Source organism: Phycodurus eques, chromosome 1 (genome assembly GCF_024500275.1).
Source record: "Phycodurus eques isolate BA_2022a chromosome 1, UOR_Pequ_1.1, whole genome shotgun sequence".
In the NCBI taxonomy this organism is placed as follows: Eukaryota; Metazoa; Chordata; class Actinopteri; order Syngnathiformes; family Syngnathidae; genus Phycodurus; species Phycodurus eques.
In genome coordinates, this window is record NC_084525.1 from 27,378,414 (window position 1) to 27,442,020 (window position 63,607).

Below are 63,607 nucleotides of genomic sequence, written 5' to 3' on the forward strand. Positions count from 1 at the left end.
TGTTAGCTGAAGAAATATGATTTTGGAATGTAGGAGGAAGCTGGACTCGGAGTACAGGAGAAAGCCCCAGAAAAACAAACTCCAACTAGAATGGCCAAAGCCCGGATTCAAATCCCAAGCCAGAATTGTAAAGCAGACCTGCTAACCACTAGCGCACCGCAAAGCCAGAAATTCAATGGAAATAACCTGCGATTGGCTGCCGACCAGTTTAGGGTGTATCCCGCCTCCCGCCCAAGGATAGCAGGGATAGGCTCCAGCCGCCCGCGACCCTAGTGAGGATAAGCGGTAAAGAAAAATGGATGGATATATAACTTTTCAAAAATTTTATTCTTGTAAAATTTTGCTTTTCCCCATTTTTTTCTGATAATGTCATCACTTTATTCTCGTAGCATTATGACTTTATTGTCGTAAAATGAGAAATGTTGTCGTCCGAGCGCTGGATCCAATTCATATGATGTAGAATGCCAGTATCACCTCATAGAATACCATCAATGCCAAAGGAGCATTATCCATGTCCATGGTTGATCACAAAAACAAATTCCATCACTTTTTCAACATTCTCATGTTTTTTGCAGATTTGTCCAGTATGTGTGCGTGTTTAAAGTATTTGTTGTGCTGCAGGGTCATATCCACAGCAGAGTGTGTACCCTCAGCAGAGCAACGCACCCGTTTACCCCTCTGCTATGCAGATATCTCCTCAGGCGCCTCCTTACACGGACACGCCTCCCGCATACTCTGAGGTAACCATAGCGATGATTGTGATGAACCCATTTGTGAACGTGTTAACTTCTTCCTATGTGTCTCCACAGATCTACCAGCCCAGATATGTGCTTCCCCCTCAGGTGACCGGCCAGGTGCCTCAGATGTCCTCCCCTTATGTCGGCACTCAGGTCTACATGCCCATGCAGCCGCAGATGCCCGTCGGGGCGATGGCCCAGAATGTCCCCTTGGCGTACTATCCCATGGGGGCTGTGTACCCCCACGGTTCCACGGTGATGGTGGAGGGTGGCTTCGACGCGGGCGCTCGCTTTACAGCCGGCAGCAGCGTTTCCATCCCAGTGAGTGCTCGCTGTCAGTGTGTTGCCATAACATCAAAGAAAAGCAGACTACAGTGGACACTCCGAGCCCCGACGTGAATAGAAAAAAAAATTGTGAATAATAATATGCCCCCTCAGGATGTTTTTAATTGCTTATATTAATTGTTTAAACCCTAAATCAATCCCAAACGATAATGTCAAATCACTAATATCATTTCAAACTCATTTTACAACATTGCCCATATAAATAAATGGCTGCAGTCTTGTATGAATTACCCTTAATGTCATACTGGGGTAAAAGTACAAGTATCTTAACAGAAAATAACTGAAAAGTAGAAGTCACCTTGTAGAATATATTACTTGAGTAAAAATCTGACCATCGTGTTACACAGATCACATTTTTTCGCAGCCGAGGTCGAGTGACTTTATTTTAAAAATGAGCTGACACCGAGTCCCGATCTGATAACTCAGCCATGCAATAAAAAGAAAAAAACTGAGTGCATCCACATTGTCTGAAATAAATATATAGGTGCCATTAGTTTGTTGTAAATCTCTCAAAACAAAACTTTAAGTTGTTTTTTTCAACTCTAGATCTGGCAGTACACAATATTGAACAACTCAAAACGTTTATTGGCCCATAGTTTTATTCACAGAAACTCAAATTTGAGTAACAGGAGCAAAAGTAACAGGAATTAGTTTTTAGCTTGATATTCGCAAATACATGAAATCTACCCACATGGCATTCAAGGCTTGAAGTATTTCTTTCCTGTGAGAATCAGTTTTGCCAATCCTTCATTCGAGGAGCGAATTTGTAATTTTGAGAAGTCATTTTTTGCATGTTAATCGCACAGGCACCTGAAGCAAGTTTTTTTTAAAATAGAAATATGACAATAAAACAGGGGAGTTGAATGTAGGGATGCCGCAATCAAATATTTTTGTATTCGATTAGCATACTGAAAATTCTATCGACTCCATAGTTTTGGATAAACTATATTTTAGCATGGTTAAAGAGCAATTATGAATACAAAAGAGAGACCCTTTACTTAATAACGTATGACCAATTGGTTTCTTTTTTTGTATAATCAACAGTTTTATTTTCTAAATTCACATTGTTCATGAAAGATAAGGCATTAAAAAAGGTATTAACATCCTTTGTGCAACTTGACTTAAGCAGCTAGCATCTTAGCATACGACATAATACAGAAAATTAATGGCTCAGCGTTTATGGGTTTAGACCAGCCGACTAGGAATGAGACAAATAGTCTTTATAGTGCTAGAAGTTTTGGAAGTGTTCAGTTTGTTCAAACTAAAATGAGGAAACCACCTAAAACCATTGTACACGATCCATTTTACCCTCATTCATTTCTGAACACCTTTGTCATGCTTTTCACTTACATGACTCAAAGTGTAACCACTTACAGATAAGATGGTAGTATACTGGCCATTATGTCACAGTGAATACACGGAGGAAACTTACAAGCACCTTTTTTGAAGTAATGTTATGTTTGCTTATACTATACTTGAAGTTTTCACCTTCGTAATAAAGAAGCCATTGTTTTTGGCACGTAAATATGATGGCTTCCGAGGAGAGCATCAGGTGGTTCCCGCGCCACAGCAACTGAGCTTTGCTTCGCTTCACTTCCGCCTTTTCAGTGACAATGTAATCGCGTTGCGTTATTAGGATTTTTAGGAGTTTTCCTGACAGGACACACCCTGCTCCAATATTACTGGCTCCAGGACACGCGCCACTGCACTATGATTGGCTGTTGCATCCCACAGGGTGGAGTTTTCTCTACATTTTTTGGCCATTTCCGGTAGCCGTTTTTACTTTCCTTTCCGGAACAAGGAACAGAGCCAACAACAATGGCGACCACGGAACAGTGTCTGCTAGAACAAATGGACCTAGATGACCAGATGTTTAATTATGCTGCAAAATCGATCAACAAGGCGGTATGTGGAACCAAGGGGAACCCTGAGTATGTCATCACAGCATGTGACTAAAACGGGCCGATCATGAGAGATGATCTCCGCGGCATTCTACACGCAGTAACTATTTTTGCGCGGCCCAATGCCTCGGTCACGTGATGCAATGCGGGCGCTGCAGTATAAAGAGGCCTTTACTGTCATGGTGAAGCACAATTGGATAGCTGGCCACTCATCAGGAATTTGCTCTGAAAGGGGACGTGGGTGAAAATTAATAGAGAGGGGGGGTGGGGGGGGAATTTTGAAGTTATGCTCGTCATCCGCTCACATTCAAGTGGACCTGCTGCAATTATGCAAGCTTTGCTATTCCATACATTGTTACATCATAAGTTATGAATAAAGTTAAGTATTGCTGTAAAACACAAAATACAGTGGGTACTGAAAGTATTCAGACCCCCTAAAATTTTCCCTGTGTTATATTGCAGCCATTTGCTAAAATAATTTAAATATTTTTTTTCCTCATTAATGTACACACAGCATCCCCATATTGACAGAAAAAAAAATGATGACATTTTTGCAGATTTATTAAAAAAGAAAAACTCATATCACACAACCGTAAGTATTGAGACCCTTTGCTGTGACACTCATATTTAACTCTGATGATGTCCATTTCTTTTGATCATCCTTGAAATGGTTCTACACCTTCATTGGAGTCCAGCTGTGTTTGATTATAGTGATTGGACTTGATTAGGAAAGCCACACACCTGTCTATATAAGACCTTATAGCTCACAGTGCATGTCAGAGCAAATGAGAATCATGAGGTCAAAGGAACAGCCTGAAGAGCTCAGAGACAGAATTGTGGCAAGGCCCAGATCTGGACAAGGTTACAAAAAAATTCTGCTGCACTTAAGGTTCCTAAGAGCACAGTGGCCTCCTAAATGGAAGATGTTTGAGACGACCAGAACCCTTACTAGAACTGGCCGTCCGGCCAAACTGGGCAATGGGGGAGAAGAGCCTTGGTGAGAGAGGTAAAGAAGAAATCAAAGATCACTTTGGCTAAGCTCCAGAGATGCAGTCGGGAGAAAGTTCTAGAAAGTCAACCATCACTGCAGCCCTCCACCAGTCGGGGCTTTATGGCAGAGTGGCCCGACGGAAGCCGCTCCTCAGTGCAAGACATGAAAGCCCGCATGGAGTTTGCTTAAAAAAAAAAAAAAAAAAAACACCTGAGGGACTCCAAGATGGTGAGAAATAAGATTCTCTGGTCTGATGAGCCCAAGATAGAACTTTTTGGCCTTAATTCTAAGCGGTATGTGTGTAGAAAACCAGGCACTGCTCATCCCCTGTCCAATACAGTCCCAAAAGTGAAGCATGGTGGCGGCAGCATCATGCTGTTTTTAAGCTGCAGGGACATGACGACTGGTTGCAATCGAAGGAAAGATCGTGGCCAAGTACAGCAATCTCCTGGACGAAAACCTTCTCCAGAGTCCTCAGGACCTCAGAATGGGCAGAAGGTTCGCCTTCCAACAAGACAATGACCCTAAGCACACAGCTAAAATAATGGAGTGGCTTCAGAACAACTCCTTTACTGTTCTTGAATGGCCCAGCCAGAGGCCTGACTTAAACCCAATTGAGCATCTCTGGCGAGACCTGAAAATGGCTGTCCACCAACGTTCACCATCCAACCTGACAAAACTGGAGAGGATCTGCAAGGAGGAATGGCAGAGGATCCCCAAATCCAGGTGTGAAAAACTTGTTGTATCATTCCCAAAAACACTCATGTCTGGATTAGCGCAAAAGGGTGCTTCTACTAAATCCTGAGCAAAGGATCTGAATACTTATGGCTGTGTGATATTTCAGTTTTTCTTTTTTTTTAATAAATCTGCAAAAAATTCAACAATTATTTTTTTTCTGTCAATATGGGGTGCTGTGTTGGGGGAAAAATGAATTTAAATGATTTTCGAAAATGGCTGCAATATAAAAATTTTAGCAAATGGCTGCAATATAACAAAGAGTGAAACATTTAAGGGGGTCTGAATACTTTCCGTACCCACTGTACTTTATAAAGTGTATTTGGATGGCTTGGCAGTGACTGAAACTCGCTCACTTAAACCCAGAAATGCTGTGTTCAGCTGAGTTGAGTGGTGTGAGTACTAACCACAAAGTGGGCAGGTACTTGAATATTAATTGGCAAAACTACGTCACAATGTCAGCGATTTCAAATCCACCTACTTTGCAAGCCTTCAAGCCGATTATTGCCTTTTGCATTCAGTCGACAAACCACGTAGATGTCAAACTTAAACCATGCCACAGACTCAAAAACAGTAGGGGAAAAAAGGATTCTGATGGAAGAGGTTGGAGACCAAGGCGCCACCCACTAAACACTGCTGCAGAGTGCAGTTGCACAGATATGGTGTGTGGCTCTATTACTGTAAATCTTATAATACTGGTACACAAAGGGGGAAAAAAGACTGAAACGTTGACTTGTGTAATATCAAACTAACCTATTGCTGTTCTATTTGGCAAGATCTTTGTACCTCGATTTTTAACAATGTATTTATTAATTATTTATTTGGGTAGCTTTGTGACCTTTAAAATGTCAGAAAATACACACATATGATCTTTTTCAGCCTTTATCTGTAGCTGAGAATCATGTGATCGGATCAGGAAATCTCTCTTGCATTTTCCATTAAATTAGCCTCAATTTCCAGTTAATTCCCAAAGGAAAATTTCCAATTTGGAATATTTTCAAAATTCCCGACCTCGACTTCCCATGGAAACCACCCCTTTGTAACCCTAGTCATAGCTCCCCGTTTTTAATGGGTAAAAGGAGCTGTTTATTTGTATTAAAAACTCCTTCACTGCCAGGCCTCTTGCGACTAATCTGGAGGAGGACACTGTTCAAGGAAATGCAGTACTTGTCAAGAATGTTCCTTCGGAGACTTGGGAGTGATTGAATTGATGGTCTATTTTATCTCCCCTTAGCCCCCGCCACCCGGGCACCCCCCGAATGCGGCTCAACTGGCGGCCATGCAGGGTGCCAATGTGGTCATGACGCAGCGCAAGAACAACTTCTTCTTGGGCGGCTCCAGCGGAGGTTACACCATCTGGTAACGGCAACTGCTCCTTCACGCCTACGCCCAATCCAGCTCCCACCCCCTCCCCAACATCACGTACCCCCTCCCCCCTCCTCCTTAGGCTGCTTGGCCACAATACTGATATCACCTAATGGAATGTAATGTTTTTGAGCCCTTGTGAAAGGTACAGTACTCCACTTGTAACCTAGCGATCAAATGACGAACGCAAGTATTTAACGTTGTAGAATCCATCCCGTCATCCTTCATTGCGTCAAGCTTTGGTTTTAGTTTAGGTCATTCCAGGTTCACGAGAATGGTGGCCTGTGCTTTGACACTAGTGGATCAGTAGGTTAGTGAGGTAGCTAAACTCCATATATTTCGCAAGGGTTAGGCTTTCTACGGTAACTTTTAAAATCAATTTAAGAGATTAAAATATGGAAAAGCATCACCTACCAACCAATCAAATCATTTAAAAAGAGCGTCACAACTCCAACTAGGTTAACGATTTAAAAAAATAAAAATAAAGGTTGGGGGGCTCTGATAAAGTCTACACTAGAGGCTGACACAGGAGTGGTGGAGTCCCGCACCCACGCACTCCCAGAGGTTGATTCCCACTCCCTCCCAATCCCAAGGGAGTGTTTAAAAAAAAAATAATAATAATCCTGATCACTCTCAATCCCGAGTGTAAAAAAAAAAAAAAATTTTTTAAAATAATAATCATAAAAAAAATATAATATCGGTATAAAATTTGCAGTACGTGTCTGCCTTAGTCACCGTAGTACACACTGTAAATTGAATTACCGAAATGATCAAGAAACAAAACATAAGTTTAGTAACAAAAGCTGTTTTAGTCCCTCAGTTTAGCAATGTTTAGCTCGATGCTGAGGGGAAATGTTCAAATACTGATTTGATTAAAAATAAAATAAAATTAAATTAAACTGCATCATGGTTTCCACTCACGTCAACTCCTGTCATGGGTTCCATTCCCGGTGACTTTGTTTTCATAGTTCCCGCTCCCAATGACCTTCGCTCCCGCTCCTGCCGAATGCCGTGATTAATGGTGAAATTCCCTCCCATACCGCGGGAATCCCTTTGGACCCGGTGGGAATCCCGAAAACTGTCAACCTCTAGTCTACACCAGAGGTTCTCAACTGGTCTCCCACATTGTGCCATGGTCATTTTAACAGACGTCAAACCAAATTATTGTTCAGAAACATTTCAGAGCACATTACAAGGACCTGAAGAGTAAAGTCAAATTGATGATTAACATTACACCAACTACATAAGGCCACGAAATTAGACATTGCCACAATGGAACACAAACTGAGGAGGATCCTGACAACTGCAAGTATAGAAGTGTATAAAATATTAAAAGTATACAAATATAATAAAGGCCCACACTTAACTACATATCACACACTGAAGGTTATGTCTCTTCATATCCTCAATGTAAAAAAAGTCCACTTTTGACTCAGTCATATTTATCAGGAGCACAAACCTGAAGGCGCTAAGCCGGTGCGTGTTTCCAGTGCTTGTGCTTCACAATTAAAATCCATATCGGGTGTGCATTAAAGCCTTCTTTTAAATTATTTTTGACCCACCCAGTTTTGAATATCTGGTCTTCAGACCAAATTATCACACTTCAGTCAGGATCTTAAGAAAAGACAGTAGGCAATATTTAGAGCCACATTCATGTAGTTTATGATAGCCGAGCTCCTTAATGGTGAACGTGAAACGCAATTACAAAGTTGAACGCAAAAAAATCCCCACTTGTCTTTTTTTTTTTTTTTTTTTTTTTCCAAAACCTTTTAGTGTAGTTAAAGTAATAGATGTCGTAGTTCCATGTAAATACCAGTATGACTATCACAAGAAATTCTCAAGAAGAAAAAAATACTTTGAGCTAGATTAAACTTGTCTTATACACAGTGTCGAAAAAAAAAAATAGCAAGTAGCATTTAAAGAACTTAAGTAAACATTCTAGAATGCACTTGCACCAAAAGTGGTTTACTGTACCTTGTTGGGCAACTTGTAGATTTAACATAGTCAAGTGCCAAAGAGCACTGGGGATCGTCCCCATTTAATGAAACAAAACGCGAAAAGGAAAATGGAAAGATATTTAGTTAATCCAAATAATAAATTGACTTGGACAGGCTGGTTGGTGTAACATTTGTAGCTTTTTCATTTTCTTTCTGTTTTCATGTCGGATACCCAGAGTTTATACACTAAATGTCTGAAATGTGCATACGATTTCTGTTATTTGATTTGCTTTTAGTTTACTTGATGAAAAGCCCCCTTTTGTGCTGGTTTCTATTTGGCATGTTTGAAAAAGTTCCTTGGTTTTCTTTAGTGAGGGCTTATGAATTGTTTGTTTAAAAAAAACAGTCAGTTGTACCAAAGAAAACAATAATATTTTGCATTATCCGCTAATCAGTCATGGGAATCTTCAAACAAAATTGTGAGTTCTATCACCTTTAAGTTGCACATTACTAATTAAATAAATGCACTATTAAAAAAAAAAACTATTAACAAATTCAAGACAAGGGGTTGGTGGTTCTTTTTATCATCATGGTTTTGTGTGAGTGTGTGTGAGTGTTAGGAAAACTGTGAAATATTGTGCCAACAGGCTTTACTGCTATTTGCGTTAGTGATGGGCTTATTTAACGACATCCGATTAGAAAACAACTACTGGCGTTTGTGTATGTTTGATGACTATTTCGTGTCTAACTTAACGTAATAATGTCAAGTTAATGTATGAGCTGTGTAAGGGTGCGGGGACAACTCCCTAGACATACGAGGTTAAATTAGGGGCAAATAGTGGGGAATTTGTCACAAAATCTCAGAAGTCGGCCAGGATTGGCCCAGTGGAGGTACGTGACTGGGCTAAGCCAATCAAAATGCTGTTTCCATGTTTGCTAGAAACCCCTTTAACTTGTTCACTCATTCATTTCTGGAGGAAACTTGACCACCTCTCCACTCATCATTATCATGCTAGATGTTAGGATGAGTCTAAAAAGAATAAAGCCCAAGAATTTCCATGACATCCAGGAGTAGATAATTGCTGGTGCACTCATGTTTATTTGTTAACAGAATTGAACCAAAATGCACTTATATGAGACTTAATTTCTAATTCAGTCTGTATGCTGTGAGTTGTGCACTTGTCTGAACAGAAAGTTGATGTTTGGTGTTGTTGTTAACTGGGTGTCCGACAACGGTGTTCAGGTTTTGGCTGCTGTAGCCACAGGGGGGAAAAAAGCTCTCACGGATACCAGTGTTGATGACCCAGTTGACGAGGAAACAGAAACCAGCGGTGGCAGGGGTCATTCAGTCAAAAGGGGGCCTGCAGCTTCCAAAACTTGAACAGACCTGTTTAGCTTTTGTTTTTTTTTCACGTATGATGGTGGTGCCAGCAATATGAAGTACATCCTGTACAAGTGCAGCAGTAATGCAAACCACAACCAGACAGACTTCCTCTCTGTTGAAGGATCATGGACATTCCTGGTTCAGGGATTCTCTTTCCGACGTTTTGTAAAAAAAAAAAAAAAAAAAAAACCGCAACGCTAAAGCGACGGACTTATTATGCACATGTTCTGTCTTTTGAGATGACTAAAGGAGACGAGTGTCAATGACTTAGGTGCACTTAACTTTTTTATACTAAACTTAAGATTTAAAAATGTAAGTTTAGAATAAAGGTTATTTTGGACATTTGAGAAGTTGTTTAAATTTATTCACATGTAATGTATTCAAATGGGGCACACTGCTAAATAAAGGACATTGTTTTTTGTAACGTGATGCAAGCATTAATGTCTTTTTTTTCATTTGATTTCCATTTTTCAAATGGAATGAATGTAGCCAACTTATTTTTACAGTTTAAACAAGAACTGCATGGCAGTAGACCTGTGCAGCTCACTGGATTATAATATAGGACATTTTCAATTCTATTAGTAATGGTTAATAGATTTCTAAGAAAATGTTTTTCCAATTTAGCAATTGTCTTTATGCTGCCCTGGTTTTATGTATTATGTCTCCCATGCTTTTATGTATTTTCAAAAACTTACTGATTTAAAATTTTAGGCTGTAATAGTAAAGACAGCCAAGCGATAAATCCACAAATTTCATGGCAGTCTAAGGCAAATGTAATCTGAACAACAAAATTATGGAAAAAAAAAAAAAAAACAGTGGTAACAACTTAAATTTTGCCACAGCTTTGTTAATAGAACCCATTGAGAAAGTGAGTGGTGGTGGTGGTCCACTGAAATACACTTCTTGCATAAGAGTACAGACAAACAGCTTCATAGGAACCATGTGAGTTGCAAAAACATAGTCCTGCTTGACATTATTGGCACCCCTTCATAGTTTGCATACCCTGTATATCTTCAGAAATTAATCAAACTTATATCATCAGGTCCAAAGTAATTTCACAAACTTATTTCACAGAAACAGAGAACAATATCGGCGCCCCTCAATATTTGATTGCACACCCTTTGGCAGCCATGTGAGCCTTCAGACATTTCTTGTATCCACCTATAAGCTTTTTGCACTTCTCAGGTGCTATTTTCTCCCACTCACACATACATTTGCAGGGTTCTTTTGACCAAAGATTTTCAATTGGATTGAGATCAGGACTCATTGCTGGCCATTTTAAAAGTTACCGTAATTTTTCCTTTTCAACCATTCGTGTGTGCTTTGGGTCTTTTTTTGCTGGAGGAGCCATGATCTTTGCCTCAAACCAAGTTTTCTTACACTGGGTAAGACTGCGTTCTAAAATCTCTTGATAATTTTCTGATTTCATGATACTTGTTATACAGTCAAGGCCTCCAGTACCAGATGTAACAAAGCATGCTCGACTGTTTGCAGGGTGCTGTTTTTCGTTAAAGGCTTAATTGTGCCGTCTGTAAACAAACCTTTTGTTTGCACTGTCCAAAAAGTTCTATTTTTGTTTCATCAATCCATAAAATGTTATCATTTGCTCTTTTGTATCAAAGAAAAGTTCTCTATTTTTCTTTAAATATTCCACATTTAGTAAATTAAATACATGAGTGCCAGTCATGGTGAGCAGGACTGTACTGCCCTTCAAACTCTGCAGATACAAGTGCATAAATGATCCTATTCATTAAATTCATTACATGCTTGTCTTTATACATTCGCAATGACAAAGACACAAATACTCAAGTCCATCTATATTGCTGTCTGCTATTGTGTGAATGCAAAATGGCTGCCACATCCTGGCACTTCAGATCACATCCCTTTGGTGTATTGCAACATGAGGCTCCCTCCAGTGGCATTAAAATTAAAGGCCGCTTAAGTTACATAGGATCTTTTTTTTCCTTAGAAACAATTACCTTTTGAATGATGACTGCCAGTAATTTAAATGCAGCACTTGTATCACTAAAATTGATTTTCAAAATGAAATTCAGTGCTTTTGTCGTTATTGATCAAATTGTGAAAATGACCCATATCCATCCATCAATCCATTTTCTATGCCGCTTATCCTGTTCAGGGTTTCAGGGAGCTGGAGTCTTTCACCGTCTGACTGTGGTCTAAAGGCAGACTACAACCTGGATTGGTCAAAAGAGCACATAGTGAGAGACAAATATTTACACAGTCACTGAGTGGGAAGTGAACCGTACACCACTGTGTTTTATACATGCATCATAAAAGTTGTTCCAGCAACATCAGGTTCCAAAAAGTTCAGCTCAAACTCGAAGCACATAGTTGTAGAGAATCACAGTGCACTCCAACCATGCATCCCCTTAAGAATTTGGATCAGATACCGAACCTCAATTAGAGCCCATGTTTGTTTCAAATAGCATGAAAGATTTGTTTGCTCTCAGTAAAATAAAAAACTATTTACCGTATTTTTCGGACTAAAGTCGCAGTTTTTTTCATAGTTTGGCCGGGGGTGCGATTTATACTCCGGAGCGACCTATATGTGAAATTATGAACATATTATTATGTAATTTCACGTTATTTTCACACTTCACACGTAGAAGAGGAAGAGGCGCATCGTCTACCGAAGTTGTTTAGAAGTGACACCGAGGATGAAGATTTCATTGGATTTAGTGATTTGGAGTGACACTGATGGTTTGGTAAACTTGTTAGCATGTTCTTTATCCTATAGTTATCTGAGTAACTGTTAATATGTTACGTTAACGTACCAGGCACGTTCTCAGTTCGTTGTTTTTGCGTCGTGTTACGTTAGCATATCGTACACCTATTCAGCCTGTTGTTCTCTTTTCTATTGTTATTTTAAATTGCCTTTCAAGATGAAATGTCTGTTCTTGGTGTTGGGATTTTATCAACTAAATTTCCCCCAAAAAATGTGACTTATACTCCAGTGCGACATATATATTTTTCCTTTTTTGTTAAGCATTTTTTGGCTGGTGCGACTTATACATATTTTTCCTTCTTTATTATGCATTTTTTGGCTGGTGCGACTTATACTCCGGAGCAATTTATAGTCCGGAAAATAAAGTACATTTGTGAAACCAAAAACAGAGGACTTTCCTGACTTTCCCACATGAATTAGCACTGGAAAAAAAGGTTTTCCAGTTGTTTGTCAACAAAATGAACAATACAATTTTCCCAAAAATATTTTTATTGCGTTCCATATTTATGTCAAACATGGTGGTTAAGTTAAAGAATGTCAGGAATCATAAAAAATTCTCCTCCCCCAAATGTAACAGCTAAAACAGGTGGGGGCACTACACAGATGCGTTTGATAAATATTGTAGCACAGGAATTAATTTGACACTTAAAAGAGGTTTTAAAATTTTTCTACCTGTTTTGTGCATGTCTGCCACATGCAACACATCCCAAAATACAACACTCAAAAGGGAATAATCTTTGGTTTCACGCACCCACGTCGATTTTCTTCAGAGGTTTAGGTATTTGTCTGGGGTGCGGCCGTCCATTTCCCCCGACCCCACGGTCTTCCTTTGAGTAGCATTCAAGTGAAATCTCAAATGAAGTATTCCTTCTTTTCGCCGGCAGCCTGGTTACCGCGATCCTCGTCTGGATCATCGCCAGGGGCCAGCTCCCCCGTGGTCCTGTAGTCCCCCTTGTTGTGGCACATGTAATGATACAGCAGGATGCCCAGCAGGACCACTGTCACCACAATGAGTGTCACTACCACTGAGGGGCACACACAGAGATGCAGACACAGGTTCAATCGCTGCCAGTGACAATGGGTCACGGCTGTGAGAAAATATTTACCTGCAATAACTGTGGTGTCTGGTTTTAAGTGGGTTGCAGTTGTTCCTGCTGAAATCAAAATGAAGCAAGACTGAGCTCTTCCATTTACTTGCATTGTGGACATGCAGCACAACTAATGGCCATGATTACCCACACAGAGCGGCAACTGCAGAGTACCAGGCGTCTTTTAAGTAGGCTTTACACGATCAGGATTTTTGGGGCTGATCACCGATCATCAAGTTTAAAAAAACGCTAACCGATTCGATCACTAGATGTAGCAACGTGGCTATTTACATGACTTGTTTATTTATTGTATATACTTGTGCACTGCATACTTAGTATCTTAAAGTATCCTCTAGCATTTTATTATTATTATTAATCCGTTTATTTGAAAGGGGGAAATGCAATTTCATAAAACACATGAAGTACACATGGTTAAAAAAGCCAGAATTAGCCAGAAGGCTAGTTTTCATCGGTCGTCCCCTGGCCATGATGTAAAAAAAGCAGTAAAATACATCTAGAAGACAATATAATACAGGATACATAATCAAACTATACTATTAAGAGAGAATAAAACCACACATTTTTTGATCATAACAAAAAAACAACATACTTGTCTTTTAGTGTTGGGAGCTATAGGTGTTAACAAGCCACATTTTAGACAAAAGTTAAAACATCAATGACCTGTAGGAGCACTCAAGGATTGGCCACTGACATAAGATTAGGTCAAATCAACATTACAACATGACAGAAATAATGGGTGCTAACTTACTGTAATTTAATTACTTTAACAAATACTGTTAATGACATGCTTACTCTAACGTTCTCACTGTCCCGGCTATATGAACGGGTGTTGTTCAGAGTTTGGCCTCCCCCCCACGCTGCGTTACTTGAACGCGGCATGCTCCTCCTCGTGTACATTCTTCAGGTGCCCGATCAAATTTGTTGTGTTGAAGCATTTAGATGACGTTCCCCACGACGTACTTCAGTTGTGCACAGACTCCAAACAACTTACGTGTTGTTTGTCTGAGACACCGCAAAATAGTCCCGCAGAGACGACATGTTTTTTCACCGACAAGATTGAAAACAACTTTATTGGCTGTCAGATAGTTACAATACTACGCCACAAGACAAGACTAAAAATAAACTAGCTTTTGGATTCATACATGACGGCGACGCGGCGTAAATGTCTTTTGCGGAGCCGATCGATGACGTCATTGATCGGATCGGTGAATTATGACATGAAAGCATAGAATGCTAATCATCGGCCGATACTGATCAAACCGATCAGATCGGTGTAAAGTGCACTTTTAAGTGTACCATTGTTAGGGGACCAAAACAATGGTCAGTTAAAGTTCATCAAAAAAAAAAAAAAAAAAAATACAAATCAGCCATTATGGCGCCCCGCTCCATCGGTAAGTTACATACGCTTACAAGAGAAGGAGAATAGCATGATTGTTTTTACCATTGCCTTTAACTCATAAGTCCCACAATTTAAAATATAAAGTACATCATTTTCTTCATTTCATTATTGTATTGCTACTGCCAAACAAATCCAAGACTGTACATGTGCAGTTCGGAGCCACCTCCAAACCTCTCGGCTCGCGCACACAAAAACACCCGTGACGCCATATTGTTATTTACTCAGCTAACGCAGCTGGCTAACATTAGCTAAAACACAACCTGTGACTTGCTATTATTTATTCATTTAACGTAGCTAGCTAAGATTAGCTAATGTCTACATTTACAGATACACATTATGCAACATACCAGTGACTAGTCCATATTATTTGAAAACTATAATCTAACCACGTGAGCGGAGAGATGGATGGAGGGGACTCCACATTTCCCGCGCACTTGCCGCAACAAATCACGCAAGTGGACTTGCTGTTGCGACACCTAATAGGACAAACCAAAAGTAGCAACAACTTGACCCCCTCTTTCTCTCATTTTCCCTTTTTTTCCTTCCCCGTGTTCTGGAGAGTTTTGGTCGTTTTGACGTGTGTATAAAGCTCTCTGGGGTCACATCAATAAATCCCAACACCCCAATACTGAGCAAGTAGTATACCAATCAGCGAGAGGAAGGTGTATTTTCAATTATCAGTTTCAGCAATATTAATTTGGCATTGCTTTTAATTTGAAACTACAGTATGTTAGCTTTTCCATGTTAAGAGTTGTCAAGTTATTTCAAATATGTACATCTTCCCCACTTGAAAGAAATTGATACATCAACGGAAGATTTCCTCTGGATTTTACTCAATGACCAAGCCACATTTTCCTTTATCCTCATTTTGGCGTTCAATAGTTTGACAGTTCATCAAGAAGTTTCATTCCTTACATTTGTCTCGAGCAATGAGGACCATGTTCTCCCCTTGATGCGCAAGTCTGTATTTTACGTGCCTGTCTTACGCGCTGTCAAAGTGCTTCAATTCTCCTGTACATGACTTCTGACACACCCCCATGTGTACGAGACAAATATGTATGCAACTGCCCATGAGGTGTGACTCATTGAAGTCTGGGGGAGGCAATAACTGGCCAGTGGAGTTTCCCCGAGGCAGGTAATTGCCATAGAAATCCATTCGGAAAATATGTTGGCAGTTTAAATGTGAAATTAACCTCCATAGTGGATCCGGAAGTTTGGCGTCGGTAGTGAGGCGTGAGCGCTGCTCGTCAAACAGGCTACTTTGAAGGAGCGTGTGTCTTTGTATTTTCTATTAAATAAATACTGTACACTAGATGTAATTTAATCAGAATACTGTACTTATGAGTGAATGCATGTTTGGACGGCAAGGTAAATATAACGATATAAACGATAAGAGGATTTAATACAATATACTTTTTATATAGTATCTAAAATATATGTTGTTATATTGCACAGTCTAGGCCACAAATATGCTGGTCTGGCCCACTTAAGCTCAAATTGGGGAGAGTGTGGTACATACATTTATAAAAAAAATAATAATAATAAATAAATAAAAGTTTGACACCCATGCTTTAAGTGATCTTTTTATGGATTTTTACAGTATCCTTTACTGTAATGACCTCACAGGTGGGAAAGGAAAGCCAGTCACTAATGCACTTTCAGCCACTTACAGTCCTGCTCACCATTATTGGCACCCCTTCATTTTTTGCATAACCTGTATATCTTCAGTAATAAATGGAAAAGTACCAAACTTATATCATCAGGTCCAATGCAATTTAACAAAGAAAATTGTTATTTTCAATTTAGATATTGTAATTTCAAAAAAATAAAATAAAAAAATGCATGTGCAGCAATATTGGAACCCCTCCTTAATATTTGGTTGCACACGTTTCTGGTATCCATCTGAGCTTTTTGCACTTCTCAGGTGGTATTTCCCCCCCACTCTTCCTTTGCAATTTGTTTAAACTCGAACACTTGCAGGGTTCTTTTCCCCAATGGCAGATTTTAGCTACCCCCAAAGATTTGTAATTGGATTTTGATTTTACTTTCTTTTTAACCATCCCTGTGTACTTTTGGATGCGTTGGCTGTATGCCTGTGTGAGACCATTTGTAGCAGTAAACAAAGTAGTCTTACTTCTTTCCGTTGTGTTGGTGTAAGGGGATAGTGTCACCATGTTGGAAGCTGAAAGACAAAATGAATATTCAATAAAAACAATGCTGCAAGATGAAGGTTGTGACACAGCAGATCTCATCATTAACTGTTGGGAATTTAAGAGGTCTTAAATAAACCCAAAATGCATGTTTTGGGAATTTGTGGGAGGGAGCCAGATTCCCCGGAAAAAAAAAAAAAAAAAAAAAAAAAAAAAACACGCGAGCATGGCGAGAAAATTAAATCCACACAGGAAGGTCTGAACTGAGATTCAAACCCAGAACTTTGACTTTGATGTGCTAACCACTTGAAGAGGAAGAACAACACTACACCACTAGTACTTTGTTGCACCACCTCTGGCTTTTATAACAGCTTGCAGTTTCTGAGGCATGGACTTAATCAGTGACAAACAGTATTCATCTTCACTCTGGCTCCAACTTCCTGATTGCTGTTACCAGCTAGGGTTTATAGGTTGGAGCCTTGTCATTGACCATTTTCTTTCATTTCCACCACAGACTTTCGACTGGATTGCTTGTGTGGTGTTTTATCTTTTTGAATAAGTTTTATAATTCCCTCCTTTTTTTTTTTTTTTCAACTGACATCTCTCGTGTTGGCGGCACGGTGGCCGACTGGCCCTGCGATTGGCTGGCAACCAGTTCAGGGTGAACTCCGCCTCCTGCCCAATGTTAGCTGGGATAGGCTCCAGCACGCCCGCGGCCCTGGTGAGGAGAAGCGGCTCAGAAAATGGATGGATGGATCTCTCGTGTTGGAGCCATGATTAATATCAATCCACTTGAAGCAACAGCTCTCCAAGGTGTGAGCACTCTTATTCAATTGCTGACTAATAATCAGATTCAATCTGATGTGGGTGTTTGTTTTAGGACTGAAAATTACAAGTTGATTCTATATATGTTTTCCCTCAGAATTGTGCAATTTCATAAATTTTTCCTTTGCTAAAACAAATTGCGACTGACTACAACAATTGTCTCTCTTGCTTTTTTGTGTGTTTCTTAAAGACAGAAAAGTGGTATTTTCAATAAATGTTATTTTGTGGAACATCCGTGATTTGCCTTTTTTCTACAAAATTAATCATTTAAATGATCATCCTCCAGGAGCGGTCCTTCCATAACGTTTACCAGGGTTTACATATTCTCTAGAACAGGGGTGGCCAACTAGTCAGAGACTAAGAGCCACTTTTTTTTCTGTGTTACTGCAAAGAGCCACATCATACACATGGGTACACATGAACATCATCTTTTAATCATGTATGCACGCATACACAGACCTCTAGTCAGCCAGATCTAACGAAAATAACCACACCAACATGATAATATCAGTAATTTTCAACAGTTTACATTGTGTGCACTGTCTCACACACACAAACTCTCAGTTCAAGCAAGTCCACAAACAATAATAGAATAATTTTCAATAACATCTTTCTCTTACTATGCTGCTTAGTGAGACTTCTGGCATTCCTTATCTTGAACAATCCTCTTCAAATCTGGCTTGTATTCTGTTGTTGCCACTCTAAGCAATTCTTTCAAATGAGTGTCAGTCAGAACAGATCGATGCTTTGATTTCACACGTTTCAGGGTAGAGAACACAGACTCGCAGACGTACGTTGACCCAAACATGGACAGTATCTTAAGCGCAGCTCGTTTGATGTTGGGGTATTTTTCAATTGGCACACTTTTCCAGAACTCAACGGCCCCTTCCCTTAAAACAGCTTTCAGTTGTTCCTCCTCACAAAGGTCGATCATCTCCAACTCAGCCGCAGCCTCATCTGTGACGAGCGGGGCTTTCAAACAGTCTGTCTCCGCATTAAATGGGTCGACGAGGAACGTAACCTGTGGTCTTTTCAGTTGTAGATCACAGAACCGGGTCACAAAGCATTTTTTTAGTTGAACGATTCCGGGAGAACCGGAACGTTAGTCCCGGTTCCAATCTGTTCTAGATTCTCGATGCCTAACCATAGTCCTGAATGTTGTTTGTGCCTATGCACCAAACAGCAGCTCAGAGTAGCTACTCTTTATAGAGTGCTTGGAGGGGTGCTGGAGAGCGCTCCGGCTGGGGACACCCTCGTTCTGCTGGGGGACTTCAAGCTCAAGCTTCCCCCTGGCAACGAAGGTGAGACCTGGAAGGGCGTGATTGGAAAGAACAGACCAATCGACCAGAACCCGTTCTGTTATTGGGCTTCTGTGCTCGTCACAGATTGTCCATGACAAACACCTTGTTCAGACATATGGGTGTTCATGTGAGCACTTGGCACCAGGAAACCCTAGGCCGCAGTTTGATGACCAACATTGTGTTCGTGTCATCGGTCTTGTGGCAGCATGTCTTGGACACTCGGGTGAAGAGAGGGGCGGAGCTGTCAACCGATCATCACCTGGTGGTGTGTTTGCTCCGATGGCGGGGGAAGATGCCGGTCCGACGTGGCAGACCCAAACGTATGGTGAGGGTCGGCTGGGAACATCTGGCAGAGTCCCCTCTCATCTCTGACAGAACTTCGCCCACGTCCCGGGGGAGGCGGGGGACATTGATTCCGAGTGGACCATGCCCTGCGCCTCCATTGTTGAGGCTGCGACCGGAGCTGCGGCTGTAAGGTGGTTGGTGCCTGTCGTGTCGGCAATCCCTGAACTTGTTGGTGAACACCAGCAGTAAGGGAGGCCATCACGCTATGGAAGTCCAATCAGGCCTTTTTGGCCTGTGGGACTTGGCCTGTTGACGTAAATATAGTTACGTCAACGTAAATATATTTTTTGGAGCAATTAAGTACACAAGTATATACAGTAAATGAACAGGTCATTTAAATAGACACATTGCTCCATCTTGTGATCGATCGGTGATGTTTTTTTTTTTTTTAAACTCGCTTATTGGTGATCGGCCCCAAAAATCCTGATCGTGTGAAGCCTACAAACTAGTGCTCATTTTATCCGTGTAACACTCCAATGATATTGTCTATTATATAGGTATTTTGAAAGTTTTTTTTTTTAAACTCATAATAATATTTTTACTGGCAGTAATGGGTTTCCATAACCTGGACACTTAGCTGTCCCGTTTAATTCACTCTGTTCCGACAGAAGAGAAACCGCGCATAAGACTCAAATTACCAGCAAAGACAACAAACTCCAAGACCATACAAGAGAAAACGTCAACAACGCCATTTCCGTTTATTAGCGACGCCATTCGCCACGCTAGACTGTCTTTGGTTGTATTGGTTTAATGTTTTCAAAGACACTTCCATCATTCTTGAATTCATATGGACTTATCCTCAACAGACACTAACGTGACATTAAATGCAGCCAATTCTGGTCAAAAAGTCAAGTAAGTACAATATTTAGCATTCACCACAGCTGTCTCAACGAGCTTACCTGGGCGCGTGTCACAAACGAGCAAGCAAGTTAGGGTTTTGGCGGCCGGAGCGAGAAAACTTATTAACGTGGACAAAAGTGACACTCTCTCCAGTCACAAGTAGACAATATCACGTCAAGCGTCAAGAACAGCAGCGCTAAAAACGGCGTATTGCAATTGTTCTTTTCAAACAGTTTTTCAAAGCACTCGCGACTTCCACAACGAGCGCAGCTTCTACGTCGTCAGGCGTCGGGCACAACCCTTTCCTACGTGCGAAGATCGTCCATATTGAAGTGCACCACTACCGACTTCAAATATGGAGTCGACATATGGAATCAGATTAGTGCCAAAAAGATTCACACGAAATTTAAACATTTTTGTGTGAATCGTTTTGGCACTAATCTGATTCCATATCGACACGATTGACTTTTCCGTCGTGAGCTCCCACACACACAGGAGACGAGTAGGCCATTCACTTACAAAGATCCTGTGTACAAATGATCACCACTCCCGAGTTTTGATGCGAAGCCTATTTTGGAGTCATTTCTCAGATCAGACGATTAGGTGCTGAGAACACGGCCAGGCAAAGTAAATGTCACTGTTTTGTACATTTTATCATTCCCACATTTATGAAAGAGCAACCTAACACTAATTCCGGAGAAACGAAAACATGTTTAGACAGCAGCACCTCTACATACATACACATGACCAGTATATGCATTTTTATTCGGGAGTAAACCAGCCCCCTATAGTGAGTGCTAAAAATAAAATAAAAATTACCCTCAACTCCTTGACAGAAATAGATTTTTGTGGGTACTGTAATACTATATAAAATCCCCATTTTCCTCCTCCTCCTCTGTATTATAATGTTAACGTGAATCATGTCAGCTAGCTTTTCAGGAGCACCTTGGCTTTAATATTAACACATGCGCATGGCACAACAGCTAGCTTCTCGCATTCCTATTCTAACAGAGGACAGTGATGCTGACTGCCTGAAACGTTTCCTCGCTGCAGAAGTGATGTCAGCCCCAAGTGTAAAATTTTGATTATTTTTTTTTAATTCTATTTTAAAATCCAGGTTAAAAACGATTCCCCCCCCCCCCCTAATGCTTTTAAAAAACGAATTATAATCATTTTAAAGCATTTCAAATCATTTAGTAATGTTTTTTACTTGCACTGTTCATTCTTTTAGTAATTTTAGTAAGATGTCTTTTATTTATGTAATTCGCTTTAAAAAATTGTCCTTTCTTTTTAAATGTGGTACTTTTAATTATAGCGCGTCACATTGAGTTGCCTTTTGTAAAAAATGTGCTATAAATAAAGCTGCCTTGCCTTGCCTAGCTATATAAAAAAAAAATAAAAAAAAAACTAACCCCGACATGACAACATAAATAGTGAGCTACAATTAAATACAGCAAAAATGAGGAATCGTAATGATAAAACTGTGTTGGCATTGAGTGGTAGAAGTTAAGAAATGTTCCACATATCCTGGTTTAAGCCAGGTACTTTGTACTTAACACCACAACTGTATATCACTGGAAGTCAGTGTATTGCCAAACAAATTTAAAAGATGAGTCTTAAGCCTCCGCTTCAAAACATAGAAAATAATAAAATAATGATTTGATCATTAATAATCTTTAATTATACAAATAGTGAGCAATCTATGGCACAACTCCCGTTTAGCGGCGGCGGCAGCAGCATAACCAGAATTTGTGTGTAATTTGGAACACAATGTGGTGTATCACTAATTTAAGCAATCACAGTCGTAAAGTCATAATTACAGTAAATATTTGTATGAAAAACACTTCTAGGCCACAAAATAGACAAAAATGAAAAGCAACGATGACTGAGCGAGCCTTTTTTTGCCATGTGACAACATATTTTTACACTGCGAATGTTAAATGTCTGTACTGTTGTAAACCAAGAACACCCTGTATTGAATATTTACCATCAGGTCCATTTTTCTTAAATTTTGCTTTGTTTTACTCTGCTGTCTGCTGCCAGGTCGGGATTGCAATTTTAAACAATTCAACGATTGAAATCCCTTGCATATATGACGATTGGCAGATGTGAATTTCACAGGAATTAATAAATTAGCAATCTACTTGGAATTGTGGATTAACATCTGCATTCAAGAGTGAAAAACAAGTACTGTAGTACTAAAATATGACATATGATTGTGTCCATGCTGTGTGTCTATAAGTGGACAAAAATAAAAAAAGATGTCGAGTATGTGGGAGGGTGTACAACAATGATAGATGCAATCTTGTTCCTCCTTCCCCTGCAGCTGTTGGCTTCCGTCCTGTTCACTCTCAGCTGCTCACATCAACACACGACAAGAAGGAAAAGTTAAGCACGGACACAGTTGGCGCAAACAAGCTGGACTGTTTCCTGTAAAGAGCACTAACCTTGAGGCTCAGAGAGTGGACTTGTTAGACCTCTGTGCTCTTGGAGTCTGCGGAAGCCGCCTAGAAGGAAAAAAACAATGTTTTTTGAGCGAAAAAGAAATATTGATAAACTGGCACTCTTAAACAGCTGGGGGGTAAGGCATCCGTTATAGTACTGAAAATCTGATCCCCAATACTACTTCATTTTCTCCTTTAGAGAGAACGCCGCCAACAGAGAAATAGACACACTATTCTACACTATACACTCACATTCCCAACTGTGGAAAATTTTGAGTCGTCAATGAACCTAACCATGCATGCTTTTGAAATGTGGGAGCAAGCCGGAGCACCTGAAAAGCCAGATAACATTTAACTTCACGCAGGAAGGCCGGAGCAAACATTCGAACCCTGAATGTCAAAACTGTGAGGCAGATGTGTTAACCACTACTCTACTCCACTATGCTTCGCCAACATCCATTCATGCATCCATTTTCCGTACCGCTTATCCTCACTAGGGTCGCGGGCGTGCTGGCGCCTATCTGAGCTAACTCTGAGCGAGAGGCAGGCTACACCCCAAACTGGTTGCCGGCCAATTGCAGGGCACATATAGACAAACAATCATTCACCATAAATCTTTTTGGAATGTGGGAGGAAACCGGAGTATCTGGAGAAAACCCGGACAGGCACATATAGAGCATGCAAACTCCACACAGGCGAGGCCAGGATTTGAACTTGGTCCTCAGAACTGTGAGGCAGATGTGCTAACCAGTCATCCTCATGCCTCTCTGTAGAAAAACGTCTGGAACTCAGGAATGTGAGGACGAGTATAATTAATATTTCACATGTTTACTGAGGCACCATTGAGCCAATATTACGTCCCAAATACTAGAAGAAGTTGGTTTGGTAAAATACGGCACCTTTAATAATGGAACTAGCACTCTATAATATTGTACTTCATAAAAACATATAGGAATAACAGAAATAAATAGAATGTAAAGAATTCTACAGCTTGTGCGTCATGATAATTTATTGCTGCTTCCTCTCGTGTATGTGACTTGGCCACCGGGAGGTAGTATAATACAGATGCAAAGGAAGAAGACTCAACTGCTGTAAGTGACTCAGTAACTGCTATAAAGTTAGTTGTTTTTTGGAATGGGATTCATTTACAGCCCTGGAGTTTTATGGCTCAGACCAGCTCGCATTAGTTCACAATGAAGATTTATAATGTTACCCTTATTAGTGTATCAATCTAAAATGGCTTAGGCTACCATTCCCTCCAACATCGATATCCGTATTGTATTTGATCAAAATTCTAAATTACAACTGAATGCGCTTACAAGATCACGATCAGTTTTTATTTGAACAAGTATTAGAACATAATAGTTCAAATGTACAGTGCCTAACAAATTTATTAGTCATATCTATATATTTGGGGCGACGTGGTGCAGAGGTGTGTAAGTGTACGCTCTGCAACCAGAGGGTTTAACTAACCCACATTGTCCATGAATGAATGTGGTTGGATGTTTGGTGGTGGTCAAAGGGGCCGTAGGCACAGAATGGCAGCCACGCTTCCATCAGATTGCCTCAGGGCAGCTGTGGCTACACAATGTAGCTCACCACCACCAGGGTGTGACTGTGGAGTGAATGAATAATGCAATTGTAAAGCTTCTTTGAGTCCCTTGAAATAGAAGTCGAATGCATTATTATTATTATTAAACAGTATGCGACACAGAGACCACCCAGCAACATGAAGTCCTTTACTGCGGACTCTTTAATTTTTCGTCAGCTCTCCGTATTTTACCATTTTGAACAGGAATGAGTGATTTCAAACTGAATTCACCAAAATTTGAGCCATTTTACTGGGCTTCTCTGAAAAGCCAGAATTTAACCAACGATATCATTCAACCACTAAAACTATATTTTTTTCTGTTCACAAATGTGAGTCAATAACTATAATTTGACATGTTAATCAAGAAATATGTGTACTTTATCCCCTCTGTGATTCTCAGAGTCGTACGCAAAAGAGTCCCTGAATTAAATACTAATAAAATTCACATTTAAATCATGATACAGTTAAACATACTATTATAATAAAATGTTTTACTTTTTACTTTTCAAATGCAGTTGAGTTGTATTCAACTTCTAAGTACAGTACTATACATTTGCATTTAACATTTAAGAAATGTTTGTTTTTAGACATTTCTTGGAGTATGACTTTATTTAACATTTCTTTTGAATACATTTAAATATAATCATTATTTAACATTTTGTATTTCCTATATTCAAGCACAGTGTTAATGTTTGAACTGTGCCTGATGTTACAGTGGTTTACAATATTTAATAAAGGTATACTTTTAGGAATAAAACCTCTGCCTCATTTTTGTTGAACACAGTATTATGTTACATATTTTTTAAAGTGGTACTTACTGTAAAAAGTTTGAGAACCATTGCTTAGTTGAATGACTGATATTGCTATTTATGTGTCTGTAATAGTACAATATGTCTGTATAGTTATAATCCTTTACATTTGCCACTTGCAATTTTATAATAATATATAATAAATATAATAATAATGACATTAGGTCACGATTACTGCATTATTTTCAGTAAAGCTCAATCAATGTGCATTGCGGGATTACATGATGTAAACCAGGGACGAGTTTACGTTTATGGGGGAAATGGGTGCAGATGAAAAATCAAATCAAATCAAATCAAATAAACCTGGGTAGAAGTGGTGTGGGTCACTGATGGTGTAGCGATGCACTCGCCTGACTTTGGTGTGGGCAGCGTGGGTTCAGTTCCCACTCAGTGACGGTGTGAATGTGAGTGCAAATGGTTGTCTGTGTCTATGTGTGGCCTGCGACTGGCTGGCGACCAGTTCAGGGTGTAGTCCGCCTTTCGCCCGAAGTCAGCTGGGATATGCTACAGCGCCCTGCGACCCTAACCAGGATAAGCGGTGTTGAAAATGGACGGATGGATGGATGGAGAAGTGGTGTGCAGTATCTTTGTGTTTTAAAAGATCCTCCTTCTTAAGGACCTTTGTTGAATTCCCTCACGTGAAAGCGTTTGATTATATCCTCCTTTTTCACATGACTAAAAGAAAAAAAATACTGTTCTCCTCAGTGTCAAAGCCAAGGCAGATCAAACCATTCAGATTTAATTTGACAATTTTTATCCGAATCAAAGGGTTGTTTCGCCGCGTCATCATAATCCTAAAAAAGTGGCCGTTTTGCACGGCTCGGGCAGAGAGGTAGTTGTTGGTGCATAAACCCATGCAATAGTCACCTGTTCTTCCATTCTAATTTTAGCAAAGGTGCTAAAGTGTTAACTCTCGCACCACTGGCATATATACAGTAAATAATGTGTCATTAGATTGAGAGGCGTTGTTGTGCTTATACTGTTACCTATCATATGCGTCACCGGGTGCGTAGAGAATTGTAGGATTATTTGATTTGCATAAGGACATTTCTGCCAATCACCATAGTCCCTAGTGGTGGGAGGGTGGGCACGGACGAGCAACTACAGCTGAGAGTGGGCGGGTGCACGCAACAGCCTTTCCTCCTTGGACTGGGGGGCCATGATTGAGAGGGGCGGGCGGTGGCGGGCTGGAGAAACTTGATACTCAGTAAATTACCCCGTCGCCAGTGTGGAAAATGAGGGAAATATTCACCTCACCACATCCCGTTTCAGCGCGCCATTGGCAATGTGGCGAATGGGGAGCACGCACGCGGATTCCTGCAATGTACAAGCAGCCCATAAAGCAGCCCGGCCCACCGAGAATTCTTCCATTGCTCCAGATTAGCCACTCGGGGCCTGGGGTCAAGTCGGGTCACTCGTATCTCGAGGCGCTACTGTATTTTGATGGAAATATTAAACTTTTTTAAAAGTGAAAAGCAATGTATCCTCCCCGCAAATGTAAAAAGAAGGCTACATTTGATGGAGCCTGTAAATTGGGACAGTCTTGGGCCTTAAGTGCAGCCCAAGGGAACAGTTTCTTATTTGGAACACAGCTTGTATGGCCTTAAAAGTGTGTGAAGCAAAAGTCAAACCTTGTCCATCTCCTCAGAGTTGAACCCTGAAACCTCCCCGTTCTCCATTCCATTGGCCTTGGGAGCGTCGTGGCTGTGGCCCATGTCGCCGATGTGGAGTGGACCGTCGTCTCCTGCGGTCAGCTGGAGCTCCAAACTCTCGGAGTCGCAAGAGTTGTTCAGCTCACAGCTGCTCTCGCTCGGTGGAGTATCTACTTGTTTCTCTTCTGGATGTGCGGGACTCTTTGCTTCAGACTCCTCTTCTACCTTCAAGTCCTTCCTCTCATCCTCCGGATTGGTGACTTCTTTTTCTGACACGGGCTTGCTCTCAGCTTCCACAGCATCCTCTTGCATACAAAGATGGTGCATCTCGATGCGGCTCGACCCCCTCGACTCAAAAGTGGCGTTCTCCGGAGGAGGCGACAGCGGCGAGACTGCGACGGCGCTGCTCTCTCTGGACAGAGTGCTGTGGCGAGGTTTGTCCGGGGACCTGAAACTAAATCTTTGGCCACTTTTTGGGCTGTAGCTCCTGTGGAACTCAGAGAAGCTGGCCTTCCAAGCCTTGGGGGAAATCAGTGTTCGTCTCCTCAGGGATCCATACCTGGAACAAAGAACAAGATATAAGTCAAAATGCAGCTATGGAAGTTGCTAACTCTGCCTTGGGTCAGTGCAAGACAGCAGTTTATTCTGTTTTTTTAAAATTCTTTCTTATATGCATTTTAGATGACAGGGCATTTAATTGGACAGTGAAGTGGTTCACTCGCCTGACTACCTTGCGAGAAGTGTGGATGTGATTGTGAATGGTTGTCTGTCTGAGTAATGTCCAATATTGTATTGGTAGGGTCCTCAAACTTTACAATCAAAGCTAGTAATTGCAGTCATCTGACGTGTGATATTTTCTTGCATATGCCACACAAATCTCAAAAGCGCAAACCTTTGAATTCCCTTGACAGAAAACACTTTGTCTGGATGCTGGGCCTGCAGTTCCTTCACCACATTGTGCAGATCCACGTTGAGCTACAAGAGAGGATGTTTGGTTTCAAAAGACATTTTTCTTTTTTTGATGTTGTTTGTCTGTGATAACAAAGCGTACCGTTCTCATTTCCTTATAGAAGATGTCCCGTAAACTTGATATCGCAGAGAAGACGGTCACGTAGCATCCAATGCGGCTACGATAGAAAAAGGAAATTAACATGAAGTGCCCAAAAAGACTGGTATGTTGAGATGAATATGAAAATGAATAAAAAGACCTTTCATGCAGGACAGGGAGCTCCTCTTTCAGCTCATTATTGATTCCTTCATAGACACATTTGGCACCATTCATCTCTTCTTCTGCCTGGAATTGTGAAAAGTGGTTTGTTTTGTTTTGTAGAAGCTTGTACAACTTAAATGTTGAGTATTTAATGATGACCTTGCTAATTCTGATGTCATCTCTCTTCTTGGCCATCTGCAGACCCTCCAGGTGGTGACGGGTTGAGTCATAGTCCACCAGTTTCCTCCCCCTCTTGGCCACTTTCTCCTAAAAAGCAACATGTAACTAACCACCCACTGGCCACTTCATTAGATACACCTGCACAATTTAACATGTATACAAATGTCTGTGTGTGTCAATACATGAAAAAAAGACTTAAGAGTCCCCTCCAAAAGCAAGGAACAGCAAGGTCAATTGCTTTGATTTTGTTGTATACGGAAGATGACCCAAAACACACTGCCAACACAACAACGGGCTTCATTCAGGGGGGAAAGTGGAAGGTCTTCGTTCGACTGGCCAAGTCAAATCACCGGACCTTAACCCAATAGAGCATGCATTTTACCTCCTGAAGAGGAGACTGAAGGGAGAAACCCCCAGAAAGAAACAAGAACTGAAAGAGGCTGCAGTAAAGGACTGGAAAAGCATTTCAAATGAAGAATGCAACAGTCTGGCAAAGTCAATGGGTCGCAGGCTTGAGGCAGTTATTGCAAGTTAGGGTTATGCCACAAAATATGAAATGTTATTCACTTCAAGTTAATTTAAGCATGTCTGTTCCAATACATTTGCTCACTTAAAAAGTGGGTGGCTTAAAACAAAATGTGCTCTGTCTTGAGTTGTTTAACACATCTGGATGTATATACCATGAAATGAAAGCTGGAATTCTGAACTTTTGTTTAATGTCTTCAGTATACAACAAAAAACAAAGGAATTGACTTTGCCGTTCCAATATTTTTGGAGGGGACTGTAGTTAAAGGTTAAAGCTGGAATAATAATACAATAAAGTTGTAATATTACATTAATCGTATTTACAGGAATAAATATTAAATATAAAAAAATACATTAGTCACTTTATGGGGAAAAAAACATTATTTTAGGAGAATAAAATATTAGTATTAGGAGTGGAATGTGATTTGTTCCCTTTTGTTTTCTTCTTTCTTTTGTTGTATCTGTTGTGTAATGTTGTTCATAAAATTTTATTGAAAAATAAATGTGATTATAGGGGGATCATGAAGTAACCTTGTGACTGTCGGTGTACAGTGAACTGAATACCTCTCTAACAGTGACATATAAATGTATTATCTTTGTAAAGGCAGGAGCTATGTTGAAGCTTTTGTATTGGCGCTCATTATATTTTGCAGGTTTTGTATAATATTGCCCCAGCACGCCCGCGACCCTAGTGAGTATAAGCGGCTCAGAAAATGGATGGATGGATGTATAATATTGAGTGGCTTGAGTCAACCTACTCTGACATCGTGGAACTGGCCCACATAGGACTCCATGGTGCGAACGGCTTGGTCCAACAGCTTCACCTCGTAGTCATTCCAGAGGAGGTCCTCCCCCTTAAAGAGACATATGATATATATATATATATATATATATATATATATATATATATATATATATATATATGTAGGCCATTTCCCTCAAATATTGTTCACAAATCTGTCAAAATCTGTGTTAGTGAGCATTTCTCCTTTAGAGAAAATCCGTCCCGCCTCACAGGTGTGGCATATCAAGATGCTGATTAGACAGCATGATTATTGCACAGGTGTGCCTTAGGCTGGCCACAATAAAAGGCCACTCTGAAATGTGAATTTTATCACACAGCACAATGCCACAGATGACGCAAGTTCTATATATATATACACCGTAACATCCACACACACACACACACGCACACACACACACACACACACGCTCACACAGTATGTAAAGTGGAGAAGTCTGTGCTTGTGCAAAAAGAAAAAAAACGTCTCCTATATTTTCATAAAATGTAACTATTTGGGGTGAGGTATTTGTTTGAGAGCAAGCCTTTGTTTTTGCAAATAATCCATCCATCTGTCTGTCCGTCCAGCTGTCCATCCGTTCATCCATTCATCCATCCATCCATCCATCCATCCATCCAACCATCCATTTTTGATATTGCGACCTCATTAGGATTGCAGGTTAGCTGGCGCCTATCCCCACTAACTTTGAGCGGGATAGAACCTGGACTGGTCGCCACTCAATCAAAGGGCACATATAGACAAACAACCAGTCACACTCATATTCTCACCAATGGCCAATTTAGAGCTTTCAATTTACCTAAGATACATGTTTTTAGAATGTGGTACCCAGAGAAAACCCACAAGATCACACCGAGATCCAAACTCCGAACCTCCCAACTGTGAAGTAGACGCGCTAAACAATGTTGCCCACAGAATTAACTGTTTCAAAAGAAAAATGTATGTAATCACACTCTTCTATTTCTGCACTGTGGGTAAATGAATTATCCCAAGAGCTTTATTTCTTGGCTCACTGCTAACAGTGATGGACATGATGTATTGAGTGATGTCAGCACATTAGAACATTAAGGTAAGGGCATGATGGACATTGATTGGCCCGCTGGATACAATGTGGAATGAGAAGACCAAGTTTGTGTGACTTGAACCCTACAGTATCACCTCAAAAGCAAAACGTGTTACAGCCAGCACGAACACTCGAGCTAATGTGCTAACAGTTGAGCAAGGCGAGTTTCAGGTATGACCTCAACTATGGCTCCGATGTCTTCTTGTCCCACCCAGTCGCTTTGGTAAACATCGAACAAAGACTGCGAAAGACGTCTTGAGGCTTCTCGCATATCTGGAGGGAGAAGATGTGGCCAAGTGAGACACACACAAGCAAAATCTGGTGTACTGCTACAATAAGACACAAATGGACTCACCTCTGACTGCTTCTACGTAGTTCCTTAGGTCTTTGTATATTTTGTTGCTATCAGTCTGTCAACAGAGTACACAAGAAGTAAGAATAAATGTCAAATAGTGCGTCCTCCCTCGCTTGTTTTACATCCAAAATGAATCCATCAATTCACAAGATGACCAATCATTACCTGTTGGTCATAGAACAGTTGTACATAATGTTCAAATTGATCATCCCTGGTCTCTTCTGACTTCCCAAACTTCTGCAGTACCTGCAAGAAAAAAAATTACAAAAAAACAGCAGGCAATATTTATCATGTTTTAATGTTGTCATATGCGATGTGTACCTTTTCTTTGCCTCTGCTCAGCCGTCTTTGTACTTTTTTGGCAAAGTCTTCGGTGCTGCCTTTCGGGCTTGTGCGAGCAGCCATTGTTCGTCTTGTCTGAGTAGGATATAATAATAATATAATAATAATAATAATAATAGCCATTTATTTTACTTATACATGAGGCTGTATATGTGGCACTTAAATCTAATTTGGAAAGGTTAGAATTACAATGATAGGCTGGCACAGTAGCCTGGTGGTTAACATTTCTGTCTTACAGGGAGGAGATGCGGGTTCAACTCTCAATTGGAATCTCTCTGTGTGGAGTTGGCATGTTGCCCCCGTCCTTGCATGGGTTTTCTGCAAGTGCTTTAGCTTCCCCCCACGTTCCAAAAACATAGATGTTCCATCAATCATCTTCATCATTCATTATCAACTGCTGTCACCCTCAGACCCGCATTTTCCTATTGTTGCAAAGTTGCAACCCCCTTTCAGAGAAGTTAACAACAATAAAGAATTGCTTTTGCCTAAAAATAGCCTCTGAAAACATATGTACAATATATTATATTCTAAAATTCTGTTTCAAATGACTTTGCTGAATCACCAGAGGCATATTGACGTTCGCCAGCCAAAGACTGAGCTGCATTGTATTTGTTTGCAGAGTAAACTAGTGACTAGAGAACAAGCAAGTAACATTTCTTCCCATTTTCCTCCTACGTTCCATGCGGGAACTTAGTTCTCCTCTCTACTGTACCGAAAAAAAATCAGAATAGGACTACACTAGCTGTCTGCGATCCAGTTTTGGGTCCTGACCCATCAGGTGAGAATCACTTAAAGCAGTGCAAATTGCACATGGGCGTAAAGTGTTTTGTTTGTAAACATTTTTTTATAAACAATATTATTTCAAACGATATGCTGTTAGAAGTGTTCAGTATCATCACCATGGCATACAGTCATTTTTGTTGTTGTTGCCAAAAGTGACTCCCATCCATCCATTTTCCGTAGCCATTATCCTCACTAGGGTCGCGGGCGTGCTGACGCCTATCTCAGCTGACTTTTTGCCTAAAACATCTCCTCATGCGGCTCAAATGACTACATTACCCACAAGCCCTTGCATTCAAGCCGCACCCCATCGCAACATGGCGGCTGTGAATTTATGACGGGTGCATTTATGGTTCTTTTTTTTTTTTTTTTTTTTTTTTTTTTCCTGAGGAGGAGTGGTCTCGTGACATGCCAAAGTCTCCAGCTCTCGAGCTGCCTGGCGGACCTGGGTGACTTGATCATGGGGAGCACGATAGCCAAATGTGCCGTCGCCGACCTCGGTATCCAGTGGGCAGGCTGGGTGCTGGCGGCTGTGTTCAAAACCGAAAAGTTCTACGACTTGGCAGGTAAAACAAACAAACAAACAAACGGAGCTCCACTTTTTCTTTTTTCTCGGTCCGTGCACAAACTTGTTATATAGACTGAGCCGTTTTCAGATGGACTCGATTCATTTATTAAAGGGCGATCTTAATGTGATATCGGTTTGTTTCTGGATTCCGTAAACATTGTTGCAAATCTGCGTGCTAACCGCATTACACAAGCTGTTGTGAAACAACCTGTTCAATGGCTTGTCACTTAAACTACTATGAAAAAAAATATTATTATTATAATTTAAAAATATATTTTAAAAAAAGTAATCATAAGACAATTTGTGTGAGTGGACAAATTGTAGAAAATATTTTAAAAAAAATTTTTTTTTTTTTGTGTGCATAACTTCAGCAACGAAGAAACCATTTTCTTTGCTCTTTTCAATTAATTTCGGGAAAATGTTAATGCATAAAAAAAATACAGGTTTGTCTCATCTCTTTAGCTATTCTCACTCGGTAATTCGGGACCTAGGACAGATAGTAAAAAAAAAAAAAAAAAAAAAAAGACAGCATGACCTGTTTATGGCAGTTCGAAGTTACGAACGCCGCATAATGAACTAGTTAGAATACGTGCTCGCGCGGCACAAAAAAAGAGGCACACTCAGTTACCGCCGCACTCAGTTTTTCATCGGAGTCAAATGTTCATACAAATATTTACTGTGATTATAACTTCACGACTGCGAAGTGTAAGTTTGTGATAGATGAATGCACATTCTAATTTGGTTAAGTTACGTTGCCGCCATAAGAGCGGAACTTCGCATGAAGTGCATCGCAAGTTAAACTTTTATTTTGCACAAGTAAGTGTCAGGAGCGTCATTACTTGTGGTGTAACATCTCTGTACCATAACGAGTTCCCTCACAAGAGCATCGGGTAAGGGAGTTTCCGAAAAAGAAAAGATCTGTGCCAAGATCAAGTGGAAAAACTTGTGGCCATATTTTTGTACAATTTGGATATTTCATTTGAGCATATTTGAAAGGCACTTTGAACATGAGGAGTAAGCATGTTTACAAATATATGATATACACGTTTTCAGAGGCTATTGTTCTGAATTTCTAAAAATATGTATTGTGACTTAGTGACAATAGGAAAATGAGGGTCCCGGGGTAAGTTGAGAACCGCTGCTTTAGTCCATTGTTACGAATCAATCACTTGGCTTACCTTTCAATGTGGTTGTCCGATTTCCCCTTGACACGTCAGTGTCGCCCGTTCCCGTCCGTCCGTCCCTTGCTGCTTCTCCACTGTCCTTCTGGGCCAATTCACCCTTGAACCTTGGAACCAATTACCCACCGTTTCCTGGGTAAAAGATTGATGAAAACACGCCTTACTTGGCAATGAGCCATCCAATGTGCGCCTCTCTGGCTTTGTCTTTTTCAGGATCCGGCACATTTATACTGCTTGCCCACCTGAGTCGTCTGTGGGGAGGGGGCGGCTTCCTTCGTCAGAATGTTCAGACTGGGCTGGTGACGGCGTGGGGGCTCAGGTATGATCCCTTGGTCACGGAGGGTCAGTTTTTCACCTGGGGGGCCCATAATGAATTTAAGACAATGTGATGATGCAACAATCATCCATCCATTTTGTTCTTCTGAGGGGGCGGCAGGTTGGTGGTTTTAATCATTGACACCTCACTATTACTCCCAACACGAGGAAATTGGAGTTTCAGCAAGGCCGCTGAGAAACCCTAAAGTCGGGTTAATGAATAATGCCTGGGTTAATGCCACTGGTAGTTAACAACGCTTTTTCCCTCAGGCTGGGTACGTTCCTCTTCATGCGGATCTTGAAGGACGGCCAGGATCGGAAGGTTTAACAATGTCCGAGACAGCCCAGGGACGTTCTTTGTGTATTGGACTATTCAAGGTATTTTGCGCCGCTTGGGTGGCCTCCATTGGGTTTTACAAATATAACCTCAAACATTATACACCTACTTTTTTTTTTTAGACGATCTGAAATGGGGCAGAGGCAACTATTTGTACTCACATTCACACCTACAGGATATTTAGTCTGCAATTAACCTACCATGCATGTTTTTTGGGATGTGGGGGGAAACCGGAGTACCCGGAGAAAACCCACGCAGGCACGGGGAGAACATGCAAACTCTGCACAGGCGAGGCTGGATTTGAACCCAGGTCCACAGAACTGTGAGGGGGGTGTGCTAACCAGCTGTCCACCGTGCTGCCATGTTTAGTAATTTTCCTTTCTTGTGTGATTAATAGTTGAGTTGTATTATACCATCAATAAGGGGATCTTGATTTGTAAAATTTGTTTCATATCGATCAAATTAGTTTTATATCACCTTTACATGTTTTATTGTTCCTTAGCTCTTAGTGCAGTATTTTTGTGTCCTTGAATGTGCACAACCCATTAAAGTAACTATTGTAAAAACAAAAGATCAAGTAAAAATCTGTAATATAGCGGGGCTGTGAACAATCAACTGAAATATAGCAGGCAAACACTTTGTCCCCGTTAATGTTAAATCTTTAAAACAATTGTTTGAAATATGCTTTTCTTTTTTTTTTTTTTTTTTGCCAGCTGTGTGGGTGTTTGTGACACTGCTGCCCACCCTCATGCTCAATAGTGAAAAGCGAAACACTCCTCTGGGAACAAGGGACTACATTGGCTGGACACTGTGGGGCGTTGGCTTTGCCACCGAGGCCATCGCCGACCAGCAGAAATGGATTTTCAAACGTGACACAAATAATGTTGTAAGTAAACCACCTAAATGCAGGCACGAACTACCATCAACCCTGTGTTCAACAGCATCAAGTGTTCCCTGCCCCCAGGGTAAGTTCATCCAGAGCGGACTGTGGGCCTACAGCAGACACCCCAACTATTTTGGAGAGATACTGCAGTGGTCGGGTCTGTGGCTCTCAGCTTCGTCAGCGATGCAAGGTCCTCAGTACCTGAGTGTCGTGTCGCCGCTATTTGTCTGGTTCCTGCTGCGCCACATCAGCGGCATTCCCATCCTGGAAAGGCAGGCCTTGAAAAAGTGGGGGTCGGACCCAGGCTTCCAGGACTACCTCAAGAACACTCCTGTACTATGGCCATGGCCAAAGTTTTGACTTTCCTGTATGATGATACACTTTTATGCAAACCGGTTTACTAAAAAACATTTTTACCATGCTTAATGTCATCTTTTGGCAACTGCTTCGTTTTCAAGATTATTGAAAAAATCTGTTCAATTGTTCATGAAAAGTCTACAAAGTAAAGCACGACATGCACAAAAGGACATGAAGGCATGACAAACCTTGAATAATTTTTCTAGATTCCCACCCCCCCCATTCAGGGTGGCCCCAATAGTTTTGAAAAGACTAATGGTAGTATGTTCCTGTTGTGAGATTTAGCTAATAAGTAATATCAAAAACATTTGATTTGAATCAGAACACCCAAACTAAATAAAGGTATCTACATGTGTGTAAATACAGCAGCTGAAATAAGTATTTAACAGATCACCATTTTTCACATATTTCCAAAGGTGCTATTAACAGGAACATTTCACCAGATGTTGTCAACAACCTAAGTAAGCCATACATACAAAGAAAATAGAACAAATACCATCAGAAATTAAGGTGTGTAATAATGTGAAATCACATGGAAAAAGTGTTAAACACCAACTGGTATTTATTTAATACTTTGTACAAAAGCCTTTGTCTGCAATGACAGGTTCAAGAGACCTCCTATATGGAGAAAGTATTCGTATGCATTGCTCTGGTGTGATTTCCACACAAGCAGCCTTGAGTTTCAATTCTTTACATCGATTTTCGATTAGATGCAAGTAAGGTGACTGGCTGGGTTATTCTAGTAGCTTTATTTTTCCTTTAAAACCAGTTGATGGTTTCCTTTAAAGCATGTTTTGGATCATTATCCTACTGAAATGTCCACCCTCGTTTCATTTTCATCATCCTCGCAGAAGGCAGCAGATTTTTTGTCAAGAATGTCTCGGTACATTTGCCAATTCATCCTTTTAATAATGTGAAGCTTACCAGTACTATTTGTTGAAAAGCAGCCCCACGCCATCTTCCCACCTCCAAACTTCACTGTTGGTAGGGTAATGTGCAGTGCCATTTCGCCTCCAAATGTGGTGTGTATTATGGCATCCAGTTCAATTTTGCGCTCATCTGACCAGACTATATTTTCCCAGTATTTAATAACTGGCTTGTCCAAATGTTGCTCAGCAAACTTTAAATGAGCTCTGACAAGTTCCCCCCCCCCCCCAGCAATCTGGTCTTGCGTGGTGAATGTGCATACAGGCTATGGCGCCGGAGTGCATTACTTACTGTTTTCCTTTTGACAAAAGTACCTGCTTATTGCAGGTCTTTTTGAAGCTCTCTACAGGTGCTCCTTGGATCATGGACAACTTTTCTGATTATTCTTTGCACTCCTCTGTCAGAAATCTTACAAAGAGCACCTGATCGAGGCAAATTTATGGTGATATGATTGGCTTTCCACTTACATATTATGGCCCCAACCGTGCTCACTGTAATGTTCAGAAGCGTGAATAAGCGCCTGTAACCAATGCCATTGTTATTTTTTTTTTTGCAGCACTTAGTTTTGTGATGGTCTTGAGACAGCTCTCTGCTCTTACCCATCATGAGATGTCTTGATGCACACCTTTGGTAATGAGACCTTTTTGAAGGCCATCAATTAGGATGAACCAGCTGATATTCATTTGTACTGACAAGGGCTGGATTGCCGTTTGATTATTGATAGATTTAAGATGCTTTCCATGCCTTTTTGCACCTCCCTTTCTTCATCTGTTCAATACTTTTTCCCTGTGTCATTTTACACACAACTTAATTTCCGAGTTTATTTATTCCACTTTCTTTGAAAGTATGGAGTATTGGGTTGTTCCCAACATCTGGTGTAATTTTCAGGTCAATAGCACCTTTGGAAGTATATTTAGTGAGAAAACTGGCAGTGTTAAATACTTATTTCAACCGGTGTATATAAAAAATTTTTTTTTATATCTACATGTAATATACATATGTACAGTACAGGTATGTGCCCAAAAATTAAAATAGAGGTTAAGTCCATTCATTTCAATAATTTGTTTCAAAAAGCAAAACCCGTTTTATTAGTTCACCGCAGAGTGAAATATATCAAGTCTTTATTTGTTTCAATTTTGATTATTATGGCAGAAATCATATGAACTAAAATAAACAAATTCAGTATTTCACAAAATTAGAATAATGACAAAGTACAACATTGTAGGCTCCCTTTGTCCCAATCTTGTAAGTTAACTAACATGGTTTTATTCAGCCTTTAAATGGTCTCAGTCTGGCTCAGTAGGCTTCAGAATCATGGGGAAGAGTGCTAAATTGACGGTTGTGCAGAAAATCATCATTGACACCCCCCACAAAGAGAAAAGGTCTAAAAGAAATAGCAAAAGAAGCTGGATGCACACAGAGCACTGTATCAAAGTACATTAACAAGAGTGTTTAGGAAGGGGAAAATGTGGCCGGAAAAGTTGCACTCGTGACCGCAGCCTTGAGAGGATAGTCAAGCACCAGCGATTCAGAAATCTGGGAAGCTTCATAAAGGAGTGGACTGAGGCTGGTGTCAGTGCATCAAGACGTCTGCATGGCATGCACTACAGCTGTAGAATTCCATGTGTCAAGCCACTCCTGAACCCAAAACAGGGCTAAGGAAAAAAAGTATTGGTCTGTTGCCCAGTGGTCCGAAGTCCTCTTTTTAGATGAAAGTAAATTTTGCATCTCATTTGGAAATCCAGGTCCCAGAGTCTGGAGGAAAACTGGAGAAGCACAAAAGTCGAGCTGCTTAAAGTCCAGTGTGACGTTTCCACAGTCAGTAATGATTTGGGGAGCAATGTCATTTGCTGGTGTGGGTCCATTGTTTTAGCAAGTCCACAGTCAATGCAGCTGTCTACCAGGAAATTTTAGAGCACTTCATACTTCCCGCTGCTGACGAGCTTTTTGGAGACACATTTTTTTGGGCACCTGCCCACAAAGCCAAAACTACCAATACCTGGTTTAATAGCCATGGAATAACAGTACTTGATTGGCCAACAAACCTGCCTGACTTTAACCCCTTTGCAATTTTATATGGGGTATTGTCAAGAGGAAAATGAGGGAACAGAAACCCCGGAATGCAGATGATCTGAAGGCCTATATCAAAGCAACTTAGGCTACAATAACACTTGAACTGTGCCAAAGGCTGATGGATCACCTCCATGATGCTGTAATTAATGAAAAAGGAGGCCTAACAAAGTACAGAGGCCATATTACTTTAATACACTTCACAGACGGTTAATATTTCTCTGTTTAAGATCCCTTTTTGTTGGTCACATGAAATATTCTAATTTTGTGAAACGCTGGCCAATTTATTTTTTCCTTCTGCCATAATCATTGAAACATTTCACTTTGTGTGGTGAACTAATATACAAGTTTCACTTTTTGAAAGAAATTATTGAAATAAATGGACTTTCCCCTCGATATACATTTTTTTTGGCACATACTGTATATACCCATGATTAAAAATGTGAGTCAAGTCCTGAAAATGTTTAATTTCAATGCTTTGCAAGCATTGCACATAAGTAAGATGATTACTACAGAAAATTAAGATAGACGAATATGGGACTGTTCAATAATATAGCAGTGTGCGCATTCCTCTTTCTATTAACAATGTTAACTGAAAGATCATTAGGATTTAGCATTCCTGTGAATCCTACAACTTGTATAACAACTTTCTATGACCTGCTTCACGTCTGTGTAGCATCGAGCCAACCAACTTATAGCAACTGTGAACAAGTATTCCAGCCCAGGATGGTTTGACAGCATTCAACACATCTGCATTTTATTTTTTTTTTTGCCTCAGAAACAGTGTTTTTTTTATTATTATTATTGTGTTTTCTACTTAATTAATCATTGGGCTGGCCACGTCATAACTGACATTTTATTGGTCGATAACCAAGAAGCTGCTCGCTTACTGTTGTGTTTGGCGTCGTCTTGTTGAAACACGAATTACAAGGGCATTTCTTTGTCAGCTTAAAGCGACGTGACCTCTTCAAGTATTTTGACATATGCAAATGTATCCACAATCCCTGTGGTATGCAATGAATCAGTCTGGCGCCATGGTTTTAAAAAATGCGCGTACTTGCACCACCATCGGCATTCAGAGTGTACTATGGCTTAAAATCAGTGTGTGGGGATAATTTGAAAAACTACTGTGTTTGGACTCCATCCTTCCATTTTCTGTACAGCTTATCCTCACTAGTGTTGTGGGCATGCTGGAGCCTATCCTAGCTATCTTCGGGCGAGAGTCGGGGTACACCCTGAACTGGTCACCAGTCAATCGCAGCTTGGACTCCAAAAGATGTTATTTTCAGCCATTTTCTATGACTTTACTACAACTACAATACTACTAAATTATTAACAGTGATTGTTCTGGTTAGTCAGTTAGTTATTATTTTTAACAACTGTATATACACACTGAAAACAAGTATAAATGACATGAGACGCTTACATGAATTTTAGAAATTGTATACTGTATTTTTAACTATTAAAGTAAGAAAGTACACAACAAACATCTACAGAACAATTCTCTAAAAGGTATTCAACATCCAACTGGAGTAAACTTAAAACAGCCAGGTGTACCTTCAATAATGAAATGCCTCAAAATACTCTTCAACTTCTGAGTGACACATGAGTTGAAAAGTGGTCTAAGTTAATGATTAAATGGAGACATTCACAAACCAGCCATAACATTTAGACCACATGCACATTGTAATGCTATCCAACACAAAAGCTGTAACAAATATTCTGCCTTTACAAATATAATCATGTTCCATTTTGATTGACTGTCAGAAATTAACAGAACTGATTCTATTTTGGTTACCTTAATTAGTCACGAGTCAAAGATATTAAAAACGGCTCTCAGTATGATACTCAACTGCAAACTACAATCACAATAAAGATTGTTAAATGACTCTCTCTCTGACAGTGTCAATCAAAACTGAACATTTTCTTTGTAGAGTCCAAATGTGTGATACAGCTCTTGTATTGGCTGTCATACTGTGCAAGAGGTCATAATTTTGAGGCAGGTCAGTGTAGGATGCTTTCCATACTTCTAACATGCACAAATATCAAAAGTGTACAGAACATTGTCATTCAGTCTGATTTAAAAACAGGTAAAACAACGAAAGTACATCTCTTTGTGGTGTCAGACAAAAACAAACAAGTGTTGCATAGGGGAAAAACAATTATTTGAATTATTTAAGTAGTGGAGATTGAAAGAACTTCCCTTGAGGAAGTGCGGCTGCTGACTTGCTCTTACTCCCAAATCTAAAAAACAAACAAAAACACAATCACAGTACAGTTAAAATGATAAGGTCAGTTAAAAGGAAACTTGACTGACTTAAAGTACATTTAAGCTAGAAAAAAAAGTAATTTCTTCAGAGTGGGGATTTAAAAAAAATAATAAATCTCTGTGGCAGACATCCAACTATTAATCCAATTCATTTAAGGTTGGCAAAGGCTGGATTTACACTGCATGGTTCAAGTGACAATTCAGATGTTTTCGGCTGAAGTGGCACAATTGGGATATGTGTCAAGGCAAGTGTGAAAGAATGCATGGAAATCACGCAGATTTAGACCTCTTCTATGTAACATCGTAATACATAGACTGACGTATATACCCACCGACAACAAATTAACGCATTAAACACCCTGTGTAAAATGTAAACTACAGCAAACGCAGAGACCATACAATTCTTTAGGTGTGGCCTGTATAAATTCACAGCTATACCGTATACCAATGTGAGCTTCACGCCACTGAATCTGTGATGAATCTAAATTACAGAAAAGCAGCCCATTAAATGTGATGTAAATGTGCTACATTATAGGTGTGTCAATCACAAGGAAAATAATTGCTAATGGTGACCAGTGGAGAAAGCAAAGGTAAAGGATGACCGCGCTGACGTCACTGCACCTATCCCGCACGCAGTTTGCCTTTATACCCGAGTGCAACACACGCGCACCGTTTTGAAAATGTGCTGCATGTTCTCCTCCAAGTCGAGGGTGTCGCTACGGCTTTATGGCCAATTCCGGTAGCAGTTTTTACGCTCCGGAACAAAACCACAACAATCGTGACCGTGGAGCATTGCCTGCTAGAACAAATGGACCTAGATCAAGAAGGCGTCAATCACAAGAGCCGATCTACATGGCATTCTGCGCGTGGTGACAATTTGTGCCGTGTGCGCATCAAGTGTCACATCAGGGCCGCGCAGCCCAATGTGGTCACGTGATGCAATGTGGGAGTATAAAGAGGCCTTTATCCTCATTCAAATCAATGAATGGGAAGTGTCGGCGTTCCATCACTGTAAAGGCAGCCAAATCGACTATGCATAACTTGAAACATGGAAATAGTCCCCGAAAATTCAGATAGAGGCATTAAAATTAAATCAGAATTGGAGCGCCTGGAGCTGCAGTATAAACCCAGTCTAATTTAAGAGAGTGATGTCATATGGTTTGTTGTGGAGGGAAATAGACCAAATTTGCAAACTATCAAGGGATTCAGAGAAGACAACAACTAGAGATGTACAAGTCAGAAGGCTCAGTGCTTACCTGGGTGTCAGCGTGGATTTAAAGCGCTGCGACAGTGAGCTGGAAGACGGCGTTTTATTCATCTGCTGCTCTGGAGTAAGGGGGCCAAGCAAGGTCACTGGGACAGAAGCAACAGTAAAGATTAGGACCCCGGGACAACCCCTCCTTTAGAAAGATGGGGGTGGAGGCGGGCCTTCCTGATGAATGCTCACCTCTCTCGGGGGTGTAGCAGTTTGAGTTCTGGATAATCAAGTGATCCAAGCGTGGCTGCACATTTTCAGATTTCACATACTGGGCCCAGTAACTCGCCGGCAGGTTCAGCAAACGCTCCACAACCTGAGCAGATGGGGGTCAGTACTTACTTTTTGTCAACTTGTTTCAGAAGATGCGCTGAACTAAAAGGAGATTTAAAAAAACATTTTCTTTTGAAGCGTCTTAACTTTTTTGTGATGTACACAACAAACTAGAAATACATTAAACCTGTTCCCATTTGTGAACTCACCGAGTTGCTAATTTAGCTGATTGAACAAACTATTAATTGAAAAACAAATAGCCATGGCTTAAAAACATTGGTACCGACCTGGGGGACCCCCGCTTCGTAAAATGCTTCCATCCACCGTGCAGCTGCTGCTGGCTAAAAGCAGTCAGGCTCGCGGTTTTTCCTATCTGTGGGGAGCGGTACATCGGGGAAGACGAGACCCGATGCTGCATGGTGCCGAATTAAAGCATGCATATTTATTACCTTGACGTTTGTACATTTGAAGTGTTAATGGTCAATGTGTCCTGCAATTCATATTAGTTCTCGTAGCTAGCTAGCAAGCACGAAGCCACTAATCAGTATTAGCGCCTGTAACCACTTTTCCCCCAATGCAATTATAATGGCAGTCAATTATCTGCACATTTTTTAACTATTCACAGTCCAGCCTGATCCCTATCCCCTGTGAATAGCAGGGCGTCCACAGTAATATTATTATAATCATAAAGTGTTTTAGGATCATCATTTTTGATATATTAAGGGTGATAACTATTAACATAGGCAATTCAATATTCGTGAGTGGGAATCTACTATTCACGGGTCTTGGTCTCTAAATGGTGGTAGTTTGAACCAAATGGTAAAAGGACTACAATTATATAGCACTTTATCTAGACCACAGGTGTCAAACTCAAGGCCCGGGGGCCACATCCGGCCCTCCACATCAATTTATGTGGCCCACGAAAGCAAATCAAGTGCGTGGACTTCATGTTTCTTGCTAAAATAGCAACATTGCAAATTGTCTTCCCTTTTATAGAACGTTGATTGCAGACATTTTTGCTACCAATCCCCATTTCAAAAACTGAATTAACAATTTTTTTACTGGCTTCTGGTTTCAAACATAGTTATTCATCGATTTTTTTGTGTATATGTAATAACATGAGGCAATTGAACATTTACTGCTCATGACGGCCCTCCGAGGGAAACCCGCAGCAAAAATGAGTTTGACACACCTGATCTTCAGTGCCCAAAGCGCTTTACAAAGCCTCACATTCACCCACTCAAACACTTTCATACACCAATTCATAGTTAACCACAATGTATCCCACTGGACATGGTTTATTAGAGCATTGTAGAAAAAATAAAAACTGTGGTGAACCCATAGAAATTCACTTCCAGAACATTAATTCATTTATTCATCTTCTGTACCGCTTATCCTCATTAGGGTGGCAGGCGTGCTGGAGCCTATCGCAGCTATCTTCGGGCAAGAGGCAGTGTATACCGTGAACTGGTCACCAGCCAATCGCAGGTCACATTTAAACAAACAACCATACGCACTCACTTTCACACCTACGGGCAATTTGAGTTTTCAAATAACCTACCATGCATATTTTTGGGATGCGGGAGGAAACCGGAGCACCCGGAGAAAATCCACACAGGCACGGAGAGGACATGCAAATTCCACACAGGCGACGCCGGATTTGAAACCAGGTCCTAATAACAGTGAGGCTGATATGCCAGCCAGTTGTCCACTGTGCCACCACTTCCAGAACAATTTGTCCAAATTTCCATATTTTCTCAATTTTGTCAAGAACATTACCGTGGGACAGTTATTGCAGTAGATCATGTAATAGGATAAAAATAATTCTGCATACTGCTCAATTGCACAACATAATCATGCCTCTATAAATCATAATCATTAAAAATGATGGCTTCAATATTTATTTTAATGTTTTTACTGCGTCAACCTTGTAATGGCAGACAATTGCAGCCTGAATCAAAGTATATGAGGTTTCAACGTGCCATCCCCAAAATTCGGGGTCACATTATATAATAGCATAACCCCCAAGTAGCTTTTTTTTTTGTCACAGTGGCCGGAAATGTCCGATGCTGGATTATTTTTCTCCCCCAATATCTGGAACAATCTGTGTTACAGCCGTGCCGAGTAAACTTTTTCTTTAGCTTTTGGCAGGGTCTGTACATGGAATTTGGTCAAATACAGCCTCAAACAATTCGCCCAAACTAGAGGAGGAGATATAAAGGGCCAATATAGATTATTAGGAGTCAAGCATGATAAGCAATATCTGGAGCACATATTAATTTGCAGAAAAAGGTAGACTATTGGGGCCAAAATTTTAAGTAGTACAAACTCCAACATTTAATTTACATGGCTTTAAGCATGTCAATTAAACAGCTTTTCAACTTTTTTTTTTAATCCATCTTTGACAACAGAAGTCTGTTTTAAATGTTTAACTAAAAGTGCCGGGAGCTCCCAGGCTCAGCAGCTTGTCTTATAGAGTTAAATGAAAACTTAAAGAGCTACATAAAGTTTTCGACAGTAAATAGTTTTCCAAAATTTCCAATATACAGTAAAGGAAATGTGCATCTTTCACTTAGCTTTGTTTTAAGTTCACAAATAAAAAGAATGCAGGGCATTCCCAGGGGAACCAGTATCTCAAAGTTAACTGAAAATATGAATAAAGTTCCCTGAAGTTTACAGAGATTTAAATTGATCTTTTTTCGGATGTCGGATTTTAAAAAAGTCCAATGCCAATATCGGTCAAAATGCTGAATATCAGCCCGGTCGATAATCAATCTATCCCAAGAAAGACGTTCCATGTTTGATCCATGTCTGAATCTCAAATTCTGTTATAAACAAACAATATTTTATACATTCAAGATGTGCTGAGCTGACAATGCAACAAACATACCTTTGGTTGCCGTTTGGTGTCCTGTAAAATGGTCATGGGGTCCGGGTTGGGAACGGCGTGACCCACGATCGTGGGACCAAACACCCGAGCCAGGTTACTGATGTCCATCTTTGTGTCAAAACTCTCAGCCACTCTGAAATATGTCATCACAGACAGTGGCTATTGTTGATGAAACACAAAAGGAAAGAAATCTGTCTTGCAGATGGCAGCCGCTAACCTCTGAAGGTGGAGGATCAAAAAGGCCAGTGTGTCTCTATTGGCATTGGGCAGGAGACTGACGGTTTGGTACATCAGGGCTATGCTGTTGTCATCATCTGGAGCCTCTGAGACAACAAAAAAACGCATACAATAAGAGCAAATGTTACTTTAAATTGAAGGTAACATGAACGCAAAACACATTCAAAGATTATTATTATTTGCATTTCAAGCTAATTGAAATAACCACGAGGTACCGTAATCTCTCGTTTCTAATTAACATTCCCCCCCCCCCCTCCCAAACAAATTGTCAAAAGTCAATAGCGCGCATTATACATGGGTATAGGGGAAAATGGAAAAAAAAAAACTTTCCCATTTTATAAATATATGCTGTCATCTAGAGGTTATGTATTTTACTAGCTTGCCCGTGTGAGTATTTTTTGACTTCCCACGGGAAATCGGGAATTGGTAAACTTCGAGGCCTGCGCTGTAACCTATAATCACTCACTTACTGCAGAGCAGTTCATCATCGTGAATCCATTAGCTTAATGTTTAAATATCCCTATCTGACATCATCTTTACTAAACACATATGAGGTCCCGTCAACATTATAAATAACCGGACGGTTTTTCCTCCACAGGGACGCTACAAGACAACAGTCTTCGACAACAGCACACAACACCCCAGAAATACAAGCCCAGTGCCAAAATGACAACCATCAAAAAACGCAATTATACTGTATATTATGTATTATACTTAGCCCTTCAAATGAAGGTCTAAGGGGAAATGTGGTGTAAAATGCTCGGAATGTGAGATAAACTGATGAATTTGGTTTATAATTTATGTGCAATTGGATATTAATTGTCTTGATGCAATTGAGGCAAAATGGAGTGCAGTACTTGATCCAGTCTCAACTAGTTTAATGACTAAAGAATTCAATTGTGAAAAAAAGCAAAATATGTCTCTTTCAAGATTCGGCTAGCTATATTACCGGCAGATTCCATGAATTGACGGTTCAGGTGGAAGGTGAGGAGAGGGTCCTTGAGGTTGCGGAGGAAGTTCTTGAGGAGTCCAGTGATAGCGTGAATGTCGTCCACTTTGCTCAGCACAGGAACAGTTTTACTGCGTAGAAACTTCTCCTTCAGCTCCTTCACTGTGCGATCAGCACCAGACAGTCGGTACAGTCCAGCCTGAAAAATGAGAGGCTGTTAATGACAGTTTCATCTTCCCTCCTAGGTTTACAGTATACATGGTTTTAGACAAACTAAAAGAGGGAAACAAAAGAAGCAATGTCAAACAACTGGGGGGGGCTAATTGACGAAGAGAGGATAGAGTATATAATAGATCCTTTAGCAGCCACGATAGAACAAGAGCAACTGGGATGTGAAGCTTGAATGCAGATTATCATTAAGAGAGAAAAGGCCCACATACCTCATGCAAACCCCGTTGCTCAATCTCACCAATGCAGTGGACCACGAGAGGGGGAATCTTTGGCGAAACGGCTGGGACGTAGTCTGCAAGCACACCCTGGACACGAACACATTTCATATGCCGCATTTCAACCAAGGATCACAAATCCTCACTGATTTGACCCAACAGTGGCATTACAAGTCTTCCCTGAGGCTTTATAATGTGCTCCAAAAGAAAATGGAAAATGTAACGACAATAATTATTATTTCATAGAAAAAAAAAAAAAGAAAAAAACAACAACTATGAAATACTGAAGAAAAAAATAGTAAACTACCACAGGGCTTTCAAATCTATCAAGAACGACGAACTCTACATCAAGCACGAGGCCTTGGAATATATGGGTTTCAACATGTTGCCCTTCTGGGTCAACCTTCTGCCCATCTCCGGGAAAGCTTTCTTCAGCCTGCTTACATAGTGGAGAGCCCTATCACAGCACAAATCACAGTCTGTCAAAAATCAATCATCCAACCTGATGATAAACATTCAAAACTGCTGTTAAAGCACTATGACATTATCCCAACATGAATTTACAAGTGTATATAGCTTGTTTAAAAAAAAAAAAAGAATAATACTTTTCACAGCAAGCTATAGTAAGCGTTGCCTGAACACGGTACAGCTCTGTTTACCTACCAAGGAATTTCACATGCCCGTACCACAGAGACAAAGAAAAGTAGAAAACCATGTCTGATAACACCCGCTTGATATGAAAAACTCTAAATGGTGACAATACCTAGAGCAAGTTATTCTAGCACTGACTTAAGAAACTAGTGAACATTAGCTTAGCCTGGTACAAACTCAAGAGGCATGGGCATGACCATGTCCATGACACAAACAATGTCCGGGTCCGGCAATACACAAGTACCCAGGCGCTATTTGAGGAAGGGTGACTTCTGTCTTCTTTCTACCCAATTCAAATGCAACTGACCATTTTTTAATCCAACAATCAACAGAGTGTGTCACCCTATCTTTTAGGGTTACAATGATTCATTTTAACGAATTCTAATCAACGACGACATTTGGAATGATACAGTCAGAAACGATTCAGTGGATTGAATCGATTCAGTAACCTATTAGACAAAAAAACCTGGATACTGCACAGACCAGGTGAAATTTCCTGGATTCCTTTTGTTTCTTGTAAAGCTATCAGATAAAATTAATGATGAATATACAATAACCATTAATGGCAAATGCATTCACATTTTATTTGAATAGAGTGCAACTCTCTTCAGGTTGGATTAACAGTAAATTTACCTACTGTGTGCGTTTTTCAGCATAGAAATTTAAGAAAAAATTTAAAAATAAACACGCTTACTGCAGTTGAACACAAAAACAATTCTCGATTCAGATTCTTTTAGGGGCCCGGGTCACAAAGTTTGCATGGTTTAAATAAGGGATGTCCAAATGAACATCCATTTTCTTAGCAGCTCGCAGCAAAGACTAATATGAACATTTCACTCAGGGTTCTTCATAACCAGTATCAATATCAAACCTATGAACTAAAAGGCAATATGTGTGTAACTAACCGAATTGACTTAATATTCATTAATTAATGCTTCAGCAAACAGATAAATATAGCATTGTTCAAATACTTTTTTTGCGATTATTCCATCATGTCAAATGGTTAAGTTTTAACTTGATTCCTGTTTTTTTACTTTGTACGCAGCGGAACTCAGCATTTTGTCACGAAAAGGTAACTTCACACGACACCAGTGAAAAAGTAAAATGAGACGGCATGTAAAAGAGTAGTGAATGGAACCAAATGATCTAAAACATTGATTCCTTTGCCAACCCACTGATGAGGCACAAGGTTAGCGTTTGTGAGACAACGAATTTTGTCCCAATTCAATTCTGATCTAAAGTTGCTAGTTTGACCTCTGGTGAAGTTTTAGCTCAACGTTAAGCTTGTAATGCGACCGTTTCTACTTTCTTTCCAGTATGGTAAAATAATGCATATTTTATATTTGTGTCTGTCGTCAGCTCTTACATTTGTTTTAAGACTTAACTTGTTAGCATGGACAAATTGTATCCTTTCATTCACCCAATTTGAATTCACTGAAGTTCCGCGCGGTGTAGGCTGAGGCTCAGAGCGGGAGGGAGCACCTCAGACTTCTACACATCGAAAAAGCCTCCTTTGCACAATACATTCTTATTGTAAGTGTTGCACTGAGGCGACCAGTCATTTATTTTAACAAAGTTAAACACTTTTGTCCGCCGCACTCATTGGGCACAATCACATCTTTGTTTGCATTCGTCTTCGTTGGTTTTCCCCACTTTCTTCTTCGGGAGTCGGCAGACAGTAGGCACCAAAACTGGGAAACGAAATTTTAAAATTTGAACAAGTCCAGGGGAAACAGAATGTTACTCCCAGTTCCAATCGGTTCTCGATTCTCCATGCCCAACCCTACCCAAATGTTCTAATCATATTTATTACTACTCAATAGTGGCTGCGTAGCTCTGAGTAGCTCGTGTTGTACAACTATCTGTTATGCTATACTGCAGTAGGGCCGAGATGGAAATTTGTACTCGTCATGAGGAAAGCCTGTTTGAAATGTCTCATGAATTGATGTTTGCCTCGCTTACTTCTTGGATCTTAATGATACATAAACTTAGTGGCTTAAAGCTCTCATATGAATTGTATTCCCGACTTGTAGACGACCGCAGTCAGCAAACAGTTTTATGCACGTCAGTCATCTTTTATCCTTGATAATTTATTATGGTAAAACCAAAATACATCCATATTTCTGATTTCAGCTTCGCAAAACATTCGACTGGTTAAGTTTAGCACTCAGCTCAATGCGCAGAGATATTTCCTGCACTGCCCATCTTCCATGATCCCATGGATCATGGGAAATGTGTTTTGCTTCTCAGACTGGCCCACTCAAAAAAACTATTTGATACTCCCATGATCCCCTGCGACATTACAGACATGAAAACTTAATCATAACGTTTTTATCATTAAACATGCTCAGAACACGCAGTTATATGAAGTCTGCCATGCTTAAATCCAATGCATTTTTTCATAGTATTGATACAATCGATGACCATTTTAAACAATTTAATTAAATACATTTACAGCCGGAAGGCTAACTTGTTGAGGACCGATTGATCCAATTTGATCATAGGAATATAAATCGATATGTTGATATGATAAATTAATCGTTACACCCCTACTATCTTTACATAACCTGTGTAATTGTTCTGTGTTATGGACAACAAGAGGGCTAAATGTTAAAATTATATATATATATATATATATATATATATATTTTTTTTTTTAAATGAAAAAATGTGTGGCCCACCTCCCCAATTTTTACAGGTGTACTTCCCAGGATAGGGATGCAGGGCAGAGGGCATCGGTCCCGACACTCTGGGTGCGAAACCACCCGGCAGTCGCAGCACCTCAAGGCAATCTTGCCAAACTTGATCCTCTTCCCGCAAGGCACGCAGGACTCGGGCTTGATGACCTGGAAAAGCCAAATGATGCAAGTGAGGAGGAGATTGCAAGCGAGACAACAGGCCAACTATATCTGGGCTCCAAACGCGATTCTTTAAGTCAATTAGACCTGTGCAAGGATGACAAACTAAGACTTGAGAAATAAAGTCAAGGCTCGAATTAACCAGTCTCTCATTGCAATTAGTGTGTCAAAATTTGCATTTCGTGCTTCATAAAACACATTGGAAAGCAATACTGCCAATCAGAGATTGTTTTTTCCCACGCATCGGTCATGTGATATTCTGCATACGGCGGATTGAACCGCGACGACTGTCCCAAAAACCTTTGCAGCAGCCAATCAGTGCAAGGGCGCATTTCCTAGAGCAGGGGTGTCAAATTCATTTGTCACGGCCACATCGTAGTTATGACCACTTTTGAGTCATGTAAGTGAAAAACATGACAAAAGGAATCATGTACCCACACAGTGAAGGATATTGGTGGTTTGTTTTTGTTTTCGTAGGAATAAATTGAACAGCTGGTCTAAACTCATGAACGCGCAGCCATGAATTTACTCTATTATGTCGTATGCTAAATTGATAGCTGCTTAAGTCAAGTTGCACAAAGGATGTCGATGCCTTTAATGTTTATAATTATCTTTTATGAACAATGTGAATTTAGAAAATAAAGATGATATATATATATATATATATATATATATAGGCGGCACGGTGGACGACTGGTTAGAGCGTCAGCCTCACAGTTCTGAGGACTCGGGTTCAATCCCCGTCCCCGCCTGTGTGGAGTTTGCATGTTCTCCCCGTACCTGCGTGGGTTTTCTCCGGGCACTCCGGTTTCCTCTCACATCCCAAAAACATGCATTAATTGGAGACTCTAAATTGCCCGTAGGCATGACTGTGAGTGCGAATGGTTGTTTGTTTCTATGTGCCCTGCGATTGGCTGGCTACCAGTTCAAGGTGTACCCCGCCTCCTGCCCGATGACGGCTGGGATGGGGTCCAGCACGCCTGCGACCCTAGTGAGGAGAAGCGGCTCAGAAAATGGATGGATATATACATATAAAGGATTTTTAAAAAAGACCAATTGGTCTTTTGTCAAGGGTCTTATTTTCTCTTGAATTCATAATGGCTCTTAAACCATGCAAAAATATAGTTTATCCAAATACTCTATTCAATATAATTTTCAGTCGGCCAATCGAATGCTAAAATGTTTGACAGCAGCAGCCCTACATTCAACCGCCCATTATATTGCATAGATCATTTTACACTTGAGACAGTCTGAGGCCCAGGATGCACATCATGAAAACAATGAGTCCCTGCAACTTTCATTCATTCATTCATTCATCTGTTACGCTTATCCTCACTAGGGTCACGGGTGTACTGGAGCCTATCCCAGCTATCTTCTGCTTATAATCTCAAAATGAAGATACAGGAAGTCCTGGAGTTACGACGTACTCGACCTACGGCGTTTCGACTTTACTACGCCCGTGCCTCGTCCGCCATTTTGTCCCCAGCACCACAGTGTGTCTGCTTAGCTAGTGTATAGTGTTTGTGTGCCGGGAGTATTCTTTGCCTTTTCCCCCCTCCTTTTTTCACACTCTCAGCATTAACGGTAAGTACAGCATCTTTTTATTTTTTTTATTTTAATGTATTTTAGTTTCTTTATGCGAAGTGTTAACCTCGTAGTTTTGGTGGTTTATGATTCACTGAACCACTTCAGCAACCGATACAGATGTTAGTAAGCAATGCTGTGCATCTGTGAATGCAGATTCACCATGCTTTATGCGTTCCTGCTCATTGTTGTGTCTCTCATAAGTAGGAAGCAGAGCAAACGAGATCCCTGTATTCGTGGTATTTTTGTTTAATAAAACCCTTGCTTTGGGTTCCTGTGCGATTAACGTGCAAAAAATTGCTCCTCAAAATTAGAAAGTTCCCCCTCAAACGAAGAAATGATGAGCAAAACCGCTCCTCAAAGCAAAACAATATTTTGAGCCTTGAAAGCATAGATTTTAAAAGAGATTGAACAATAGTTTTAAGTATTCTTACCGTTTTGGAAACAAACTCATGCTGACGGACACGTTTGTTTTGCTGCGGCGTGGCGGGCTCATTTTTTTTCTCAACTTCTGGGTTGATGGGCTGCTTGAAAACATCCGCAGACGTAACTGATTCAGAGTCCGACTCCATGGTAGCTGAGCCGAACACAAATATGATGAGCAATGACGTATAAAAAGTAGCACACAACCTAATAACGGAACAGAGGGGTGCATGTAGTAATTAAAAAAAATAAAAAATAAAAATAAAAAACAATGACTTTTTACATCCGCCTAAGAATACCCTTTATGGAATACACTAACCAAACTATACTAAACAAAAACAACTTCGGGAGAATGTGTGAAACTACACAAATTTAGCATTTATGCACATTTTGGAGTCACAGGACTGGCAACTCAAATGGGGGTGTGATGAAATAAAGTCAACTGACGCGCACACATATAATTCAGCTCCATAGCAACTTAAATAAATCAAAGTCAGATGTGCTATTTGCGCTTTTGTATCAAAACTGTTTTCCCAACAAATTCTATACGTACTTGTAGCAAACCATAACCACTCTTCTGAGTAGTAAAAGCCAATTATTTATTTTTTTAAAGATATCATTTTTTTGTTTGTTTTAGAAAATAGAACTGTTCTAAGAGTCTTGGAAACATTAATATTTGTCCATACAATAGTTTAAAATTTTCCCCACTTTTTCCAGACCTGGAAATTCATGAAATCAAATTCCATACATTTCATACTTTCATAGGGACCCTCCAAACTTAAATCATAAATCAAAGCCAGACGTTCTCTGTGCTCTTGTATCATAAAACTGTTCATAAATACTGTATGTAATTGCAGCGAACCATAACCACTCTTTTTGAATATTAAAAGCCAATTTGTATCTTAAATACATCAGGCAGCTGAGTATTTTTTCAGGGCTCTGTCCAAGCTACCACATTGACTGCGGGCACAAGAAACGATGAGATTGTCACTACTATTATTCTTATCATCATCATCATTCCCAGCCATCATGAAAATTAGTCAATATAAGATTTTTTGCCAAAAGGCAAATGATTTTCATGTATGCTTGACAAAGGCGAAGAGCTTGAAATTTTTTTTACTGTACCAAAAATAGCATGTTACAGACTCCAGAATTAACACTGCCACCATGCTGCTCTCTCTCTCGCTCTCTCTCTCTCTCTCTCTCTCTCAGTGTGCTCTACACACAATAGACTTGGGACTGGAACAGATTAATTGCATTTCCATTTAATTTATGGGGAAATATATTTTGAGATATGAATGTTTTGAGATAAGAGCATAGCCACGGAACAACTTAAACCCGTATCTCAAGGCACCACTGTATAGATGTATACAAAGAAAAAAGGCCACAGTAAATTGTAGCAGTGCGTTTACCAGTCTTTCTCCTGCTACGAGTCCAATAAGGAATCGTCTCAATAGTAGAAACTGCCTCAACAGGTCCGCCATCTATCGGGACAGTCACAGTGGTGGTGGTCACCAGGCTCTCATTGGCCTGTCATAAAACCAAGATGAACTTAATTCCATTCAAACAACATAAAAGTCTAAAATTAGATGCAGTGATGAGTCTAGGTTCGCTGAATGCCACTCAATTTTGGTTGCAGGTCATCTCCATCAAGCCAGCATGTATTACTTGCATTTATTAAAAAATAAATAAATATTTTACCCGCTCCTGCGTCACGCCTGTTGACCGAGTTCTTTTAGAAACACCTGAAGGGCCGTCCACATGATGTCTAGATGATCGCTGAAATGCATATGACATGTATGCTTCAGACAAGCATAACATTGTAAATAAACGCACCCAAGTAGGCATGGGCAGATTAAAGTGTTGAAGGTTTACCGTGGTTTTAAAAACTCAAGGTTTTCAATAAATTGTCACCTTTTTTTTTTTTTTTTTTTTTTTTAGGTGGGGGGAGTTTCACTGCAACATGATTGGGTGGTTGCAAAGATGAGACTTCACTTTTTTTAATTGCATTTATTTTTTGTGTTTAACTGCGCACAGTGCACTTAGATTCTGCCACTCTGCTCCCTCCAGTCTATGCCGGCCCCTCTTCCTCGTGAGTCCACCCACACCCAAACAGCCTCTCCCTCGCTCATGCGTATTATATTGTATTATACTAATGTACTTTTAAATTCTAAGTTCATTTTCAAGTGACATAGCAGTGGTGACATACTAGTTTGTTTCCGCTACATGTTTTGTAGCCGGCTATCATATATTACAGTATTTACCACAATAAATGCACACCAATTTGCCTGCTATTTTGCTTTTCAAATTTGTCTGCCCTCTGCTATGACGCAGTTACAGCCGGATCAATCACAAAAGTGTACTGTACCACACAATCAATTATTTTGGTGTTTTGCGACTTTTTGTGATAGCTTATCAATTAGCATGGTGATCTGTCTCGCCCCACCCTCTGTTCTTCGTTATTACGATACTTGTCCCAAAAAGTGTAGTTTGCTGACATGCAGGCGAAGATTAGTGACTTATGCTGCGCTGACAATGGATGTGAGGAGCGAATTCGCCTCGGCGGCTTGACATCGTATTTAGCCATGCTAGCTGTAGCTTGTAGGTAGCTGAGGGGCAGCTGCCTCAAAATATTGTGCAACAAGCACTCCACCCCACAACAGGTGAAAGCAGAGAGGTTGTGCAACAATAGGGACGCCCCATTTGGGCTTTGTAGCCGCTAGCATGATGACGGAAAAGCCACACTGTTCCTATAATTCATTGTGACATGCAAATTTGAATAATTACAGTCAAAAGAAATTCATCTTTGTTATTAGTGTGTTTATGTTACTTGAAGTTGGTTGAATTTATGTTATTTAACATTCATGCCTATTTCACATGTATGGTTGATTTATGGCACTATGGCACAATGTCATTATCAAACTGTGAGTGTAGGGTGTATCTAATAAGTGACCTCCCAGTCAATTCAACTGGATATTCAGCAAAGCTCTACAGGCCATTGCTTATTAATAATAAATAATTATTTACACTGATGTGTATGCACTCGCACGCCGGCTGTCAGTGATCAACATGTTGCATGTTATTTCAGCAGTTTTATTTCTGTGGAAAATGTCTTCTGGCTCGAAACCGAAAACGGATATTTTTGGCTAAAACATTTCGCCGGCTGACATTTTGGCGCATCACTATTTGTTCTCCTCTGCCATGCCTACACCAACGTACTTCACATACCCTCTTTTGTCGCTTCCTGAGTCGCACTGGCCTCACACCGGACGAGTCCCAATCCTATTAGAGATCAAGCACAATTGCACATGACTTGATAGTTAATGTTGTTGATGACGAAAGAGTTAGTTGAACATTCAATAAAAGTAACTTACAAGGGAGTCGTCAGTTTTGTCATAGCTGATATCTGATAAGATGGAGGCGGACTCATCTATGGTGGTCAGTCTAGACAAAGTAAAAGAATGGAAGAGGGGAAGACGTTTGGTTTGATAGTTGATTCATTCCTAAACACTGCACTGAAAATGCATAACTTACAAATGAAAAATTGTAAGTTAAGCGGCATGGTGAACGACTGGTTAGTATATCTGCCTTACAGTTGTGAGGACCCGGGTTCAAATCCGGCTTCACCTGTGTGGAATTTGCATTTTCTCCCCGTGCCTCGGTGGATTTTCTCCGGGCACTCCAGTTTCCTCCCACATCCCAAAAACATGCGTGGTAGGTTGACCCCACCCGAATTTTGAATTTGAAGTTAGTTCATTCTGTGTTGTAATCATCATCATTAACATCGCTCCGTCGCTTTACACATTTAACATTCCATCCATCCATCCATTTTCTGAGCCGCTTCTCCTCACTAGGGTCGCAGGCGTGCTGGAGCCTATCCTGGCTATCATCGGGCAGGAGGCGGGGTACACCCTGAACTGGTTGCCAGCCAATCGCAGGGCACACAAACAAACAACCATTCGCATTCACATTCACACCTACGGGCAATTTAGAGTCTTCAATTAACCTACCATGCATGTTTTTGGGTTATGGGAGGAAACCGCAGTGCCCGGAGAAAACCAACGCAGGCACGGGGAGAACATGCAAACTCCACACAGGCGGGGCCGGGGATTGAGCCCCCGTCCTCAGAACTGTGAGGTTGACCCTCTAACCAGTCGACCACCGTGCCGCCGGGTTCTAACTAAATGAAACTAAATTACTTTAATAAATAATGTTAATGACATGCATACTCTAACTTTCTCAGCTATATGGACGGACGGGTGTTGTCCAGAGTTTGAGTCAGTTTAATGTCAGTTTTTGATGCAGTGCCATCTGAGGGATCAAAGGTCACGGGCATTCAATGTTGGTTTTCGACCTTGCCGCTTACATGCAGTGATTTCTCCAAATTCTCTGAACCTTTTGATGATATTATGGACCGTAGATTAAATCCCTAAATTTGTTGCAATTGTACATTGTCCTTAAACTGTTTGACTATTTTCTCCTGCACTTGTTCACAAAGAGGTGAACCTCGCCCTCATCGTTGCTTGTGAATTACTGAGCAATTCAGGGAAGCTCCTTTTATACCCAATTATGGCACCCAACTGTTCCCAATTAGCCTGTTCACCTGTGGGATGTTCAAAACAGGTGTTTTTGTTCATCTAAATGTAAACAAGAGCTGCTCGCCATTGACTTCATGGTAATGACGACCTTCCTAACAATCAGCCGGGCTGGCTTATCTAGTGTTAATACCTATGCCCGGGAAACCCAATGGAAGACGACGTGTGAGGTCATGTGACTGTGTCATTTGACTGGTGCACTAGACTTAAACGTCACGCGCTTAAATTGGATTTACGGAAACAGCAGCCAAAGCCGAAGTCTCGCCCACGAAATACTTGATAAATAAGCAATAATTGAGCAATAAAAGTAGTGAGCGACATTTAGACCATTGTAACGGAGTAAAAGTAGCGTTATTTCTTAACAGCAGAAGCGGCAGAAGTGTTTTTTTGCTGGTCTCGTCAACTCCTGTGACTTTTCCCAAACAAAGCAGGTCCCGAGCGCACAGGCGGAACCTCAGGCCGATGCGCGCGCATATTAGTCCGCCGCAGAGTTATATCCAGAAATTACATCTGTGTGGATGGTGGATGTGTGGATTGGATCTAGCTGCCAGGATTCAAGGAGTACGAAACAGCCTATGACGTCAACGACGGCGACCCCCGCCCCCAAGAAAAACTCATCGGATCTATACAATTCACGTAAATGGCCTATTTGGAGTTCAAAACGGCATATTTCGCCAAAAGGCGACTGATTTGCATGTATGGAAAATAAAATGTGTGTAATTCTTTTTGTTGCGCATTTAGTTTTACAGGTAAACTACAACTGGGTGTCAAACAATTTAAAGCATGCTTACGGAGGGGATACTATGTTTGTCACTAACACACACAGTCTCTTTCAATCACTTGTATTATACAGGTACTAAAAATCATGCGATCGACCCCGATTTTCAATCACGTGATTGATCAGACTGGGTCATCCCTAGAAAAGACTGTGTACATATGATTGTCACCTTCGGCTGGTATTCAGAGTGGCTGCACCCTGGCTGTTAGTGTTGAGGAAGGCCAGAGCCGAACGCTGCTCTGCACTTAGCTGGATGCTGTTCGAAGAGCCCTCGCTTGTTAGAAGATCCCTGATTAACTGAATCTGACGGTCCTGCATCGAGGTTTGTGAAACAAACACCATTCAACATTTTAGCAGACAAACATCAAGGGAATCCATTCATGCGTGATTACAAATGTTGTGCAGTGCAGTCCACCCACACACACACACACACCAGCTTATCGCAGTCAGCCTCAGCCTTCTGCCTCCGCCGAATCTCCACATCCACTTGATTTCGGGCATGCTTCAATTTCACCTCCAAGGACCCCCTCTCGGTCTCAGTTTTGGTCAGAATCTCCTTGCAGGATTCAAGATTCTCCTCTGCCATCAGCCACTTGCATCGGCAGTCTTCAAAGTTCTGAGCCATGAGAATGAAGCCTGGTGCAGAGACGAATAGTTTTTTTGAACGTCTTCTTTGAACTTCAAAGTAGCGCATGTGTGTTGGCAGCCTGTTCCAACAGCGCTGCTACTCTGTCCTTTATTTGTACTTTACATTTCAACTTATGTACAACACTTTATTACAGGCGTGGCTGTTTTTTTAAGTACTCCATAAGTTTAGTTGAGTTTCGTCGTGTGTCAGATTTAGACAGTGAAGCTCAAGAATATTTTATTTATTTATTTTTTTAAACTCACTGGGTTCCACGGCCTCGTTGAGAAGTTCAATTTGCGACCGCATCTTCTCATATAAACTCTGGAGGCTCATCACGGCGTTCTCCATGGTATTTCCTTGGGAAAAGTTGGAGGGAGGAGGAAGGAAGGCAGGGGGCGGAGGGGGAGAGAGAGAGAGAGACTCCTTTAGTTACACTGATTGGTTAAGGGGATGACTAAAGCTTGCTTAAAAAAAGACAAAGATGGACGACCAGTTTGACACACACCACTGATATAGCAAATTGGTCAAATGACCGGCAAGTATGTTATTACTAATTATATTCATCTATGTGTAGACAGGGATCATGTTAATGTTTTCTCACAATGATTTAAATAGTAATGAAACGGATAAATGTATAAATGCGTCAATGGTGGCCATCCTGCACTGGGTCCTGCATCCACACGTCCACTGCTTGAGAGTTGCGGGCATAGTGTACTAGAAGGCTAATAGTCCAGTGTTGCTTCCAACTGTCTAGAGTGCCTCTTAATGCTTCGGCGAGTGAAGTTTACCGGGAGCTGGCACCCGTTACATATGCAACCCTTAATTTCTATGAATCTGTTAAAGTACAGACTGATCACTCCTCCAATAGTCCTAGAAAAATCACACTTCTGGGACATGGTGACTCCCTAGGAATGTGCTGAGCTAGGTAGCTTTGTTTTTCATATAAAAGGCTTGCAGGCTACTCATTTGGTCTTTTGGGGCTACCCGAGTAACCTGGTTCCAGTGGGCACCATGTTGGTGACCTCTGATTTTAAATTATGTCCGGTTCTTGTTGCCTCTTTGACCGTTTCCCTTTTTCCTGACATTCAACAGGCCGCAACCTTTTTCAAACGAGGGGGGGAAAAAAACCTAAGCGAACCGTATGAAGGAATACTATTCCACTTCACTACTTTCATTTGTTCCAGTTCGAATCATTCGAGTTTTACAGCATTAAAATTATTCTGCGGGATTAGATTGTAGCCGTTCTCCAACCACGCAGGCTATTAAATTTAAAAAAAAAATTAAAAATAAAAATGAAAAATAAAACAGCAAAATGTGCATTGTGACGTTCGCTATTTGTTTAGCTAGATTAAAACAGTCCGTTTTTCGTCGCAACGTTACATACAATCCAGTGAAGACAAGTACACGACGGTTAGGCGAGTGAGGTAGAAGTTAACAACAGTGCACTCATTGTCAGATAGTTTCTCAAACATGCGCCCTTCAAAGAAGAGACAGCGAGTGCTATTTAGCTATTTTTTTCCCAAGCGGGGCTGTAAAAATGTCTGGCGACAAACCTCTTCCAGTGAGGTTGAATCCCACTCGAGCGGTGTCCCACTATTTTTTTTACCGACCGACGGAGCAGCAGCAACCAGCTCCTCACAGTTATTCCGTTTGCGTTTGGGTTCTACCGCAACGAGCGCGTGTATGTTTAAAATTTCGCCGCTAGCCAATAGGAGTTTCACTCTGCCGCTACGTCATGCCCAAAAAGGAAAAATACACGGTACGCTTCCGGTTAAAACCTTCAAATTTAAAGCAACGGAGCAGATGCAGATATTTGACGCAGGGAGAGCAAGTGAGAACAGGGCTGCAATTATGATTTGAGACTTGTTTTCTACCTCAGTAGTTTAAATGTGTGACTTGTCAGTCGAAAAGGAGATGTTAAGGTAATTCGCCCTAAGGGAGACGGAAAGCCGGTATTGTATTTTTATTTGTATTTTCTTTGCCGGTGTTGTAATTTACATTTCAGCAGGTAAGTGGATGACGTCAGTATCCAAAGTTTAAATCAGCAGCTGTCAATCCCTTTTCTGCCACCCGGAAATGCCCTGGCACTGCATTGTTAACAACTATTATGAAAAGGTCTTTAACAGCCAGAACTGTGTGGACAACCAGTTTTAGATAGCCTTGTTAGGCAAAATCATGCTACTTTACTGTAATCATGACTTTACGACTGTGTTAGCGGTTTTTCTTTCAGGAATGTGGGCATGAAATTGCATTAAAATGTACAAAACTGTGTAAGTTATCTTGCCTCCCTGGGACCTCAGCACCCCTAAACTTCTGATCCTAGAATTGCCCCTGATTTCTGGACCCCCCAAAAACAAAAACAAAGTTGATGGATAAGAAAGATAGCTTTTATTAAAGGTCCCATATTTTGGCTATTTAGATCTCCATAGAGTGACTCTCGAACATGGACTTATGATAAAAATGTAAATTTCATTTAAAAATAAACCTTAGTTTTTTCATACGAGTGTCCAGAAAAGGCCCTGTGAAAGCTACTTCTGTTTGACCCGGTTTTGTGTCCGCTTTTTCCATATTTAGCTAAGAACGCCCTCGCCCTTTCTATGATAAGTTAAACAATAGTTGAACAAACCCTTTCCTGTGTTTGGTTGCCTCTGGGTATAAGACGCATTTGTGAGAGCACATGTGTTTGTTATGTTGACAGCGCTGGTTCAGGAGCGAAGACGTAGGTGGGGATCTTCGCGAGTGACGTAGATAAGCTCGAGAAATTTGAATGATCTGATTTCAGGCCTGTCGGCAGAAAAAAATCTGGACCTCAGGAATGCATGGACAATTCCAGCCCACTGGTCACGATTAGCAGGATTTGGGGCCAGCAGGCTCACTTGCATGAGACAGCTAGGCAATAAAATGTCTTCACTTTGCGAAGACAAGATATAAGTTGGATAAAAGTATCTACAACTCTTCATCCTTGGGGTATTTTAACAAAAGCATAGTGGAAATAACCTGGATACTTTCTTAAATTGAGAAAAAATGCACACTATCTCTCCTTTAATGATAATTCAGGACGGGCAGTACAAAAAGCATTTCATCTTTGATCAATAACTACAAAGAACTGCAGCCTCCGCCTGTGTGCTGCTGCAGTGTCAATGTTGTCATCTCACCCCTAAATCATCCAGAGTGAAATTGCCTCACTTTTGTCAACAACTTGGCCCAAATCAGCAAAACACATGTAGAAAGATGTCATGGAAACATTATTTTCATTGTGTTCACATCTCCTATCATAATTGTTATCTATGAAGTGAAGTAACCCCAAATTTGTTTTCTATTACTTTTTAACGACAAATGGTCCTCAGTTTACGACTTAATTTTAAGGTTACGAACGACATGCCATGAACTAATTTATGCAGCGGCGTAAGAATACATTGTCATGGGGTACAAGAATGCACGCTCAGTTATTGGCGTACTTACTGGTTTTCATTTCGTTGTTAATAATTATGACATACAAGTAATTTTCAATCAGTTATTTACTGTAATCATGACTTTACAACTGTGTTAGGGTATGCTAGAGTTAGACTAAGGCACAGGTGTCAAACTCAAGGCCCGGAGGTCAAGTCTGGTCTGCCACATATTTTTATGTGGCTTACGAAACCAAATCATGAACTTTCATGATTCTTTCTAAACTCTATACCAAATTTAAACATTTTCTTATGAAATAAATAATAAGGTTGAGATATTGCAAGCAATTGTTGTTACTGAACCGCTTTCTACGATAAGTTAAACAATAGTTGAACAAACTATTATCATTGACTTCTGATTTCAAAAGTGGTTATCTATCAATTTGTTATGTCATGTAATAATATGAGGAGGCGATTAAATATTTACTCTATATGGTTTCACAGTCAGCGGCACGGTGGTCGACTGGTTAGAGCGTCTGCCTCACAATTCTGAGGACCGCGGTTTGCATGTTCTCCCCGTGGCTGCGTGGGTTCTCTCCGGGCACAAAACATGCATGGTAGGTTCATTGAAGACACTAAATTGCCCGTAGGTGTGAATGTGAGTGTGAATGGTTGTTTGTTTGTATGTGCCCTGCGATTGGCTGGCAACCAGTTCAGGGTGTACCCCGCCTGCTGCCGGAAGATAGCTGGGATAGGCTCCAGCACTGCCGCGACCGTTGTGAGGATAAGCGGCACAGAAAATGGATGGATGGATGGATGGATGGATGGATGGGTTTCACAGTCATATCAGCCCTCTGAGGGAAACCTGCAAGTGTTATTCATACAAATATGTACTGTAATTATGACATTTCAAGGATACAGATAGGTAGCACAAGAATGTGTCAGTTACTGCTGACGTTATGGGTGTTTTGTACTTTCTGTACTTATGTCTTTACGACTGCGCGGACAACGGCGGGTTCCGATTTATGTACAAATCCGGGTAACCAGCAGTAGGAACGGCGCTGCGTCGTAAAATCAGGTACATGTATACTGATGGAATGGTGGTGTAGAAATCAGCAATTATTCGATCAATATTCTGCTTGGTGTACGATAGATATATATCATTATTAGTTATTAGACTGATACTCAATACTCTGGTTTGGTTTCGAAATACAATCGACCCCTTTGTGATTAATCTTTGCGCCGATCAATAGTCTATAAACGGATTGTGGGAAATAAATGAAGAAGAGTAACGTGCATGAGAGAGGGGGAGAGAAAGGAGGGGGAGGAGATGGCACCACCAACCCGCTGAGGACAAACTTGAAAGAAGCGGAGACAACATTGCAGATGCACGGAGGCTTTTGAGAACACGTGAACGTGCAGTGAGGCTGCAGAGGTTTGCTGGATTACGACAACACGATGATTGCTTCAACTCAACAAAACATGACCACGGAGCTGGTATGTGTCTTTGTTTGTCCGCGCGTGCTTTGAAATCCCCCCTTTGTGCGCTTATTAATTTCTCTTGAATGACCACAGCAGGATGGGCGTCGAATTAGACTTTGTTGCTATAACAATATGATCGTTTTACACACACTCCATGCAGTGCAGAAAATGTCCACGTGTCGCCTAACAGCCTTTCCGTTTTGCTTGCTTGCACCCGCAGGAACTCAATATGGAGCATTTGACTCCCCTTACTCTGGTGCATTGAATGATGTCTGTATAGCCTGCCCCATTAACTAATTTGTTTCTCCTACCGTCTATATCAGCTCCATTGTGACCGACAACCTGTACTTACTCAATTGCAGAAAGTACCTATTTGTTTTTTCTGTAAACATAAAAAGAAA

General features: G+C 40.6%; 5 protein-coding genes across 5 annotated transcripts in view; 2 read left to right on the plus strand and 3 right to left on the minus strand.

Annotated features, from left to right (window-relative positions):
• Window positions 1–9,824, plus strand: part of dazap2 (DAZ associated protein 2) — an 11,760-nt gene extending 1,936 nt beyond the window's left edge. Inside the window, exons 2-4 of the mRNA XM_061685616.1 lie at window positions 622–740; window positions 810–1,058; window positions 5,944–9,824. Of these exons, the coding sequence (XP_061541600.1) occupies window positions 622–740; window positions 810–1,058; window positions 5,944–6,072 (497 nt within the window). The 3' untranslated portion in view covers window positions 6,073–9,824. The remainder of the gene's footprint in view (window positions 1–621; window positions 741–809; window positions 1,059–5,943) is intronic.
• A 2,772-nt stretch (window positions 9,825–12,596) lies between these two features.
• On the minus strand, window positions 12,597–20,408 carry LOC133407579 (small cell adhesion glycoprotein-like). Its single transcript, XM_061685629.1, has 4 exons — window positions 20,170–20,408; window positions 16,784–16,831; window positions 13,248–13,295; window positions 12,597–13,166 (listed from the first exon to the last, which is right to left on the minus strand). The coding sequence occupies exons 2-4, from the start codon at window positions 16,821–16,823 to the stop codon at window positions 12,994–12,996; spliced, it is 261 nt and encodes an 86-aa protein (XP_061541613.1). The 5' UTR covers window positions 16,824–16,831; window positions 20,170–20,408; the 3' UTR covers window positions 12,597–12,993.
• A 2,173-nt stretch (window positions 20,409–22,581) lies between these two features.
• bin2a (bridging integrator 2a) lies at window positions 22,582–31,144 on the minus strand. The gene is made up of 11 exons (XM_061696778.1): window positions 31,061–31,144; window positions 30,905–30,985; window positions 30,740–30,794; window positions 30,563–30,657; window positions 29,280–29,375; window positions 27,976–28,083; window positions 27,815–27,900; window positions 27,658–27,733; window positions 27,499–27,581; window positions 26,586–27,165; window positions 22,582–22,617 (listed from the first exon to the last, which is right to left on the minus strand). Exons 1-11 carry the CDS (start codon window positions 31,142–31,144, stop codon window positions 22,582–22,584), a joined length of 1,380 nt encoding a protein of 459 aa, XP_061552762.1.
• Window positions 31,145–31,951: 807 nt separating this feature from the next.
• Window positions 31,952–35,574, plus strand: si:ch211-210c8.6 (uncharacterized). The gene is given in 7 exon segments (XM_061699101.1): window positions 31,952–31,956; window positions 32,252–32,427; window positions 33,824–33,929; window positions 34,196–34,244; window positions 34,246–34,303; window positions 34,976–35,148; window positions 35,227–35,574. Coding segments are annotated over 7 exon segments (846 nt in total). The 3' UTR covers window positions 35,506–35,574.
• Window positions 35,575–39,278: 3,704 nt separating this feature from the next.
• On the minus strand, window positions 39,279–59,983 carry racgap1 (Rac GTPase activating protein 1). Its single transcript, XM_061685654.1, has 17 exons — window positions 59,889–59,983; window positions 58,599–58,691; window positions 58,141–58,343; window positions 57,877–58,019; window positions 55,709–55,778; window positions 55,563–55,616; window positions 54,036–54,113; window positions 53,747–53,864; window positions 52,346–52,488; window positions 50,151–50,315; window positions 46,813–46,908; window positions 46,373–46,571; window positions 45,404–45,509; window positions 45,187–45,319; window positions 42,216–42,339; window positions 42,025–42,121; window positions 39,279–40,743 (listed from the first exon to the last, which is right to left on the minus strand). The coding sequence occupies exons 2-17, from the start codon at window positions 58,681–58,683 to the stop codon at window positions 40,671–40,673; spliced, it is 1,887 nt and encodes a 628-aa protein (XP_061541638.1). The 5' UTR covers window positions 58,684–58,691; window positions 59,889–59,983; the 3' UTR covers window positions 39,279–40,670.
• Between the last annotated feature and the right edge of the window lie 3,624 nt (window positions 59,984–63,607).

Coding starts and splice junctions, on each gene's coding strand:
- LOC133407579 (XM_061685629.1), bottom strand. CDS start 16,823: ATGGTGACACTATCCCCTTACACCAACACAACGGAAAGAA. Junction 13,296..16,783: donor CACCAACACAACGGAAAGAA/GTAAGACTACTT, acceptor TTTTGATTTCAG/CAGGAACAACTGCAACCCAC. Junction 13,167..13,247: donor AGACACCACAGTTATTGCAG/GTAAATATTTTC, acceptor TGTGCCCCTCAG/TGGTAGTGACACTCATTGTG.
- bin2a (XM_061696778.1), bottom strand. CDS start 31,144: ATGGCTGCTCGCACAAGCCCGAAAGGCAGCACCGAAGACTTTGCCAAA. Junction 28,084..29,279: donor GCCAGTTCCACGATGTCAGA/GTAGGTTGACTC, acceptor GTTGCTTTTTAG/GAGAAAGTGGCCAAGAGGGG. Junction 27,901..27,975: donor ATGACATCAGAATTAGCAAG/GTCATCATTAAA, acceptor TCACAATTCCAG/GCAGAAGAAGAGATGAATGG.
- racgap1 (XM_061685654.1), bottom strand. CDS start 58,683: ATGGAGAACGCCGTGATGAGCCTCCAGAGTTTATATGAGAAGATGCGG. Junction 46,909..50,150: donor CACCTGTAAAAATTGGGGAG/GTGGGCCACACA, acceptor GTTCGTGTCCAG/GGTGTGCTTGCAGACTACGT. Junction 42,340..45,186: donor ACACCAAACGGCAACCAAAG/GTATGTTTGTTG, acceptor CCATCTGCTCAG/GTTGTGGAGCGTTTGCTGAA.